This window comes from Enoplosus armatus, chromosome 21 (genome assembly GCF_043641665.1).
Source record: "Enoplosus armatus isolate fEnoArm2 chromosome 21, fEnoArm2.hap1, whole genome shotgun sequence".
In the NCBI taxonomy this organism is placed as follows: Eukaryota; Metazoa; Chordata; class Actinopteri; order Centrarchiformes; family Enoplosidae; genus Enoplosus; species Enoplosus armatus.
The window spans coordinates 7,744,202-7,816,290 of record NC_092200.1 but is presented as its reverse complement, the minus strand read 5'-3'; the positions used below and the strand labels follow the sequence as shown (position 1 = coordinate 7,816,290).

General features: G+C 40.5%; 2 protein-coding genes across 5 annotated transcripts; one reads left to right on the top strand and one right to left on the bottom strand.

Annotated features, from left to right (window-relative positions):
- Positions 1-27,096: 27,096 nt before the first annotated feature.
- Positions 27,097-50,351, top strand: rbm33a (RNA binding motif protein 33a). 4 transcript variants are annotated; one of them, XM_070927978.1, is made up of 19 exons: positions 27,097-27,225; positions 30,056-30,134; positions 30,924-30,972; positions 31,400-31,473; positions 31,625-31,934; positions 33,817-33,972; positions 34,614-34,779; positions 34,969-35,183; positions 36,590-36,905; positions 38,521-38,582; positions 41,111-41,240; positions 41,618-41,985; positions 42,616-42,873; positions 43,084-43,368; positions 43,777-44,562; positions 46,267-46,443; positions 47,280-47,465; positions 47,825-47,913; positions 48,114-50,351. In XM_070927978.1, exons 1-19 carry the CDS (start codon positions 27,207-27,209, stop codon positions 48,172-48,174), a joined length of 3,786 nt encoding a protein of 1,261 aa, XP_070784079.1. In that variant the 5' UTR covers positions 27,097-27,206; the 3' UTR covers positions 48,175-50,351. The 4 variants fall into 4 exon arrangements, with proteins under 4 accessions (XP_070784079.1, XP_070784080.1, XP_070784078.1 ...); XM_070927979.1 differs by having other exon boundaries at positions 36,587-36,905; positions 41,618-41,973; XM_070927977.1 differs by having other exon boundaries at positions 36,587-36,905.
- Positions 50,352-57,191: 6,840 nt separating this feature from the next.
- Positions 57,192-64,576, bottom strand: shha (sonic hedgehog signaling molecule a). The gene is made up of 3 exons (XM_070928030.1): positions 64,277-64,576; positions 60,093-60,354; positions 57,192-57,988 (listed from the first exon to the last, which is right to left on the bottom strand). Exons 1-3 carry the CDS (start codon positions 64,574-64,576, stop codon positions 57,309-57,311), a joined length of 1,242 nt encoding a protein of 413 aa, XP_070784131.1. The 3' UTR covers positions 57,192-57,308.
- Positions 64,577-72,089: the final 7,513 nt, after the last annotated feature.

The window sequence follows — 72,089 nt, the reverse complement described above, 5'->3', positions numbered from 1 at the left end:
GTGTGTCGAGTATACCAGCATAAATTGTTTAAAAAAAAATAGAGAGAGATATTTCTGCAATATCACGTCTATAAAAGATGTTGTATAAAGGTATGTTTTCATTGTTTGTCGTCCCCCGCCCCCCCACAGGAGGTACAAATGCTTACACCCTTCATTTTTCTATAGGCCTACTGCTACCCATGATTGTCATCATATTACATTTAAACTAACTGGCACTTGACCGTTTCGATCTGTCAGTGAAGTGAACAAAACTGAAGTCCAAAGAATATTTTTCTGCTGCATCCAGGCTACTGTGAATTTAAATAAATGCTAACACGATTTTATTTCCATGCTTGTTGGTTTCCTTGGTTGTGTTTGATGTAAAAATGGACAGAGGAAGGTGATTTTTTTCCGAGTGTCAGTTGCAGACCTAATTGGGCAGACTCTGAATTTTGATACGTTTTTTAAAAAAGAAAATAAAGAAATTCACAGGAACAGTTTATTATCATAAGTGACCGAGAGAGGTAGCGAATCTTTTCTAACACGCCACTTGACTAAAATGCTAAGTTAGGCCTTGCTTATATGTATGTGGTCGTCTCATAGCCTTTAAACAAATATTATGTGCGTATTCCCTTCGTTATACCAATGCATCAGTGCAGCTATTATAGTTTTTAAATAGCAATATGAATCATGTTTTTGTAGCTAAATAAAGTGAAGGCTATAATGCTGCCTATAAAGTCACAGAAACAACTCTGTAGCATAAAGACAATGATGACAACCATTTTGCGCACTCTTGAGTATAGACTATACATGCAGGTTATTGGATGTTCTTGTTAAATCTTTCTCTATATACAGTTTTATTACATATCCATATATCATAAAAAGAAGGCAAATCCGTCAGTGACTGTATTACAAATGTTGGAAATCTCTTATCGTTGTTGAAAGGACTTCATATGTGTATTTATATAGATTATATTGAGAAAAAAATCTATCCAATGACCAGTGTTGCTTTAGAGTAGATATCTGAGGTGTTTACACTGCTTGTTTATCTTGCAATAACTTCTTTTTGTTTCCTTTTTTTTTTGTGAATGAAAAATAGTTTATGGGGCCTTTGCATGAAAGCTGCAATTTGTTGTACTTGGGCAAATAACTGTGTTTATAAACTTTGGTCTTTATCGACGGAAGTATGATCGAGCTAAGTTTTAGACTGTATCCATACCAAATTGTGGACTTTTTGCCTTTCAAAGTGTTTTTGTTGTGTATCTGCAAAAAGTGTGTGTGAATTAAAATCCACCAAACAGAAACACACTTTGCCTTAAAGTTCAAGTGTGAACTTTTTATGAAACAGAACTGTGCCGAATCAGAGAAGCAGTATTACTTCAAATGCAGACTACTCAAGTTTAATGCCTTTATGAAAACTGCTGGTACGACATTATGAATTTACTCATCAGCGTATATCTATCTATATATGAACATGTTTAAATAAAATTACAACACAGAGTTGTAGAATACAATGCTATTTTTTATTTTATGTTGGAAGTATTCTTTGGTATAAATGTACATAATTTGTATCATGTATTAATTGTGTAATTAACTGCCTCCTGAAAACTGCAAAAGAAGAGTAAATAAACCTTGAAGATTATACACAAACAAGTTTCTAGCATCTTTACGTGATATATTTCCATAAAAAACAAAGAAATTACTGAGGCTGAAGCAGTAAATGTGACCTGAAAATCAATGCTGAGCTTCTGCAGGCATCCAAATGTAGAACACATGCATTACTAGTTAAAATTGCCTAGAAAAGAGAAATATATACAATAACAGTTTTAAATAAATGTTGCCAGATGTCAAAATATTCACAAATGTAATCACAAACATTATTAATTTGCACAGCATGACAATCCTTTCCATGCTAACACCCACTCATTCTATGGGCGGTTCAGGATCACATTCATGGAGGATCAAATTCATGGGGTTTGAGATTAAAACATTTGCAAAAGCATCCAAACATTATGCAAGGGAAAGCCTTGAACAATTCCCAGGCATGTTTCCTCAACAATGCCTTATCTGCATTTCCATACTTGTACCGCTAGTCTTTGAACGCCATGTCTAACGGCCAGTGACTAGCATTAGAGCGGATAGGGCTGCTCCCAGCACTGTCTCCACGACGGTCAGTCTTCCTCGCCGCTTCTGAAAAGACCCTGTGCTTCTATCACAAGGCAGAAATGGGAGTCGAAAAGAGAGAGAGAGAGAGAGAGAGAGAGAGAGAGAGAGAGAGAGAGAGAAAGAGAGGGAAGGAGGGAGGGAAGGGATGAGAGAGAGAGAGCGAGAGAGAGAGAGCAATGAAGGTCAAAGCCTGTCATGGCTGCAGGTGGCTGGTTTCCCCCCTCCCGCCCCTCAGTAACCCATTCTCCACACACAGCTTTCTCACTCACTAACTCATACTCTCTCTCTCTCTCTCTCTCTCACACACACACACACACACACACACACACACACACACACACACACACACACACACACACACACACACACACACCTTACTATCACTTGGTTTTATTTTATTCTTGCCTGGCACGCACACATCCCCACACACTTCATTCATTTCTGTTCACTCCGCACATGCACACATACCCCTGTTGTTTTGGTCCTTCATTCAGCACATCAATAGGAACCTTCATCAAAATATTCACAGGCAGGGAAGCTCCCTGAAGTTCAGATAGGGACACCAATGCATGAACAATAGCTGAAGCTGTAAGGCTGCATGGGCACATTCTCCTGGAACTTTTATCTGAGAATAATTTGTCTCATCTCCAGAAGTGAGATTCAGGTGGTGAAGTGACCAGAAGTGGTCCTTGTTTGAGCCTCTAACTGTTGCACGTAACAGAAAAGTCTTGCATTGCTGTGGAACCATAATATGACAGTATAAATCATCAGTAATCTGGGTGGATAACGCTGAGAAATAAATAGAAATTGTAAAAAATGCCAAGAATAAAAGTTATTTTCCGCACAATTTCAGAAAGTTCTCATGCTGTAAAAAATGGAAGTGAGCACAGGATACATCAGGAAAGTATCAATGTCTACCTCTAAACACAAAAGGGCCCCATCCTGCTATGACCTCTCCAACCATCCTCCCCCTCCCCTACTGTGTCATTTACCCACAGTTTCTAAATGCTTCCTACGGCCAGAGTGGAATCTGCTCAGAGGTGCCTGGGCTTTGTGGCGGAAACATAATTAAAGTGGTGAAAGATGTAAAAGGTGAAGAATGGGGATGACATCAGGCCAATTTCACACTTGGCACTCGAATGGCTAGGTCCAAGCCAGGACTCTTGCCTCGCAACACAGATCAAAGCCCACTGTCACCGCACCAGTGCAGGAAAAAAAAGAGGCAAAAGGACACCTAACTATGCTAATCCCCAGGACGAATATATTTTAATCTTGTTAGAATACAAGTTAATGCCGTGGCTCAGTGACTGAACTTTTTGGCAAGAATGAGAGGTGGACAGAATTACTTTTACCTTTTCTACATGAGGTGCCTCTCTGTCTGGCACCGGATAAACAGCCAGAGTCTGAACAAACTTTCTTTTGGGCAAACTCAGCATATTATCAAGCCACATACTGTACAGGCAGCAGATAGCAGTCGTAAGCCACTGAAAAGGCAAGCAACAGTTTTCATTAAGAACAACGAGGGGGGAAGAAAAAAAAAAAAACTCAACCCCAGCGGTTGTGTCAGTGACCCCGTCTGAATCCCCACTAGGGCACCTAACATGCAAAGGAAATGAGTATTTTGTGGACTGGTTTGTCCCCTCTCACATTGAGCCCTCCTTTCTCAAAAGCACCTTGGTAACCCTTGATCTCTCATGTATGGAAGTCAGGGCGCTGGGGCCTGCAGAAGTTGACTAGGCAGACAATAGCAAGCGGATGCTTTCTGGAAAAGTCACACCCAGGCAACTCTCATTTCACACACCGTGTTTGAGTGACCCCTGAAAAAGGAAGCAAGACTTTTCAATAAAGATTCTTTTTTTGTTCACTTAACGAAATTCAGAAAAAAACAAATCTCCTTGTACTTTTTTCCCCGTGTAGCTACCATATCTGGTTTCATGAGTGGACGTTTCCTGCTTATGTGAATGAATTAAAACATGAAATCCTGTATTACATTTCACAAGTTGTTTATAACGTGACTGGATCACTGCAAAAAGATCACTATTTTGTTGGACAAAATGTGGAAACGGGAATGAGAGAACACTATAGGAAGTATTTGTTCATACAGAGTTAACATTAAAGAGTATTTGTTCATTAAAAAAAAATCAGCTTACATTACATTTCAGATGATAAAGCAGGAGGTTGCATCAAATGTTTCAGTTACATTTCAATCAGGATTTTTTTTCAGACTGCATTTGATATCACGTTGACTTCGGCTTTGGTATAATTGCTTGCAGTGACACTGAATTCAGAGACAACAAGCTCCTCCGAAACTCTAAAATCATTAACTTTCAACATGATATCCTGATATTTTGTCTTTTTAGCAAACGAAAGCAGATACTCCTCACTGAACAAAACACAAAACAATTAAGAATTTTAACCCCAGATTGTCCATTTTTAACTTTATGCTTACGCTTAACATAACAAGGGCTAGAACTATTCATTACCTATTAGTTTGTTGTTTACATTTTTCAATAGTAGATTAATCAAAATTACTAAAAAAAAAAGGCCCATCACAATTTTCCAGAGTATGACTTCTTCAAATTGCTCGTTTTGTCCAACCAAAAGTCAAAAACAGACACAAAGATCTTCATTTATGATGACAGAAAACAGAGAAAAGCAGCAAATCCTCACATTTTAGAAACTGGAGCCTGTAAAAGTTTGGCATTTTTACTTGATAAACGACTTAAACTTATCAATTATCAGAATAGTTGCAGGTTAATTTTCTGTTGATCTACTAATTAATTAATAAACTAATTGTTGCAGCACTAAATATAATGATAATACCAGTAATACGACTATAGTTTGTGCAAAATGCATCACACTTCAACGTTGTTCTTCCCCATATAGTATGAGTAATATGGAAAATCATAAACAAGATGAGAAATGCACAATTTCTTAATCATTTGGATGGGAGAACATTTTGTAATGCTCCGATTAGCCATTTATTTTAACAAGCAATGCCGAGGTGTGGATTACATTTGTAACGCTTTATATTATCTGTAAAGTTAGATTTTTTTTATCTTTAACCTCCTAGGACCTGGCATCCACATGCGTGGACATCACATTTTGGGTTATACCATAATACTTAATTCTGCTTATATGGAAATTCAAAATTGTCCCCGTATGTGGAACTACATCATGTCAACAGATGATGCTTAGTTTTTATACTTATCAGGTCCCAATAAGCCAAGATAGCAAAGAGAAATTAAGATAGAACTTGGGTCTCAGGAGGTTAAGTATTGTAATACCTAGAACTGTCACTGATTTGCTGTTTGGCCATGTATCATGTACAGTAAATATCCTGATGAAGGTTTTCCATCTTCTAGTTTCCAAGTAATAAAGTTAATGCTGAACATTTTACAGATGTCTACTTTCCTGCTCTCGAAACTCCATGAAAGAGTTCTAACTTAAAACATAAGCGAAATTTGAGCTGAAATAGGTACGCAACAAAGCAAAACCTTCATAACAAATAAGCTCAAAAAACTAGTTTCGACTCCACAGAAATAATACCTTTCTCTGGCATGTTTTTTCAAAGTCTTAACCTGGCTTTGGGTGATTAATAATGTATCTGCATTACACTGAAGTAAACAATGTTGAATATCTGCCAAAATCAGTACAAAGTTCATGTTTGAGACAGTTTCTTAACAATATCAGAACCGAGAGTAACACCGTCAGTAATCTGGTGGAAATACAAATACACGCAAAGGTACCAAAGGTATCAGTTGTAATGTGATATGCTGCATTATAATTTCATAATTCATAAGTTTAGGGAGTTTATGAAATGAAAACTAGATCTCTTGAACAGAAACAGTCAAGATGGCTGTGTTTCTTGGTGTCTCTTACATTCTTCTTCTACATACTAAATTAAGATGTACAATGTACAGTCATGCCATTTCTGGCCTTTGTTTCTGAGTTTGTGTTGCTTGCTGACACAGCTAGACAGGGTCAAGGATACATCTGACTCACCTCAGGCCCCCTGCTCTCCCAGGGGATTGGCCTGTCACTCACTTTGTGGTTACGCATCATAGCTGACAGAGGCACAAAGTGAGAGCTCGATGCTGCATCAACAGCAGCAACATCATCACCAAAACCCATCCTTAGCATGACATCTTCCTCCTAGTCCAGCACAAGCTCTCTACACTGTGGAGGGAAGAAAAAAAAAAACATTCACACCATGAGCCAATGATAAAATGTCATTCAGTGTGAGTAGGAAGACCTAAAAATAGAAGATTTGGACATTTACCTTAAAATTCTCTACACTGTAGTTTGGATGTGGAATGCCTTGCAATAGAGTTGTTATGTGGCAGCCAGACCTGCAAAGGTTTGAAATGATTTGGGTGTAATACTGAATTTCAGATGGTTTATTGGTACTGGATACACACATCTACGCTCTGTGATCCATTTTAAATGGGTCTCTAGCTCATTGAAACAGTGTTGGGTTGGTGTAGCGTATAGTCTTTAATTGGTATTAGTTAGATGACATAATAAGCACATGCATGGAGCTGTTTGACTAAGAGCAAAGGGTTCCAACGATCACTGATCATAGCACTTTGTTCTTTCTGCATTAAAAATGAATATAGTCACTGAAATACTGTACTGCACCACTTCAGAATACAAATGATGCGGTGGCCAAAGCTGACAACCCAAACTAAGATGTATTACAACACATTTACAGTAAATGAATCATATAGCTTGTTTTTACATCTTAGATGCTGCAGAACAGAACATTCTGTAATAACCGGCGAGTGCCCGCCATTGTGCCAGGCTGCAACCATAATTTGGAGAATAAAATGGCAGCACGCCAAAGACCTGGGTGAAGAGTTCAAAAAATGTTTCATTATATACTAGTAAGGGTCACACTGAATCCAAAAAAGTATGTTTAGCAGAAATGTTCTCTATGTGGCTGCATTTGTACTGTGGCCATGGTTTCGCTAATACATTTGAATGAATTTCATTTTTTAAAATTCAGTCATTTAAAAAGAAGAATATACGGCGGCATTTAGTTCTATATCCAGACGAATTGTGGCTGGAAATAGAGCACTATTGTGAACTAGTGATTTTGGATAAAGCGGTGACAAAAGAGGTTAACCCTTCGCTGATTTCAGCCCCATCTACCTGTCTAGACTTCTTTAGATTCTACATTGTATTCAGACGGCCAAATACACCAAAAATAATCATCTCAGTTTGAGTTGGCATACAAGGCGAGCTACGGCTCACTCGACCGTGCCTTAGCTCACAGTAGTGGGCGTCTCTCTCCTTCTCCCTCTCACTCATTTTGCCGCATGCTGCCATTTTAACTGTTCCTGAGTGGCAGGCGGGAGGGCGGGGTTGGTAGTGGCGGCCATGATGGTGGAATCGCTACACCCACTCCTGAGGAACAGCCTCGACATCAAAGCCAATTCGCACTTTAGGCCATGTTGTGGTTCAGGCCAAAACCAGGGACTCTAAGTATGGGACGAAGAATGACGTGATATACAAGTTTAATACCAACATCTCGCTGCATGCACAGCAAAACATTTGTATTAGAAAATAAACACACAAATAACGTTATTCTGACAATTTCAGAAGAAAAATTCACGTCTATAAAAATTCTACTCATCTGACTTGACAACTACATGTGTTTACAGTGAAAATACTCAGTAAATATTAATACTGTATGTCAGTGTTAGATTTTGACTCAGATTTGCATCGTTTATTTCACTGCACTTTTCTTGAGCTTTTATTCATTATTTTCTTTTTCATTAAACCATGTATATACACAGTAGTACAAATTAAGACAAAAGTTTTCATCTACTAAAATATAAAATCACATTTTTATGAAGATAAAACAATATAAAAGGATTTCAAAATGACTGCATGTCTGTCGTAGGTAGAAATCAACTCAACAAGACAACATAAAAACTACTCAGGTAGACAAGTATACTTAAAAAAAATACTGAGTCAATGTATTTTTCTTTGTTTTACCTACAAACTGCCTGTTGAATATAATATTTAACAAGACGAAACATAAAAAGATCAAAGATTACTTACTGCGCATGAGAGGTAGAACGTCCAAAAAACCATAAAATTCTCAGGAAAGTAACGTGTTGTTTCAGAGTTGAGAGGCATTTGTTAGTAATATTGTTCTCCATCTTGCTCAACTGTCCTGACGTCCTGTAACCTGAACTGAAAATGTCACACAATTATTAAAATTAAAAAAAGGAGGTTTTGCCAACAAATTCATGCTTGTGGTCCCTCTAAGCAGATTGTGTATTATGTGGGTCACATCCATACCCCCGCCTCATTTCCCCACCCCCAACCCTGAAAATTAAAAAGAAAAAAAAAGGTTCCTTGGATGACCAGAGTGGCTCCTAACCAACTACATTTGAGGTCAAAGTTCATTATGTCCCCTTGGCAACACCAGGGCAACAAGCAACGGTGTCTAGACAGGTCATGGCACCCCCCCCCCCCCAATGCCCAAACCAACCCACCACCCCCTGGCTCTTTCCGGAAGGAGGTGTCAGCAGCAGCCAAGTGCAGGGTAAACAGGGCAGGGAGGGGGTGGCCTTTGGCCCTAGTGAGGTCGGATCAGCACCTCCACCCTCCACTGATCAAAGATGAGGATCCTCCATGCCAGGGCCTTGGTCATAGGGGGCAGGGTCGGGAGATGAACTCTGCGTTTCTGTAATCTAGACGTGTCCAGACCCGATTGTCTTCTTTCACAGCCCAAAATGGACCCTTCCGGTGCCGCTGATTACATTAGGGAGGACAGCCTCTTTTCACTGGGGCGCCGGACAAAAGAGGCGCTTCCGTGCCCCTCGCCATCTGGTCCCAAAATAACAGAAAAGGTCCCAGGGAAAAAAAAAATAATAATAAGCCCAGCCAGCACACAGCCTTAAAATGAAAGGAACGCTGTTTGAATAGATGGGATGGCTGGACAGATAAGCAAACATACAGTAAAGCCTCACACATTTACGCAGAGATTGTGGAACCCAATCTAAATCAGCAAATAAAGCAGTGTACATGGGCTTTGATGAGCAGGTCTGCAAATCATTGACGGATTTAAGCAGAAATGGAATTCTTCTGTGCACCAAATAGAGGACTGTGACACACATACATCATTATCATGGCAAACTATCAACGCCCAGAGGCTCTTCATCAGTTTAAACTAATCTATGTTGTACCACCGTGGACCACGTGGATAGATTTGTGATGGAAACGAGAAGAAAAACACTAACATATGTGATAGATCTTAGTTTTTAAACACAATACAGTCCACAGACAGAGGTAAACAAGTTAAGACATATCACATTACATAGTATGTACTTAAAAAGCCAATGCATAGGGTTGCCAAAAGGATTTTTAACTTTCATTTACTAAATCAGCACTGTTGCTACACAGGTGCGTCACATTAGGTTGATTGCCAAGTAGCAGTATTTGAAGCCTCATATGGTCTTTGGTCTGCATGCTGCATGGTCTGCATGCTGCATGTCTGTCATATCCTATTGTTTACTTTCACCTTGTGCCCAGTCCACTTGGTCAAAGCTGTGTGTCAGGGTTTTGCACATGGCGTCATGACTTTTGACCATTCCTTTCACATATCAAATCATTTTTCTTATTTATTTTTTTGCACTCTGCTGCTGTTGGGGAACAGATTATTTGGCCTAATTGCAGCTCATGTTGCCTTGAAAACTCCAAGAAATCCAAGAGCTGATGACTAGACCTCTATTATAGGTGGAAAATGCTGCCAAGTGGGATTCCACATAATATTACTAGCATTAGCTATTTAAACATTGTTTGAAACTGTGATGAAGTTCCTTCAAAGTTGAGATTCTGAGTTGAGCGTTTATCACTGTTTTGTCCATCTCCTGTATGTGCTGTGTAACTAGCAGAGTGGCACTATAGAATAACAGAAGAGCATAAGGTAAATCAAAAGTTATCAGTCACCTGGACATCTTTGTTGTCAAATTTGTGGTATTTCAATATAATCATCGGGGTTTGGGAAATCCTGGCATGAGATGAATATTAAGAAGCAAATGTGTATCTAGCAAATTTTCAGTGCTCCAGAAGTTATTTCCTTCTTTTGAAGATTATGTCCAATTCAAAATCCAGCACAACTCTGTCCTTGTTATAATAACGTGGTCTGTTCACTTCAGCAGCCTCTTTGAAAGGTTAACATGTTTAACATGCAGGTACTTCAGGTAAGCAAAATGGTGTCATAAATGTGTCACAAAATGTATAACTTGGGGCTTTTGGAGCTCTGTTTTGCTAATGCTGATTATATGCTCTGCTATGCATGGCTTGTTTTTCTCTCACAGTCCACAAGGAAATTTGGTAAATAAACAACCTCATTAGTGGCAAAGGTGATGCTGCCCTTGATCTTTAATGGTTTTGTCATCAGGAGAAAGGTGAATGTGCAGCATTGAAAATTGAAGTTGGATTGAGTAGCCTGCCCATATGGGACTACCAGCTTTGTTATGAAAACTGATCTTAAAACAAAGCTAAAAATCTAAATTCAGCTCTTGACTGGCACAACGCAAGCAACAACGCTGTGGAAAGAAGTACTGTGTTCAAGCATAAAACTACCCCTAAAACATATATTTTTGCACAAATTATATAACTAACAGCTATAACGTGCTTTAAGCTTAAATTTGATATGAACGGATTCTCAAAAACAATGTGTCCTTCTATCCACCAACCAGGCAGCCTGAACTATGAACCAATTCACTGTCATTTCTGTCTATACATGCAGACAGCAGGATTACAGTAAATATATCCAGCAACAGCACATAATTCAGTTTTAAATGAATATACGTATTCAAGGTTTCAGATAGACCTGACATCCTAACTTTGAATGTAGATATGGGGGATTTATGAAATCCAAATTAATCGTATTGCCAGAACAAATTGATGTTTCAATGAATCATGAGATATATGGATATTATTGGTAGAGCAAGGGCATACAGAATATTCAAGGTAAAACTCCAAAAGACAATTTTTGATAGTTTATCTAATTAGCTTTAAACTCCATAGAAATTATGTAAAGCTGATTTTAAGTACTGAAATTTCATGTAATCTTAATTTCTTCTTAGATTTTGCTTTAGTATTAAATATGCAGTATTCCAGGTCTGACATAGCCCGTTTTTTATGTAAGGTATACAGAATTCGGTGAATCGTTTACCTTCCAACCTTTCATTTTCTACAGATCCATTTTCCACCTTTTCTCAACCTGCTTTCAACTTTCAGTTAACCCTAACCCTTTTAATCCACATTTAAATAAGTTAAAATAAACGTGAAATGCATGAAAAGAAGCAAATCACTAAACAAATCAGCAAAATGTGTGGTTACACATTCAAAGATGCACATCTAAGTAGCCAAAAATGGTCAAATGGCACAGATGAATAAGCCGATTCCTGCAAATGACAGTCTACTGGTTTGATTTTTGACAGCTATATCCTGAGAAGAGCAGAAACTACTGTAGACTTCAATGTCTTAAAAGACCTACTTCAAACATGACAACAAGCTCTTCTCATCCCTGCTGTGATGCAGCAACATCCTGCAAGTATTTTACATCTCAGATTTTCATCTGTGTCATTTCTAGGAGAAGCAGTTAATATAAAAAAAAAAACAATATGGAGAGAATAAAGTGAAACAGGTGAGGTGCTGTGATCGGTCTGCTGTTCTTGTGATGAAGCTCAAGAGGAAAATTTGTTGTTTTTTTCCAATACCAAATAAAAGTACAAGTTCTAAACTTGTCTTATTTCAGAGATGAGACATATAACTTCTGTATTACGCTGAAGACTTGATGTATTGACTTGCATTCAAACAAGGATCTGAAGTGCATAAACAAAGCTTAGACAGTCAGTTGTCAACCATATTGGTTGTCCTTTGCAATGATGCAGCACACTTGCACCTGCTTTGGTTCCCTTCAGTACTGGAAGTCAAAACTCTAACACACACACACACACACACACACACACACACACACACACACACACACACACACACACACTGATGTGGCTGATGTTGCCTTTCTTTGTTCTTTGTTTTCTCAAGAAGTACTTTTTGGCCTTGCAATTATTGATAATAAAAAAAAACAGTCAGAAAAAAGGCCTGTATACCAAAAGAGAATATAAAATTCCAGAGCAGCTAAAGCCAAACAGTTTGTGGAGTTTTGTTGAGGTGAGAATGCTGCAAGATAACAATCTACTGGTAAACTGGGCAAAAGTTAAATATTACTATTATGTGTGGGCGTCAGATGCACATTTGCAGGTATCAGCCAATTATTAAAACTGAATGTTATGACAATTTCATAAAATCACTTAATGTATTTGAACTTGCTATACCGATGCAACGCTGGCATGAATGTTTTCTATGAGCTCAGACGATCTTCTTGCAAACAGAAAACTGTTTTATATTCATGAACTACTTTGCCAGTTTTGTGAGCAGGTATGGTGTGGAGAAAAAAAAATAATGCAGAGGAATGAGATTCACATTCACAGCCAGAACTGAAGCAAACTCCTCATTCAGTATCCGCATGTTCCTGCACTGCTAAATGTCTATTCCCAAAACATTTTAGAAAAATATTTTAGACAAAATGCATGAAAACCAAAGCTCCTCCATCAGCAGGTCAAGCCACAGCATCTGACAAATACTGTCCAGTGAACCATATGTGCTGCTATGCGCCTACAAACAAATACAGTATTTGCCGAACTTCCTCTCCAATGCTCCGACTTCCTCAACTTTCCTCCTGTCTCAGTGAAGACAGCAACACCGAAGGGAGTTCTCTTCCTTCTGCTATCACTGAACCCTTCTTCATCAAACTCCCATCCTCATCTACTTCAAATGTTTTGTTTATGGGTAAATAAAATCTAAATAACAGCAGCCTTATCAAGTCCAACCCACTACTGATTCATTGCGCATGTGTCTGCTGGGGGTTGCACATAACTGGCAGACACCAGCTCGGTTTCACAACTGCGGGATAAGTGAAGTGAGTGTGACATATAGAGGGCAGGTGGTGCCAGTCAAGTGAAGTACACAAGCGTAGTCCCAATCTGTAGTTTCTTTGCTTCATAATTAGTTATTTTTCCATAGCAATCTCCAAATTATGTCATCAGGCCTTACAGAGTACTCATTATTCAGTGCAACAAACAAGCTGGAAATAACACTCAATCCTATGGAGACCTGAGAACTGCGTTCCAGGGAGGGACTCGAGTCGCTGTGTGAAACCAACAAGAACCAACACGACACCTGGCATTTTCCAGCTAAAGTGGGCTGTTGCACACTGCTGAGCACAATGGCAAGACATGCTTCTTAATTGTGCAGGTTTGAGAGTATTGAGAAAGAAAGAAAAAAATCCTACATATGGTCGTCTATATTAAAGGTTTAAAAAACTGCTGTTTTTCTAAATAAACATGCATTTATGAGGAAATGGACATGATCGATGTTTAGACATCTTAAAAGGGAGTAAAAAACATCAGTTCAGGGGTATATCTGATATGTGAATCCTGCCCATTTACAGCAGTTAGCTAGTCAGTGTTTGCCTATAGTAATTACTCAATTTAAAAAGGCCACGCCCCACAGCATTCAGTAGTATAAAAATATTTCAAAACATCGAAGAAAATCTACTCACAAATAAGGAAAAAAGGAAAAAGACTTGAACCTAAATATCAGTTGCAAAGAGGTCAAAAGTCAAATGTGTTTCAAAACGGCGAACCAGAATATCCACAGAATAAACAAGTTATTGTAAAAGGCGCTTTGGGTCAATGAATGTGCTCAGTCCACACTGAAAAAAGTTCATAAAATATTGCAAAACTTCTCTCTCATAATCTGCTTTATAAACACTAATCGCCATTACTCTGTTCTTTGAGGTAACACTTTTTAATACTGTATTTTCGCTATGAACTAATTATACAACTTGCTGTAATCTTGGAAGTATTTGAAGGGTAAAACCACAACAATCCATTGATCAGCAATTGTTTGCAGGGTGTCAAACATTCACTGTTATCTTCTGTGTGAATGAATGAAAAAAACTTGTTGAAGGTACATTGTGTAGTGATCATTTCAACACTAAACATTATCGAGTTAGTGTTAACTAAAATGATGCCCTGTTGGAAAGTAAAAGTGGTCCTCATGCACGAAACATATAAAACTGTTAAAAACAAACTGATCATAAGATCAAGCTCCAACAAAACTGCCTTGTGTTCAGCCCAATATCTGAATGAGAACTTTCTTACTTTCAAACAGTCATATCTTTACAAATCAAACTATTTCTATGCAACTGGTTTGTAAAATAAATAAACTAAAAAGGAGTTAATGAAAAGCATTTCTAAATATATATCACTTTAGTGTAGATGATGCAACATGGAAGAGGTCTAATATAGTTTAGTAACGAGGACTACCACTTCTAACTGCTAGAATAACTAATAAAGGGTCAGCTATAAGAAGCAATGAAAAGGTTTCATTAGCGTCAGGTGACTACCAGTAAACACTGGTAATTAATATAAATTGCAATTGAGGGTTACAGGGTTTGCAGCGTGCAGATCAAAGAATGTAAACAAATATTTTTAAAATAAGTTCCTAAGATAAGTTCTTGAGAACTGGAACAACACCTGCACTTTGGAAATCATGCGGTGTCTGCACTTTCATGAAAGAGACATGGGCCCTGACTTAAAGGCAAGACAAACATTTTAAAGAGGGTAATTAGTTAACAGTTAAAGGCAGTAATCACCTAGCGATGAAGATAAAAGGGCTCAAAGGAAAACAAACTGGAAATGGGCTGGTACCATTCACATCACAGTTGGATTCTAGAGGTCATGTGCTAAGTCCTGTTAAGAGCCTCAAAGGGCAAACACTGAACATTGAGCACTTTTGTGTGAGTGTTTAGAAACAGAAGCAGATTTTAAGCACACAAACATGAAAAATATCAATTTCACATTTGGTTTAACACTTTCACACTTTGTGTCACTGAGACCCAGAGAGAAGGGCTGTGGAAGACAAAACACAGCTCCTGGATAAGGATCATGTTAATGCCTATCAATTAGGATCAAAAAGGGATTAACTGGCATGGTTGCAGCGGTAGGATGTGGGCCCATGCAAAGTCACTGAATACTAGGGGTCACACCCCCGACTTCATTAGGCCTGACCTTTCCACGCCATTGTGTGACAGGAAAGAGACCCTGCAGTCTGTGTTTCCCTTTTACCCATCTTAGATGGCTTATGGAGAGTCAAATATGAGACATGCAGAAAAGCTGTTAGAGATCAGTGAAATATGAAATATTCACTTTCAAAGTCCAGGGAGACTTATTAGGTTACTGCAACTTGGTGCAGGTGGGTATTTACTCATCAACCCCCAGCCTCCCTGCAAAGGAAATCATTTTTTTTACCTTGGAGAGGAGTGAGATTTACTAATTAGTCATGGTGCAGCCTCCTCTCGCTATGATGTACCGCAGGGTTGACGAGCTCTAACTCTGCCTTGCCGTCTTAATTCACAAAAGGTCAAATGGCAAAATGAAAGCAGGTATTCCAGGTGTGTTTAAAATAAGCCCCAATTAGGGAAAAATTCAAGCACACCCTCAAGTCTCACATTTCTAACTTAGAAGGAAACTTTCAGTAAAGCTCCTGAACTGAGGAAATTGGGAGTATTTTTTTACATATTCGTTACATAAAGAGAGAGAGAAATTAGTACGATAGAGAGAAATAACTTACACACAAACTCCTTGTACAGATATGATAAATCAACAACAGTTGATTGTACCTCCTACTGCTAAACAGGGTTGTTGCATCATTAAAAGTAACCTGTGCAATATTATTTTTACACCTGAGATTCAACTAGATGCGAGAGCTTAGACAAATCATGTATAATTTTATAGTTTCACTTTAGTCAATATATAGTTAATTCAACATGTTACAGTTTTGCGCACGCATCTTTAGGGTTTAAAAGAGCAGAAACTGTATTACTATTCATTCAGCCTGGTTCTCAGAGTACCATATTACAGCCTGACCAGATGTTTATACTGGTAAGAACAATTACTTTATTGTTCAACTGTACCATACCTTTGATAACCGAATTCCATTGATGCTTGATTAAAATGTGTACAAAGAAAACAAATCTCTGCTGATTTATCATTATCACAATGTTTTTTGTTCCAGCTCTGAAATCCAGTGTTGGTCAAGCTCTATTCTAGTGACTGTAGGGTTACAAGAACACGATGTACTTCACATTCAACCTTTCATACCAAAGCTGAACTGGGTCTGGCCTGCATAAAACCCCGACTGACAGCAAGGTAGAATTGGGTTAGATAACAGAAGATTTCACCAGCAACCACTTTAATTTCTTCACCACGTTTTTGTGGGTAAAAAAAAAAAAACATTTGTTGACAATTAAGTCCAAACATACACGAATTAGATTATTTTATTAGACACTGACCCTGCTATTCTAATGAACAATACAATCTTCATGAGGCACTGTTCAGTATGAAAAATAACTGTGTGTAACTGTTCAGCTGTTTTATTGGAAAAACGTTAACTTAGCTAACTAAAACCAGACTTCTCTTCATTTGCAAGGCCTCATTCCAGCAGTATTGAGAGCTCAGTGAAAGTTAAGAGTTAAGTAAAATAGCAGAAGTTTATCTCAGGCCAAATGTGTCCTCCCTGAAAGTAAGTACTTGTTCAGGCTGCTGTTCAGTTTAAGCTGGCATGCAGCCTTGCACTGCAGTCAAACAGTGGTCACCCAGGCCTACAGCCTTCTTTGTACCGTTCATGAGGGTGTTATAGATGAGCACACTCCATTTAAAAGTCAGTGGTGGATTCGCAGTCAAATTAAAACAGGAAGTATTGCTGAAGCTGTCAATGTTACGCAGCTGAGTGGGAACGGACATGCTGCATGTGCACATCTGAAGACTGGCTGGGTCACAAACAGTGGAAAACAAATGCAGGCAAACATACAATATTCACACAGCACTGCAGCCAAATAAAACAAGTTATTTACTTACCGTTCACAAAGCCCAGAAATAAGAATTTAACAACCGACAATTACAGTATAGTCACTGTGCAATTTCAGGAAGGTAGCCTTCTTCTAATGAGGATCTAATATTCATGTGACGTTGATACTGATGTTGTGGCTGCACCTGAAATTCAAAGCCTGTGCTCAGTCAGTGAGTTGAGTGTTGTGTTTGTGTTAACAATAAACAAAGCTCTGCTATCTCTCCAGGCAAAGATCTTACTGTTAACCCAAGATCAATTTCATACCTCAGAAATTGTGTTTGAGCAGAGAACAAGATAGTTTGCAAAATCCACCCGATAAACAAGTCACTCATGTTGTTATTCCAATATTAGGGTATCATGAATACAGTAATAAAGGAAACACTCTCAACTGCAACTGATCGGCAGAAATATTAGTCCAAACAACAAAAAACATAACATATTATCTAAAGTGTTTGTGAACTGAAGTGTCCTTATGAATGATGTAATAAGCATCAATCAATTTTAAGTCAACAACAGCTGACATAGTTAAGTTTGAGCAAGATTACAACTGGAAAATGACCATAATGCCTGCTTGCATTAGTACAACTTGCAATAAGGTGTAAAGTAAACTTGTTTTGTACCATCTACTAAAGTCAACAGGTTTGAGTGCCCAAAAAAATTTAATTAAATAAAGAAATCCAAATAGGTTTGGTAATTCCGCCTTGCCTCCATTCCCTCATGAAACCACAACACATGCATAAACCCAAAGTGCCTTTTCTCTCTCTCTCCACTTTCATGGCCACAGAGCAGAGGCCCAGCTTAATATGTTACTGACAGCCACTGTTGTGTTACGTGGCATCAGAACACAGTCTGGCTTTCACACAAGGTCTTAACAGTGGAGGAAAACAAGTATTCAAGAGGGTAAAGGTCACCTAAACCTTTCACTGAGTCAAGTTAGCAGTTCTACATCACAATATACAGTACTTTTAAATAAATGTTGCAGTGGGGGGATTTTAAATCTAAGTGCAGTTACATCCTATGCAACTTTATTATAAAGATCACCTTTAACACTTACGAATTAATGCAGTATTATATATTGCTTTAATTCTCAGTAAGAGTAATATACATAACGAGTAAAATATTTATTAAATTGATTAGATTTTAATGTACATTTGTATAAAGTTAGCTTTATACAACAACAATGGCATTGTGTATAATTCAATAATATTTGCAAAAGGAAAAATATGCATAACATGATCGTAAAAAGCAGACACAAAATAGCGACCTTTAGCGACATTTTAATGTTGTTAATTACTCTGAAGCTGAAATATCAAAAAAATATTTGTGTTAAATAATGTTTATAATGCCCGACTCACTTTTTATTTAATGTGTATATATTCTTTCGACGTCAGTTTTTTAAAAAAATAAATACTGTAAAAAACGATTTAACTACGTTGAGAAATAATAATACGTCTAATATTCAGCTGGTGAAAATTTTAAATCACAAAACATATCAAAAAATTACCTTTTCATTGCTTTTAAAATATTTTTTCATTCAAGTACATTGCATGACTTACTCATCAGTCACCTTGTGTTTTTGATGAACTTGTAGCTTGGATCATTTTTTCAATGAAAAATACTAAATAAACAGCACCAACTGAATCGCACACGACATTTCACAGCAAATAATTTAACTTCATACTGTTAATATTATGTTACTGTAGTATATTATTATACGCGTGGAATTTAATTACTGCTTCAACATTTTATTAAGTCTTTATCGATACGCATTTTCAGTAAATCATATTAAATATTCCATCACAAGCATTTGCAAGATAGTTTAAAAAGTATGAAAATGAAATAGGAAGATTTCATGATAAAATCAAAATGCTCATCCAAATAAAAATGAATCGCGCTGCACTTAAACCTATAAATCATAAACTGCAATTCTAGAGAAGTATTTTTGTCATGTACCCGTTAGTTCAGTATTATTTCCAAATCTCTTTCACTGAAAAGTTTGTTTACTCCACAAAAGTCGTGCCGTTTCCTAACAGGATTTACACTGTGAATTCAGATTTCATTTTCTACAAGCTACGTTATAGTTCATCTCTTTCGCCACTGCCTGAACCTAAAATGGATGCTGCTGGCTTTAGTTATCGATGACTAGGACCAGCTAAGGGTCACAGCTGTGCAGTTGTGCTCTTAGGAGGGAACAGGCAAATGGATCCATGTTTTGGCAGGCTGCCAGGAGACTCCTTAAAATACAGTGAAGGCCTTGATTTAAAATATGCCACACCAATGTCAAAGGAAACTGCGTCATTACGCAGGAGAGGCTGGTGAGATAAACAACCCACCGTTTACAACAGACAATGGCAGGTGCTGCTGTTGTACAGAATAATGCTTTGAAACATGCTCAGATTTTACTCTGTATGTGCACAGAAATAACCCAAGAAATCTTTTCATTAATGCTCAGGCAGCATTAGAGCCTAGATGAAAGCCTGTTTTCTCCAGACATCATCATGATGTTAGACCTCGTGACTACACTGTGGGTGGAGACAATCAGCCAATAGAAAAACAGGATGAAGATTCAGAGCCCTTCTTGCATCAGCATTTTCCGGCTAAGCCTCAAGTGAAAGTTACGAGATCCATATCCATGATTATCTTATGAAGAGATCACAAATCTGTGTTCATAAAAAATGATTGCTTCTGACGAGTGAATGACAGCACTGAATTTGATTAGACATTTCTCACCATCATATCATGTAGAATTGGCATTGCAAGCCAGAGCTCAGCCTCTGTAAATACTGGTCTGCGCAGCGGACTGATATTTCCCTCAGGCAATCACATTCACTCACTGCAGCACCTTAAAACATTCCTAGAATTGCTTTTCTCAACTTTTAACGTGCCCAAATGTGTTTAAATGAACAGGTCAACACAGATCTTACCATTTGGGCGGACACACTCCAGCATCGAGACATGAAGGCATGACAGGCTGCAAGAAAGCATGGACCTCCTGTGAAAACAGAAAAGAACAAACATCATCAAACAACTGTGCGGCCGGGTAATAGTTAACATACCCGTTATGTTGTCACAGACAGGGAAGATAAAACAGAAAGAAAACTAAAGGACGACCTTTAAATTAAAAGGCGTTTTCATTTTTGTTTTGTTTATATCGTTGGAGATTTGAGATTTCGGTCAAAAAGTTACATTATATAAATAAATACGTTGCACAGGTCGCAAGTATCGTTGAAACAATTTGAAAGCAAATAATTAATAACAGTAGTTTACCGTTCTAAAAAAAGGAATGAGCTGTACTTGTTTGTTATGATATTTACTTTAAAATAGATGATATCCAATTCAAGCCGTATAAATTAGGAATAGGAATTGTTTTAAAGGTAGTATTACATGATGCATAACTTAATTTATCATTTGAATTCAGGAAGCACACAAAAAATCCACTCTCAAATAAAAAAATGATCACCAACATCAAATAAACTGCTATACTGTATGCATAACAGACATCTGAGATTTTGTCATACATACTCGTCATTTATGTATTGAAAACAATAACAATATTGCCATCCATACTGTCAAAAAGGTGCAATATGATCATATATATTTAGCAGAGCATCCAAAAAAATGCCCATTTAGAACTGCAATAGAAATTGCAACAAGTTACCCCAAGAACAATATATAATCCTTAAACTATGCTTTCCATTTTTTCTTACCTTTCTAATTGCAATTCCAATCATTTTTTTTGTCAGACCCTGGATCAGGTTTGGGACAGGCCTGCAAAGATACTGCATGTTTGAAGTGTGGCTGTATGCTCCAGTGAAAACATAATCAACAAGCACTCAAAAACCATTACGCAATATGACAAGACGAGACTAAAGGAGCTGTCTGACAGCAGACGAGTATGCACTAAGTAGGTGATAATGAAGAGATCTGTCCAGGCCGGTCACTGATATGGCAAACAGATAAACATCACAGACTCACTGAGTGAGAGTAACTTGTAATGTCAGAGTGAGGCTAGGAGCACTTTTAGAAGACAAAGTTAATATTGCCTGTACCCTCCCTCATCGAAAAAGTGGACTGTGAAAATAATATTGCAGCTGCTTTAACCTTTTAAAACACATGTAATTGTTTGGTGAAATATATGACTTTTTTTGTAAACATAAAATCTAACTCAAAGGCAGGTTGCAGTTTACAAAACTTCTCTGAAAATAAAAGGCTTATCTTCTATCACCTTGCATACCACTTTTTACGATCGAAATTATGATATTAAGATGAGTTTCACTGGCTGTTATTATCAAATGAATCCAAAGCAACAAAACTATAACAGGTGATAATAAAATGTAACACGTTACAATTATCTTTCCTTCAAACGGATGAGTAATGGATTTTGCAGATTCAGTGATCATTTATGCAGAAATATAAACTAATTTACTGTTGCTAATTTCCTTATCAACAGCACTCATACATTATTCCACATTGCATAAAAGGATGCCTGTGTTGCCTTCACAATGTGCCTATATTTTTATTTCTTTAAAACTGCCTGTAAGATATTATAATTATCTCAACAATTATAGAAATACAAATACTTCAAAATCAGAAGCCACTGCTGGCATTTATGTAATATGCAGAGACATCATGTTGCTCAAAACAGATTTTGGGATACCTTGCCTTTGGCACAAATTGGCAGTGATGAATCAGACAAAATGGCTACCGAGCGTCCCAATAACAGACAGATATGCTTTGGTAGAGAAAAAAGTAAGAAATAAACTTCCATCAAGTCAAGAACTACATAATAACTTTGTAATTGACGAGTTACTGGGTTGCGTTGACCCAAGAGTGGTGACTAGAGATTAAATAATCATCCAATTGACTAAAGACAAGAAATTTAGGATAGAAAAAACTGTTAAAGAGTTAACATTCACTGTCCCGTCTGTGTGCAATATATGCTCGAGCAGCTGTGGTCTGTTTCATTCAATGCATCACCAGCCTTGCTGTTTTTTCTGCTCACATGAATTCATATACGTCATGGGTAACAACAATGCCATAGCAGCCATCTTGCCCAAAAAAGAGCAGATACTGGGAGGAGGGAGGAAGGCTCCCCCAAGTCATATGACTGCACTACTGCAGACAACTGCAGTGACAGAGCAAAAGCGTCTAGACGAGTCTGTGAGGCAGCAGCAAATCAGGTACACATGCACTCAACTTGACATCCACATTGTTTTTAGTTAAAGCCATATTTAGCCTCTTTTCATTTCTGCACAATGAGATGCAACAGCTCTTCAATTCGGGTAGGAAATAGTATGACAATTAACAAGTGTGGACAAGCATTGTTCGAACTGAATTTGAGTGAAGATAAAAACATATCAAATATCCCAGGCTCAACCACTGAGAATGTGTGAAAATAACGCACAAAACATCATTTCCATTTAAAGTGATGCAGCCAGATTTAAAATGTTATTTAAATATTTGTGTTATAGTCATAGATTTGAAAGTGATGTCGGACAGTGTGGAAGAATATCTTATTGTACTTTAAGGCAAATTTGTGGGAAGTTTAAGGTAAATACTGAGAACATTTAGAGTTCAAGTGGCTAAAATGTTTTTAGAATTGTTGTTCGGAGATGCAATCATGACAAACACAAACATAAAACCTACTAAATGTATGCAGTGTCACCCGACATGGCTCTAACCCTTATAAGTGAACACACTACCTCCTGTCTCACATAATATGTGTAAAGCAACCAACCTTTCTGAGCTGGTGCAGGCTGCCTTCTGGATGGTGCACTCCTCTTGAACTCCTGTGCTGACTGCTGCTCCCCTGCAGAGCATAAACAAAGAGGGGAAAAGAAAAGAAACATTTCATACAGGATATTCATATTACCTCACCTGAGGAACACGTAGATTAGTTTAGATTAGTTAACTGCAGCTGTGCCTGAAAAGGGTCTTAATCTGTGCTTTATACTCTTAAATTGATATGGTGGTATAGCTGAAAGGGTTAAAAAGAGAACTGATGAGTCCACAGAAGACAGGGGTTTTCCCCTCAGGTGTGTGCTGAGTAACAGGTAGCTTAAGCGCGCGTGGGGTTAATCAACAACCTCACGTCAGCAAAGGTGCGTCACCTGCGCGTCCTCCTGAAGTAGTGTGAATGAGGTCAAGCCCCCAAAACAAAATAGCTACTGTGAGGAATTCGTACGAAATAAGAAAACACACATTGTACACCTTATTTTAACGGCAAAAATTAATCGGACTACTTACAGTTTGTTACGGTAGAACAGGATAATTGAAATTTTAAGCTAGCAAACCATTTTTACTACAAAATCGCACAGCTAACGTTCACAAACAAACATCCTTTTTGGCTAATGTGTGTAGGCTAATGCTGCAGTACCCACTACATGTTAGACAACTTGCACACTGGCGCCTGCCTTACCTACCTGTGCATAAAGAGCTGTCTGCTGAAACACTGCAGAAGAAAAAACTTTCACAGCGTTTATCTAAAAAATATGTAAGCTGAGCGCGGCGACTCGTGGGCGAAGGCGTTTGAAGAGGAGAGCAGAAATTCCCATCTCCATCAGGCGAATTCCTTGTAAACGTACAAACAGATGTAAAACTCCATCTCCCAATTTTATCAATTTCAGACAGACTCCAGACAGTCTCCAAGCGGTTACGTGCCTGCTTGTCTTGCGCGTGCACGCCATAAGGCGCGGGAAGCGGTGATAACAGATCCAGAATGACAGCGCGAGCAGCCAATGGCGAAGAGGAGCCGAATCTAGCATCGAATCAGAGTGGCTGATGAGTTTAAACCCCCGCCCCTCCTTCTCCTCACCCGTCTGTTGACAGTGCACTGAATAAAACAACAGTCTGAGGCAGTTCATTGCTCTGAGATGTGGGTCACCGACTGCAGCCTATTCACTCTGGGAAAATTGCAGAAGCATGATATTATTCATTACAGTGAACATGACATGTACATACATTACACAATTAATTGTACATCACATGATCTAGATGCAAAGAACTGCCTTTTTTATATGCTTTTTAAATATATACCATCTTACATACTATATAAAAGCACATGAACAGGTTATAAAGTAACCACACAGATTTTCCTTTGGCCCTGTGACTGGTGCCATTTGTTTTAAATCTGTGACACCAATTACAGCTGCCAGTGATATATGCAGCAGTCATTGTGTAAATACATGCAATACTTTGTTGCACACGACTACAAACAGTTGACTGAAATTCCTGCAATAGTCCAAGCATTTATGTAGGCATTATGAATAATGAGGTCTCTCCACGCATGTCTGCTGCCCAGGTCTCCATCTATTTATCTGCATGAATAGTAAAAAAAAAATTACTTATTTTAAATGTATTTTATACTGTATTAGATAGATAGATAGATAGATAGATAGATAGATAGATGTATTGAAAATGCACTGTACAATGATAGTGCCCTGTAATATATTACATTACATTATATACATTAGTAGTGCAAGTTGAATAGATAATGGGATACAGTGTACATATGATGTACAGCAAGGTGTAGGATTGTCCTTGGATATTAAAATACAATAAATGGATTTTCTGCATAAAAGATGCTGAGAATGTTAGCTCAAATCCCTCACCAGTGTCCAGTGAAAGGTATGGGATTCAAACCCCAGTCTCACATGTAAGATTGAAACAGACATCCACAAATCTGCCACAAGCAAATCTTCCCATCGGACTATATTAAGCTAATAGTTCTCTGGTATGGCCATGTGGTAATACATTCTTTTGCCCTCCATTAATTCTTACCAAATAAATCCCAGAAGGTCCCTCTGAGTTAGTTTGCAGCTAAATGCAATACATAATTATTTAAAAGATGAACTGATCACATTTCTTTCATGTACAAAATAATATATTGCAGCTCTATACACTCCCACTCCACAGCTCCAGCATCACATCAAGACAGTTGATGATCCTTATGAATCGACAGCAAAAACTTATTGTCTCACACAAAACAACTTCCAAGTTGGATTTAAATTCTCTCAAAGAATACACAAGGCGTACAGACAAGTTTGTTGTAAAGAACCTCTGTCCTTTGGATGGAAAATAACAAGTCTTGTCTCCTCCGGCTTTGCACCCTTTATTTTGCATTGTTATGGAAAACCGCTGGATTTGGATAGGGCACAGAATCATTGAGGTCACCATAATAGAGTGTGACAGCTCCTCTTTTCACATCCATTTGGAAGTAAAATCAAAATTCCTGGGAAAGTGAATCCAGGGAGCATAGAAATATCTCATGCAGCTGTTTAGAGTGAATATTTAATAAGATGTGGAATACATATTGATATGAATTGCACCTGCATTCATTTCAAGGAGGGAAACTGGATCCAAGAGCAGCAGCACTGGGCCCATTCTTAATATTTGTTTTAACTTACACTATTATAAATATTGGCCTCATTACCTTGAATGCAGAAGTAACTGCGCATGACATGTAAGGAAGTGTCTGGGAGCTTGCAATACTGTGGATAAATTTAATTTTACTTTTAAAAAGAAAAGGAAAACATTTGCCAACTCAACATCTTGTCTGTACAATCCCCACAGTCCATTAGAATTCGCAGACTGTCTTTCACTAGGAAAGCCCCTTTACGCTTTCTCAAATTAGAAATCTCACGGCTGATCCCCTCCATCGCCCTGGCTTTCAGATATTGACCTTGTGGTGCTACAAAATAGCTTCTTCCTCACTGCGGGACCCCATAATGAGCCAATACAATGAGGCTTCAGTTCACTGCTCACCTCTCTTTGGTGTCTCTTGGGGTCTTTGTTGACGTTTGTCAGCCCAGGAGGAATTTGGGGGTTAGAATTCTGCTGTAGTCTAGCTGTAGACTCACGCAACAACTTTGACTCCCAGACTTAAGCACGAAAGAGGAAAAAACTTGGTCAGAGATAAAAAGGCTTTGACCTTAAAGGGAAGAAAAATCAAAGGAGTGACTTGAATAAAGACTAAGCACCATTTTGAATTTCAGCCAAATTGACCAAGATTTGAAAAGGGCAAGACTTCATACATATGGCATCTTTGCTGTAACACTAAAATTGGAAACCAAATATTTTGACCAATTTTAGGCTCTGATGCATGATGATCCCAACCTAACACAGTACAGTGTTGAATGAAGCCATATCAGTTATAATGTGTCCATGTAAGATGAAAATGCTGAGAAATGCTGAGAAAATGTTACTGCTAAAAGGTGTGTGAAGCATGCACCAATAACTCTGGCTATAATATTGTTGCAATAATATCATCTATCATATGAGAATAAGGGTCTTATCTGCATGATCTTTTATCCATATGACCTACCTTCTCAGTTTGACTGCAGAATCAGAAGAAAAACATAATAGATTAATGACAATGCACTTTATATTCTGTTTTATAGAATGTCCATCTTAATCTATCATGAAGCAAATATAAATACCTTTTCTTACACAGTACTCACTAGCCAGCCAGATTACCCAGGTTGGTATAATTATTTGTGAATACTTACCAGTTTTATATATATATATATATATATATTTGTTCTTTGTTGTTATTATTTTGTATATAGACACTGACTTTACTCACATTTACAAGGGCCATGCCAAACTTGAGAGCAAGGCATTAACTGTATGTGTAGGAAAATATTGCGTTTCCAATTCAGATGTGCGCGTTTTTATGGAAGCAATATTGAATAAAAAATGGTATAACCAATTGTACAACAAACGTATTTTCCAGAACAAACACTTGTCCTGCATGCAGCCGTGGAGGCCATATATATGTCAGAATCATAAGTCAGCCAGTGTGTTTACCTGACCTGACAGGCAGCTCGCTTTTGTACAGCAAACCGATCTGGGGAGCTAGTGTTTCCCACCCACAATGCATCATCGCTGCAAACACAGGTCTGCCATGTTTGTATTCTGGTCGTGGATGAAAATCATTGCCGCATAGAAGCGGTTCCCTTGCCAGTTTTACGTTTTATACCGTCATAATGGTGAAATACTAAAGAGTAAATGCACTCTCCAGTTTTGTAGTCATCTCTAAGCGGGACGCGCCTTGCATCATGTCAGCCAACGCTCAGGGTGAGTAATGTCAGCGGTTTTTGTCGACAATGCTAAGTTAGCCATGTAGCTAAGCTAGCTAACATGGCCAGTTGCTGTTAACAGTGGTTTAAATACGGCTGTATTAACGGTAGGCCACAAACTGGATCTCAGTTACGTTTAGCTAAATTAACGTTAGCTTTACTTTGAACGGCGACCACCCGTGGTTGACACTCTTGGTAGTAAACAGACATAAGTTTAAGCGAACGGTAACGTTAGCGATAGCTTGGCAGCTAACGTTGAGTTATTAACATGATATAACTTAGCGTAATTGGCGGCATTTATGATAGTTTGTATTCGCTGAATGATATTCCCCACAAGCTAAGCGAATGAATTTAGGGCTAAGTTGTGGGCTAACGTCTGCATTAAGTTTTTCAATTCCAATTTCCTGTTTGAGGTTGTTAGCAGCTGCGCTTGCTAATGTCATAAGCCATTTTGCGAGCTTGCTAGCTTGCTAGTCAGATTGTAACGTTACTAACAGATGGATAAATGTTTCATACTTGAAAAACTTATCGCGAGTAAGGTTGGTACCCTATGTGCCATTCTAAAGTTGCTATAGAAATGTTTAAGTTCCTAACATGCTGTTTTTAAAGTGATTAATAGCCCCCATAGGTGTTTGGGCTTCAAATGTAAGCTAACGTTAGCAGCCGCAACATTGCTAATAGGAGCTATCCTTGATTTGATTCCGTAAAAGGCACTCGTTTAGGTAGAACACGCAGTTCTTGGCCGCTTTAACTTAACGTTATGATACCGTCAAACTGTGATGATTTTTATTATCTGACCTTGTCGTCATGGTTGGGACTGAACTCACGACGGTACAGTGTGTAAGGGTACAAGTATATGACGCAGTTTACGCGGTGTTTTTACTTCACATTTGCTTTATCGTTTTTGATTAGCATTGGACTGTAGTGGCCTTCAGTAGATACTTAGCATGTCTGTTATAGTCAGAGTCTATACAGGTGAGGTGTTGGACTACATGCACCAGACTTGTGAACACATTAGCTCACCGACTGGCAGTTAAAAGTACACTGAAGAGGGATCATCCAAGGGATGTGGCTTATGATGGTGGTTTCCTCAAGGGACCTGAAAGCCAGGTTGGACCCCAAAAGAGACAGTCCCACAGAGACAAAATCTAATGGTTTATTGGGTAGTCCTCAAACCGTTCAGTTAAAGCTTTCACAGTATTTTCACAATATTTCACAGCAGCACAGAAGGTTGTCCTAAACTGACATGTGAAAATGAGTGTGAATACCAATAATATATGGAAACACATTACACCTCAATATACAGTATGATATTTGAACTTCAAACATGACAACTAGCAAATAGGTTATGGTAGTATGTCCCTATAATTAATATTTTTCTGTTTCATTGTATGATTAACAACATTCAGGCTGCAAGCAAGAAAAATATATTCCAATATTTAGATCATGCAGTGGCTTTTCTCTTGGCCAAGTCCATATACTAAATTAACCAGTTACTGATTATCGCCTGAATGCAAACTGACTGGTGCAAAATGAATTGTGGGATACTGAGGCTGCTTCTGTGTTCTTCCTGTCTTTTATAACATTGGTTATCTGATTATCAGGGTGTTTTTGAAGGAGGCAGATGGGGCAGTAATTGTGTGGAGGGTCCCACAGACCAACGAGCCAATCATTAACAGGGAGCGCAATGACCGCATATGCTGGTCGCAGTTACGTAATTGTAGAGGTTTGTGGGTGCCTGTTTATGTTTGCAGAGTCCGATGTGAGAAGCATGCAACGGTCCTTACTGGTACACTTGAATAGAACAAAGCCATTAATGGGAGTGGTTTTCCTACTATGACAAGTCAAAATGTCTGCTATTAAAAGGCCTATACCCAGATCCAAGGAGCCCCAGGAACTAAACTCAGGAATTAAAGCACCAGTTCATCTTATTGAAGTAAATTGATCCGAAATTGGTCCGAGCTTATTGTCAGACTCATCCTGTAAATCCTGGAAATGTTGTCAGTTTGTCATTGTTTCCAACATTGTGCCGTATTATATGAAATACTTTTGAGGGAATGTCTGTGGAGTCACTGTTCTGGTTATTCCTCCCATTTTTCCTGGATGTTGTGTGACTTTGAAGGAATCAAGGGTTGTTTGCCTTTGCCTGATCTGCAATTTTCTGCAATTTTCTCACTATTTCTATTTCCTCTCCCTTTGGTAGAACCTGTGTGCCAAATGTTACGTAGAGGCATGGCTGGGAAAACCTATTAAAACTGAGTGCATGGGGCACATGAGGCTGAAGGGTTGTTGTTGATCTGTATCAGTTGATGATCAAACAGCAGCAGGAGGTGTGGCAGGTGCTGTGATAACAAATTCTTGTTGAGGATTAGGTTAATAACTAGAAATGCATAAATATCTGTTAGGGAAAACATTTAAACACTTTTTATTTATCTATTTATTATATATTTATTTATACAACTATACTGTAACACAAGCTAAACTTTAGTTTTATGTTTGGACAGCTTTTAAACAATGGGCAAAATATTACAATACCTTTTCTGTTTGGATTCAGCCATGACAAGCCATGAGAAGAATTTGTTTACCATTCTCTACTGGGTACCATGCTGTTGGTACACATGGCATTTGTGTACATGCTGCACAAGTTGTTGATTCAGATTGGCATGAGGGACATGTGCAGTCAGTGTGCTAATAGTCTCTGTACATTTCAAATCGTGCAGGGCTGTAGGACAGATGGATAATAACCTATAAGGATGGTGCATGTTATTAGCATAGTACATTGCTCTGATGGGAGCAAATCTGTAAGCAAATCTGCCTCTCTGTTGCAGATTATGACTTTGATGAATATGACAAGCCCGGTGCTGAACGGTCACGCAGAAGAAGAGGTGAAGATGACGATCTAGAGAGGTAAAATCAAGACACGCCAAATGCAGCATAATACTCCTGTCTTCCTATAAACATCAACTTTTCATGAGCTATGAGAAACAGCTCTGTTTTCAGAGCAATGCAAAGCAATGTGGAAATGCATTTTTCAGATAATTGTATGGGTTGAATGGTGTTATTTAGCTTAAGAAGCCGAATCATTTTATCATCCGATGAAGGAACATGTCATTCTCCAGTTTATCTGTAGCCATAACAACTACAAATACACAATTTACTTTGTAAGGTCGCAATAATATGGATTTAACACAATTTTCCTAGTTAAGCGAGTTACCTTCAGGCTTAATTGGTGTGATAGTCAGTTTTGAGGTTATTGACAGGCAAGATGTATTGTGCAGAGAACACTGCAACTGTTTTACCCTTTGTTTTACTGTTTTTACTACCGCAGTCTAGTTAATTTTGGTTACTATTAAAGGTTGAGACTGGTCACACATGCAGAAAACACTTGTCCTCACTGGCACATACGGTGAAAACAAGCCCTTTATTTTTGTATTTACGTAATAATATGATTAATGATTATTATAATAATCAATTATGAATATTACAAAATAATTGCCCAAAAATGTTTTGTTATTGTAATGTATTGCAGCTGCTTAATATACCCTGAATATCAGACTTTGGGAAGAGACATTATAGCCCACCAGTCTACCAAAAAGATTAGATAAAGCAGCATCAGTCATTTGTAAATAGACATAATACGCTGCAGTATTATCTGACTCTGCTAACCTGTTATTGGTTGTCTTTTCTCCTTAAAAGTGATTTGGAGGAGAATTTGTTGGAGGAGGATTGGCTGTCAGGTAAAAAGGTAAGATGAAACAAAATCTCACTAAGTCTCACTGCTTTTGTTTACTTTGATTTTATGCTTAGTACCAAAACACACTTGGCTTGTCAGTATGGGTTCTCTGTTTACAAACAGGAAACGGAACATAATATCCAAAACATTAGGTGTTAGTGTTGGTAGAAGATTTAGCAAATGGAAGTGAACAGTTGATTTGTAGCAGGTGGCTCCTCCACAGGGGGAGGTGTTGATGTGAACCAGGAGGAAGTACAGTGGACAAAAATGAACAGTGTTGACCTGCCCAGATTGCCTTCACCACATGGGAATAGAGCATCCTTTGGGGTTGGAGGTGGTCCCCTGCCCCCACGCCTTACACACTGACAAACAACTGAGGAAGAGTAGAATACAATTTTAAAAGAGCATACCATAATGTTCCTTTTTATTTTTGTTTCAGAATCCCTCAGAAGTGTCAGATGAAGAGCTAAATGATGACCTTCTACAAAGTGATGATGAAGATGTAAATATGAGGTACACAACGCTATTACACAAGTGCCTTGTGTTCATGTTTTTTACATTTTTAGTTGTAAATCTCAGAAAGTTAAACTCCAAATTTTGCATACTTTATCATGATACTTCATTTCACTTATCTGTAAAGTCCCAATGTTTTGTTTATTTTCAGTGGTCAGGATGTGAGCCTCAATGCAACATACAACTTGGGCACATCCTATGACCAGCAGGACAACTCGCAGGAAGCAGACTACACAGATGACGTTGTGAACCTGGGTGCAGAGGGCTGCGAAGAAGGGGATGTAGAGGAGGAGGGGTACCAGCAAGAGGGGGAAGAGGAGTACGCAGAGGAATACAGCCAGGACGGCAACATGCCTGAAGACCAAATGGATTACTCTGGCGAGCACGCTGAGGGTGATGATGGGTACCAGGATGAAGTGCTAGACATACAAATCAATGAGCCCATAGATGGTGAATTTCAAGTGAGTTCTCACATTTGCTTACTCACACGTAAAAGCCTGCAGATGCACACACACACACACGCACACACACTTCCTCCCACTCCCTTTTCTGTTTAACTCTATTGTATCCAAGAGATAATGTCAGTTTTCTTGTCTCGGTAAGGGGACAGTCAGGATTGAAAATCCATTCAAGAGAAGGAGATGTTGGTTGGCGTTTTTGGGCAGGGGAGGATTAGATTCATTATCACTTCCTGCCAGTTAATTTCTCCATCTTGCTGACAAAGTTTGTGTTGACAGCTTGTTTGGCATGAGGTAATGCGCTGCTGTCGCCTCCAAATCCCCGTGCCATTGTGACCTTGGGCGCTGTATCTTCAGGGGAATAAGAAGCTGCTTTGTGTTGGGGAGATGTGCTGCCAATCGGCGGAGGTTAATGTGGGGGGCTTTTATCTCGGGCTTTAGACTGGATCTGATAAAGTCTCATGCAGGTGAAAAGATTATTGACCTTCCTGAGGACACCCCATACAGTTTTCTAATGATTGATGCGAGTTTCCCTTTTATTCGTTTCCCTTCCCTCTTAGCCAGGGCTAAGAGGATCAAAGATAAGACCAGATCCATGTGCAAATGTCCGTTATGGTCCATTTACCAAGGTGTGATGGTGTTTGGCACCTGACAGAGATATATTAGCCTACCTCCTTTCTCCAAACAAAGATAAGATGTTGACCTTCTTATTGAGGGTGTTCGGCACAAGTGGATGCCTATTTTGGATTTTGGGAAATGTGTGCAGGTGTGGATGTGTATTTGTATTATGTGTAATAACTGTTTACAAGGTCACCACTGCCTGGCCTTGACATTTTGCTCGCCATGGTATTCATTGAGTACTATGTGGAACAGTTTAAAGGATTAAGCTGTTGTGTTCCCTTGGGGCAGCCTGTCCATCCGTCTGGTTTGCTGAGTGTTTTTTTTTCTTTTCTGCATTAATATGTGCTGCTGTTTGGCAGGTTAATGGAGCGCAACACCAAACACCATGGTGTGACCTACAGTCTGACCTTTAGCAATGGGTTTTTGTTAGAGGGTGTTATACAGATAGGATGTTTGAATTACTAGCGACTCCTATACCAGTAGTAGGAGCTTGTTGGCTTGTTGGTTTGCTGGAATGACTGAGATGTGTATTTTTGATTTATATGAAATGATTACATCATGAGTTGAACAGAAATTTTCTTATGGAGCAGTAAAAACAGATCTGTCATCTCAATGAATCTTTGTGCCTGTGTGATGTTTTTTGCATGGAGTCATGAACTTGCAATGCGGCCAATAACAGGAGTGATTTGCGAGGAGTCAGTCAATGATATTTTCACCATCATTGAACTGGGAAGGATCTGTGGATTTTATCTGTGCCTGCATTTCTGTATATCATGTCAAACATTTACATCTCATTGAATTTCAAATGCTGTCAGGAATAGTAATGAAGCCTGGCTCCCACTGTTATGATAATTTTCTTTTTTGGGGGGGGGGGGGGGGGTTACATGGTGTCTCCCCTCCATAACATTTTAATGTTTTCCTTTTATACTCTGTGTAATTTTTGTATTTTTTTCATATGAATATTTGCAATTTAGACAAATATAAGTTTTTTAAGTATATCGTCATTAAGCCCCCTTGAATGTTTATTTTAGTTTGAATAACTAAAATAAATACATGTTTATGTACATCCATATTTCATAAAATTTGCTCTTGGATGTCAGTTGAACCCATTGCTAAGCATAAATAGATGTTTTTATTTTCAACAGAGATACTAAGAGACTGTTTTCCAGCAATGGCTGAAATACAATCGGCCATTGCTGATTCTTATCGAAGCGTTGTTACTACTTGAACTAATCAGTACGTATTATCCATGTGATCTTTAAAGGATGATGAATATCAAACCTATAATGATCAGTCCATGGATGAACATGGAATCCAACAGGAGGAGGCCCCCGAGGAGGAGGAGGAGGTAGGGCGAGAAGAGCAGCAGGAAGAGGAGGAAGACACAGCCGAGGGCTCTCAGGTCTTTGACACAGAGGAGGTACGCTGAGACCCTCCATACAACATCTTTTGTTTTTCTTTTGTACTAACTAAAACTAATTCTAATTCTAGTTCTAGTTTTTTTGAAAACCATGCAGAAGGTTTGAAGATTGATTTTCAGAGTTAAAAGTTGACTACCATAACGATTATGTTCACTACCGATTAAACTGCTGTTTCTTGATTAATCAGTTAATTATTTGGTCTATAAAACTCCAAAAAAGTCTGTCACAATTTCCTAAAACTCAGGATGTCCTCTTCACATGTCTTGTTTTGTTCGTCTCACAGTCCAAAACCAAAAGATTTTTGGTTTGATATCATGGGAGACTAAGAAAGCAGGCAAATATTCAAATTTTAGAAGCTGGATCCAGATAGTGTTTTGGCATTTTTCCTTGAAAAATGACTTACTTAAACTATATATTGAACATCAAAATTGTGGCATATTAAAATTCTTTTAATCAGCTAATTGTTTGAGCTGTAGGCAACAGTACAGGAGAGAAGATTTTGTAATGCACTGCAAACCATGAGGAAGTTAAACACAAGCAACACACTGACTCAAAGTTGTGCAGAGTTGTGCCCATTGTAAAAAAAGAATATGTGTTAAAACGGTAGACTTCTGTTTCTAACCTCTGAAAATGTCCTCAGGCTGAAAACGAAGCTGTGCCTGAAGAAGAAGCCAAGGAGGAATCAGATGAGGAGGATGAGGAAGATGAAGAGTCTGGTCGGATACGCTTCAAATCTGAGAGAAAGGATGGCGCTGTTGTGCGGTTGGGTGATGCCAGTAAAAGGAGGAATATCCCTGAGACACTAGGTACAAATTATTCCTACTGGGCATAATTTATCATTCAACAGGAGTGAATCCCTAAAATATTTTCTATTCTTCTCTAGACTGTTATAGCTTTACATTACTATAGACTTAAACCTGTAGTTTAACCCAAGTTCATGTTTTCCGGACGGTTCATGTACAAATACTCTGTTTTCCTGTCCCACCTATCATTAGAACTGTCAGAGAAGGCCAAGCAAGATCTGATGGAGTTTGAGGAACAAGAACGGCAAAAGAAACAAAACCGTTTTGGAGGCCGAGGCAGAGGAGGGGGGCGAGGAGGCAGAGGAAGAGGAGGCTTCCCCCCTTTTGGAATGGTAGATTTTAGAGGAGGAAACAGAGGAAGAATGAATGACCAGAGGCTCCCCCTGATGGGAAACATGGGCATGCAGGTAAGCCATTGTACCGTCATCCACCTGAACAACTGTTTGGCTACACTGAGTAACACATCATTCAATACTGAACCACTCCTCTTGGAGAGTAGCAAAAGGGAGAATAAGGGCTTCACTGGATGAGATGATTTGAAATGGCTTGACTTTTTACCTTCTTATATTCCTCACAGTTACAACAAGGCTGGGTGTCTTTGTACTTGACATGTGTTTTGTTGGCTGCTGCTTTCTTTACTATCCAAGACCTCCAAGCTATGGTTGTTTACGCATGAAAAAAGTCAAAACAAGCACCCGTATCAATGTTGACATATGGATTACAGCAGATCATTTGGCAGCAGTCCATTTGGATGGAATTACAAAATTGAATTTGTACTTTTCCCAGGATTTAGTTTCTTGCAGGCTTTTATTATTAGATATCAATCCAAGCATTTAATCCTTTGATTTACATGGTTCATCAGTTCATACAAGACCTTTGAAGGTCTTGGTGGAAAGTCATTTTTCACACCTAAAAGAAAAAAAGAAAAAGAAAACTAGTGGTGATGATCTCTTCAGTAACTCAGTGGAAGGTTGTCTGATTTAAGAACTGGGCCATGACTAGTCGTTACCATAATCACTTCCTGTTAATCATGACGTTAAAGATACTACATTTCCATTTTTTATGACATTTTTGATTTGATCACTAAATAAAACTATGCATTTTACCAAGGCTACATTGTGCAAAAGTGCACAAAAACAAAAATGCTGTAAATAAATGTTAAAATACCAATATACCATTGGGATAAAGAGATTGTTGTGGCATTTCACTCCAGCTCTCCCATTATTTTGGATTTTTTATTTAATGATGATAAACTGTAAAATTCAAAGCAAAACATCAACACTGGAAATTAAAATTTAAAGACAAATGGATGAGATGCCAGCACCACAAACATTCTGCTGACTGCTTTTAATGAGCTCATACTTTTTACAACATACTGTGTGTTTAACCACTTGAGTAATTTGGTCACTGGCATGTTTGTTTATTTGTTTGTTTTGTGTGTTTGGTAGCTTTAACAGCTCATTTATCAGTTGGTGCATCCCTGTATGATATATTCCAATGCTAACATAGCTGACTGTAGGTGTTGGTCTTCTTCTTAATGGTTGTAGCTCACTTTAAAATATATCTGTTGTGATCCCACCAAAGTTACCTTCAGTTTTATGTCACTTATACATGTACTTTTAATCTTCAGGGGAGCCTTGCATTCAATTTCTTTAGGATGCCATCTTCAATCTTGCTGGTGAATTGACTTGTCTGTGTGTCATCGCATGGCTGCGAGCAGTGATATCAGAATCTTTCCCAGAAAGAAGTGTGTTTTGACAGGTTGTTTTGGTTTCCCCTCCTCTCCTCTTCCCCATCTCTTTCCAATTAGCAGCCATCCCGAATGCATCATCCTCATCAGCTTCATCAGCAGCAACTGCAGTCCCAGCAGCACCACCCTTCGCGTCCAAGAGGACCTCCTCCCTTCCAAGAGCATGGGCGCCCGCTGGCCCAGCAGCCCCTTCAGCCACTCATCCCCCCGCACATGGCTCACCGCTCCCCACCGTTGCGGCCCCAGATGGAGCTGCCACCACGAATGATGAGCTCCCCACCACCCAACTTCCCCCAGCATCACCAGCAGCAGCCTCCCCAGCCTAAAAACATCCACATTAACCCCCATTTCAGAGGGCCCACGTCATCCTCTGTGCAAGGTAGGTTAATACACTATCACGCAGTGCTTTTTATTCAAGGTTTTTATTTAAATTCTGTGGCTTTAAAAGAATGTACCCTTTTTTCCAGTTTTTTTTTTTTGATTCATCACAGTGCTGCAGGATTAAATTTCTGATTTTACAGTCTGATTCATAAATGACAACAGTTCTGTCACCTATGCATTAGCAAGGAGATATGTATACACAAGATTCCTCTATAAATGGCAAGACAGAGTTTAAACCACGTGATGAACTGTGCAAAGGCAAGATGTGAGAGAGAGACATAAGACTATAAAATTGTGCTTGTACCAAGAAAAGGTCATGTCTCTTGTGTGGATTTTTTTTATTCAAGGGTGATGTCCAAGCACACAATTTAAATGCAAAAACTTTCCATAGTTGCTGATTTTAACAATTACAGTATGTGTTTAGATATAGTAGATTCACTAAATTACCTCTGTGGGCCTCTGTATTCGAATAGTTGAATGGATTCCACTTAAAATCCAGAGATTTTCTGTGCTGTCTCTTAAATTTATTATTTCGCTCTTATGCATTTAAGTCAAGCAGTTGGCTGTAAGCTGTCTGTTTAAGATAACATCAGTGTGCCCTTTGTCTTGTCCAGAGTTGATGTGATAGTCCAATACCAGTCGCAAATGTTCTGTCTGCATGAAGACAAATACAAATGCAATGAATATTTTTATTATAAAAATGATTTCTCTAATATTCATAATCTAAATTCTGAGTATGTTATCCAAAAATGTGCAGCCCTACTTAATCAGCAAGCTGCTCAGTTGAGGTGCATGATACCGTTTTGGCTGGCAGTTATCCTTACACTGTCCTGAAAGGTGTCTGGATTAGAATGTCATTTTGTTGTTTGGTTGAATGACAAGTGAATAGCTCTCTCAGCCAGTAATGGGTTTATCCTCCATTTTTCTTTTGGCGGCATCACCATTTCATTCCCTGAGATGGGTTTATCTGGCCTGTCTGTCCAGGCCAAGATTGAAATTTTGTTAGCAAAGCATGTTAGCATGTGTGTGTGTGTGTATGTGTCATTGTGTGCAAGTGTGCATGGGGTTTGGGTTTTGCTCCTGAGAGGAAGACGTGTTATGGAAAATCAGGGATTGCCTGTGGTTATGATTAAGTATGTGTGTGCATCTGTTTGTATATCTGTCTGTGTATATTTTTTGTTTATATATTTATTTAAATGATAGATTCCAGTTGTGGATGTTGACGTGCAGTTACATTATACCTTATTTTGAAGCAGTGTGACAGTAATACGAAAATCCATTTTAATGAATTGTATTGTGACAAATATGGCCAAATAGCAAATGTCTTATTCATTTTTATTTGTTGAATTTGGCAAGTTATTCCCACGTATTTAATATTTCTATGAGCTCCCTGGTCTGTGCCCGACTCTGTGAAGATGTGAGGAGCAACTCTGATATAGAATTTAACATGTATGTCTGTATAACAGCCTTTAGCATGGAGATGTCTAATGGGCTCCTCCCTTCTACTATCACCACCCTCTCTCTGCCTACTGCCCCTCATTTTCATTTTTCTCCCCCTCCTCCCTCCACCCCCTTTCTCTTGCCCTCCCCCCTCCCTCTCTATCTCATTGCAGTGCCCTTGATGCCTCCTGCTCAGAGCCAGCCCAGACCTGCTGTGGGTCCTCAGAGGTTCCCTGTGAGTAGCAGCTGCTCCTCTCCCTCCCTTTCGCCTCACTTGCTCTCCCTCTCCACACGGTTAGCGTCCCTTTTTGTGAGGGCAATATCATTACAGCAATTAGACCGCCTGCCCTGGCCAAATACTGTTAAAGCAAATCTGTAAACACTGATACGAGTCTGGCTGCACAACTGGAAATGCGTGATAGGGGCTTTAGGCAGTAGACTTTTGGAGGTCGGGGCTGCAGTGGCGGGACTTAGTTAGAAACTCTTCATGGATGGGCTGGGGCTCAGACTAGCCAGCTTGGCACATAATGGAATTGTGAATCCAGGATATACTGCCAGTTAAAATTCACTTTCCACAAGTTTGTATCCCAAAGGCACAGAGACCTTTTTTGAACAGTATTTGAATTAATGAAACATGGTGGTGGTTTGATGGGGCTCGGTGAGCCTCTTGCACCATATATTCTGAAGGCTGGATTTCATGTCAGAGAAAAGGGGTCTTAAGTCAGTGATTTCCTGTAAGAAAAGGTCCTTTATTTCACTCACAAAGAACCCATCCAAGAGATGACAGAAATGCCTTTAAAGTAATTACTGTATTGAGGGAAATGGCTCGCCAGCAAGTCAGCTAAAGTGCCTTAAGTTACTCTGTCCTTCTAGTTAATGATGCCGAGGCATCAGGTGGTGCTGGTACTGACTGACATCTTCCTGGAAAGTGCATTTTATATGGATTTATGCAAATTAGCCATTGGAAAATAGCTGCATCCAATTGCATTCACGTGGATTTACAACCCTGTTGCCAAATGAGCCAGGCTTTTACACAGGAGTCAATCTTTGTCGGGGGAAAAAAAAGTATTTTTATTTACCTTCAATGTCCGTATCGTGCAATTCCTGTTCCCTGAGGTCTGTGATTGTGCCAAGATATTGATAGCACAGTAGCAGGGAGCTGTTTTGTTTCTTATCAGACAGTAGAAGGTGGAGTTAGAAGGGTATGCAGACAACTGGGCTGATGAACAGCATAGTGTCGGATTCCCCAGCTGTCAATCGCATTTAGGCTGCTGTTGCCAAGGACACAATTTGAAATGCAGGTGACATACCAGCCGGCAACATTCCATTTACCAGTGGGCACCTGATTACTCATGATTATCATACATTATCATCCCATCAAATTTAATTGTTAAAAGACTATGCGAGTGGGGGGTCATAGCCTCAAGTATTACTGCATAAAATTTCTGCTGGTGGAGACTGGTTTTGAAATATTAATCTCGGTGCCAATTAAAGTTATTAGAATCCCACGACAAGAATGTTCAGATAATGACATTCAGTTTAACCACAAAATAAAGATGCCACCATCCACACTTTTTGGAAATGTTGTCAGTAAGGGCTGTCATTTCTAGTAGTCAATACCTTTTGGAAATCCTTTATTTCTTGTTTCGCTTTTTGATAATTAAATTCTTCCTTAATGGCAATTGGTAGCAGTCAGAGCTCCTTAACTCTCTTGTGAAAAGAATGTGATTCAATGCCAACAGTCTTTATTGGTATTAGCTGTAAGAAGTTAACATGAAACCCAGAAACAAAACATCTCTTTAAACTCACATTTCCATTCTTTATTAAATTCTCTGACATTTGGCCCCTCTCCATTATATATGTCTTGGTTATCCCCTCACTGCTGAGAACTATCTTAGCATCAGTTACATATTGAGGAGCCCGCAGCCTGTTTATCAAGGATTAAAAGCGGGAGGATGAGCTGTTTTTTGAGAGGTATTATATGGACACCAGAGTCCTCATTGTGCAAACCTGCCTGTCTGACCTTTCAGAACATTATGATTGCGCCCCCATTGTGATCCCCTGTTTTTGTAAGCCCCTTTGATTAACTTTCTGTTAAGCAAGTTTTTGGGACTCTGGCCTTCTAGCTTTCTAACACCTCTCCTCTCTAAATACCGCCACACAGCAGTGGAATAAAGATGGATTAAGCCTTGATAGCATCTTAAGTAATTTACAATAGGCTTGGAGGAGGCAAGCAGCCCATTTGTGGAAGTGCCACGTGTTGAATAGCAGGTTAATTTTTCAACAGAGATGGATGTTTAAAAGAATATGGGAGACAGTTAGGAGGGGGATTCGAATTCCAAGGAGGGATTAAAGGGTTGTTATCTAGTTTTCCTTGGAAGATAGATGGGGAGGAAAGTGCATGCAATGAGTGGAAAGCTGTGGAACATAAGAAGTGGTTGAAACAAAGGTGAGGGCACTTATCCCATCCTGAAATACCCTTTCCTTGTTCAAGACGGGCTTTTAGAAGCTTTATCAACAAAGCCTCAAGTAGAATTAATGCAGGTTTGCTCACGAATGCAGGCTGAAGGGTTTCTTTAATATTTGCTTGCATATTGATGTTTACAACTCAAGACTCTGCGTCTTTTTAATGACCCTAGCCCTTCAATTACAAGCGTTCCCTGTCCGATGCAATAAACAACAAATTCCCATTTTTCATTAGTTTAATTTGTTTGTGATTATTCCTAGTATGGCCTATAATTCATGAGTTTTGTGTTTTCCCAGGGACCGGGAGACTTTCAGCAGCACATGTCTGGTAATTTTGGTCAGCCCCAACGGCCCCCTCATCACATGGAGCCCTTTAGGAACCAGCCACCTCAAGGCTCTCAAGACAGAGAGCCCCTCTTTATGGGAGGTGAGTTCCATACCCAGCCTTGACGAGGGTTACAAAGCTCTCTTAGCATATTTAATCCTATTCGACATCACCTCTGGCGGTATACCTACAGGGTATGCTGCTAGCTTTCTGGTGCCGCTCTATTAGCAGCATTCATGTTAAATGCATGTGTATACATATACATCTGAATGAGCCTTGGAAACTGCATTAAATAGCTATATGTCTAATGTTTCATTCACAGTGTTAATGCAGAATTAAACACAACCCACTTTTACCTTGATAGAGTTGTCTGTTTTTGTTTGCCTTGCCATAATACTATACATCTGGAGAGGGAGTTACTGATGTATTGAAATTGGCTGACAACTATTGTTGTTTTGGTCTTCCTTTTGTGGGCACAGAGCGCACAGAATCATCACGGTTTCCAGGGCAGCACATGTTTGATCACCAGGGACCCAGCCCTCTGATGAACAACAGCCACAACCTCCACCATCAGCAGCAGCTGCCCGGCCAGGGCCACATGGGTTTCGGCCCACCAGGACCAGCCTTCAACCAGCCGGGCCAGGGTCCGCTAGGACTTTTTCCGAGAGAACCCCCAAGACCCAACCTCCCTCCCCACCAAGGTCACCAGGGGATGGTTGGCTTGAATCAACAAGGTGCCCCCCCCAACCAGCCCAGACCCTTCATGGGCCCTCGTCAGCCGTTTGGTCAGCAGGGGAACCTTTTCCCCCCTCCACAAGTCCAGTTTGGGATGCAGGTACGACTAAGAGTAAGTGATTTAATAACCAATAGATGCCTGTGTATTTGTGTGCTGTTTCTGTACAGTTCTTCCCCAATTTTTCCTTGAATTTGTGCTTTCCAAATATGGTAATTTTATACGAGTATTATGATGTTGTTTTTTAAACATCCTCTCTCACCTGTAATTCTTGTACAGAGCCTGGCAAACAATTCACATGCTTTCTCTGCCATGAATGTATACATTTTTGCTGGCTTTGCTCTAGATTATTAAAATTGCTGCGGCAAGAGCAATGACTAGACTAGAGTACTGTACACATGAATAAACTAGACGGGTTATCATATTCACAGCCGCTGAAGCATTAAGGAAAAAGACTCATGTCTCTTTGGCACCTCGGCATTTTGTCAAGAGACATAGACAAGAGCTCCCTCTAGTGATTGAATCACTATTGTTGTACTACCATGTAGGACACCAGTTGGAGGTTAATTATATGCAGGACTTTCTTGATTCAATGTTGAGATTAGCATTCATAAAAAGTGATACTATTGCTGTTGTAAAAGTTAGATTAAAATGGCATGAAAATTTTGCATTATATGTAACAATAAGTTCTGATTTTGCTGGTTTATTGATTTTGTATTTTGTCTTCTTTCTCTGATATTTCAGGGTTTAATGCACGGCCCTCCTGTCTCCCAGCTTCCGCACCACGACCCCTTGCCATCCCATCAGCCCATGCACCAGCAACATCATAGGCAGGAGTTACCCCATCATCAGCAGCAGCAGCTAAATGTCAATGTGCCTCGCCCCATGATGCACCATGGCCAGAATCCCTTCCATCAACAGCAGGCGCATGGTAGCCCCAGGCAGATGACTCCCCGTCCTCAGAACCCCCAACAGCGAAACATGTCCAACAGGCAGAGGATGGTGAGAGATTAACATATTAGCTCATCTATTTTCTACTCAGAAAGGCAGTAAAATGGGGTCCGTATTATATTACTGCTAATTACTGTACGTTATTCTGTCAGCATCTTCCCTCCAATAAACCAAATGTTGCGGATAAATGGATAAAGCTAAATATATATATTAAGGTCATATTGATTGTAAATACAACATGAAATATTGCCCTTTCTTCAGAACACACCTGTCTCCAAGCAAATGCAACAGCGCAACAGCAACCTACGGGAGCTCCCTGTAGCACCTGGCAACACAAACATGAACAGTGTCCGCCCTGCCGCCAACGTTAGGCCTGTTGCCAAGGCAACACAGGGGTTGCGTCCTGGACAGAACACTCAGCCGGTGCCTGGCGGTGGCAGAGGAAGAGGCCAAGTTGCTGCCAAGAACGAATCACAGCCTGGGGGAGAGGGCAGGACAGTGGTTCGTAAGGAAATCCCAACCACACTGTCCAGCGCAGCACCACAGGTCAGCTGTTTAACATACCAAAAAAACAGGAATGGAAAAACATTCAGTTTGCACAATGGACAAATTATTTTGTATTTTAAAAATATTCTTCTGAAATGGTACTGTAACTGAGTATTTTTTTCCCTGCTAAATTCAGTGACCCAGAAATTGTAAGCTCAGCCGAGCTTATTAGTGTGCTGAGAAGGACTTTATTAAAAGCCCAATCATAAGGTTGATAATGACGGCAGTCTCATTCCATTGGAAAGAACAGATCAATACTGTTGCATTTGTCTCTTGGGTTTTGCCTTTGATTACATCTGATTGTCAGGCCAAGTAATATGGTTCAAATAGGACACAGTGGCTCATGGCTGCCCTTCCAGTAAGTGGAGACAGGCAGTCATATTGTCAGTTTGTGTTTTTGTGCCACAGGACCCTGATGAGGATGAGGAGACACGGCAGTACCGTATAAAGATTGAGGAACAGAAGCGTCTGAGAGAGGAGATCCTGAAGAGAAAGGAGCTGCGACGGCAGATGCAGGCTGGTGTCAGAAAGAAGGAACTGCTGGACAGGCTCAATACTCCGAACCAAGGCCCAGTTCCTTCACAGATTCAACCGTCACAACAAAATCAGCAAGCACCACACCCTGTACAACAACAGCAACCACAGCCACCACCACCACCACCGCCACAACCACAGCATCAGCACGAACAAAAACCACAACAGCAACTACAGCCACAACAGCAGAGACCATTTCCTCTGAGAACACCGCAATCATTAAATCAATCATTAAATCAATCATTGAAGAATCCTAATCAAGGCACCCCCATCCCTCCCAACGGCAGCGCTCAGACCCCTACACCACGTCCCAATGTCAAGACACGCCTGCAGATGGCAAAAGGTAGCACCCAGCAGCAACAGACCCCCGGGCCTGGTCCAGACCAGCAATGGAACAAACCACAAAATCAGCAACAGCTGCAACAGCGAAGGAACAGTGCTGTGCAGAATGTAAACAGACCTGGTGCTCAGATCCAGTCCAGTCAGGTTCCCCAAAAGAACATACCTGTAACTCCTTCTGTGGGTCCTGGCCAGCCTCAGGCTCAGACTCAAGGACCCAAACCTGGAGCCAAAAGAACTGTGATGCAGCGGGCCAAGAATTCTGGTTTCGAAGGCCAGCAGGTGCCTCAAAAAGTCAGAGTCGTCAAACTTTCAGGAGCGGTGAGCATTTAATTTTTTCTGACACCTTCTTTTATGCTTTGGTCCGACATTTATTTGAAACTCGTTAACAGATTTTACCCACGAGGGAAACGACAGTTTTGAAAAGAAATGCCACTGATTGCCCTCACACTGTCTATTTTGTAATCTAAAAGATGTCTAACCTATGGGAATGACAAGGTGATGTCTGTGTCATTTTGGCAAAATTGATCTGTTAAGAGTATCCTCTGTTAAGCTTTGGGAACTGGTATTTAAGCTACAATGCCTTCACGCACATTTTACCTTTAGAACACAGAAAGGCTGTAGGCATTAAAGAGAGCAGTATGACATTTATCTGTAGAGTTGGACACCTCATCACTGCTCTTAAAGGTTGATATCCTCTTTTAAGGGCAGGAGAGTATTCTTTTAAAGATAGAGGCCTTGGAGAGGGTAAAACAAGAATGACAGTAACGCCAACAAAGTCCAGAATTACCACTGCCGGCTGTTTTATACTCACTTGATAAGTTACTGTTGTGGCCTTAATTACACATTAATCTTTATTGAAAAACCACAAAGGCATGCATGTTAAACATTCATACTTGTCACTGATGAGACATGTTGGTGGGATGTGATAGTATTTGAAATAAGCCGCTTTCCGACTCCATCCCAGAGGATCAAGCCGCAGAGCCAAAATCGCAGGCTTGCTGCAGATGAAGATAACTGGGTGTCATTGCATTAATGGAAACCTGCGCAGAGCTATCTGATGTACCGCATCTTGGAGAAAAAAGGGGAGTGGGATGTGAGGTGAAGAAAGAGAGATGGAAACAGAAAGAAAGGGCTAAGGCCTATAGCTGTGGTGAAAAGAAGATTGTCGAGATGCTCCCTCTTCCACATTGTTCTGCTGTCAGCAACGGGCGCTTGACAATGTTATCTCCTCTCTTCTCTTTTTTCGTGCTCTCTCTCTTCCTCTCTGTCATCCCTCGGTTGCTTTTTTCCATCATCCCATCTCTCAGGTGCGAGGCAACAAAAGAATGCCAATCCAAGACCCTTGTAATTAATCTTTCTTGGTTGAAGAGGGGGTGGGGTGGCAACATAATACCTGTGTAAGAAAGTTGCCACTTTTGAGGATTTGGATTTGTATGGCTTAGGCACACAGATAAGAGGCAAATTATATTTTCATCAGGGATAATACAAAGCAGTGCAAGACACAAAAGCTGGGGAGGAGGGGGGTATAAGGGGGATGGGGTACACATCGAGCTGCTGTCGTTCCAGTGTAATGCAGCTTAGCATTTGATGGGTGCAATCAGGAGCTGTGATTTCTATAGGAGGGATTAATCCATTTACTCTCAACTGGGGACAGGTCAGAGATATCGCCTCTTTTCTTCCCCTGTATTGATCTGTCACATCTTTCGGCAGAGTAGGGGAAGAGACGACCTTCAATTCCTCCCCGCATGTCAACAGAGTTGAGCTGTGACTTTATTTGATAATGAGACCATCACCTTGTTGGGTTGATCTTTATTCCCCACAGCATGTCTGATACGGATCCAGCTCCAATGCTGGCACGTTTTCCGTTTGCTTTGTAGATATGGCCTCGCATTTCTCCCTGTTGTCCATAAACACTGTACCTAAATGCTTAATGTGAAGTTTGTGATGCCTGCAAATGGAGATAAAGCCTGGAATTTTTTATGAGGTGCTAAATTAGTGTTGTCCTCCATCATCCCCATGCAGAGCGGAAAGGGGCCTGTGGCCACCAGCAGTCCAGTGCAGCAACAAGGCACCTGGTCGGCAACCCCACTCAACCAGGGCATCCAAAGGAAGGTCACCATGACAGGACAGCAGCCACAGGGACCAGGCGGAGCACCGCAGGCTAGCCGAGGGGGCATGGTCAACCCACAGCAAAACAGGGTATGTCACAAATGAGCACTCACCTTCTTCTGTGCTTTGGACACCAGCAACCATTTCACCTAAAAGATATATATTAATAGGGCAGACTGTGGGGTAAAGGCAGTTGTGAAATAAAAGAAGCTGAAATGTCTCCTGTAAAGTTGTCCTGTGCCGCTGGCGCTACCCTGGCATTCAGTAGACATACCAATCGAGCAGTAGTGGTAATAAGACAGGACAGTATGCCAGGTGCAGGAGTATTGACAAGCTGAAAGCAATGTAACACGGGGGGCTACACAAGGTCCCCTGGCCTCTCTGCACGCCTGTCACCACCAGGCTGCTGTCACAGTTACCATACTCACCGATGCTGACAGGGTAAGGCAGTCACCATAACGCTTGCATGGCTCCTCTCCCTTTATGCTCCCCCGCCCCCAACACACACACACACACACACACTCCCTCTACCTCCTCTCTTTTCGGGGTCTCTCCCTCCTCCACCTCCTCTTCCTCTGCAGCTGAAGAAATATACCTCTCACTCTCGAGCTCAAATGAAGATATGCCTTGCCACATGCATCATGTTCTGACGTTGATGTTCTATGTAGAAATATGATAAGTCAATCATATGAAAGCTTGGTGTGTCTGAGTGGTGCGAGAGGAAAACACACGCATAGCGTTTTTAAAATTTCCTTTGTGCTGAGAAACACAATCTCCACACGGTTGAATGCAGGATTAAAACATCAACATGCTTGTTTAAGCAGTGAAAGCTTCAGTCTGTTTTTTCGCCATCTTTCTGTTAACCCTTCCCCGTAATTTTTTTAAACCTCGTTTGGGTAATTTTATCTCACCTGGCGTTAATGCAGGTTGTCGTGTCGGGCCGGGGCCGAGGTAGAGGGGGTGGTCAGATGGGTCGAGGTCGTCCGATGTCCACCAGACAGAGCCAAAGAGGTGCAGAGAGCGAACGCTGTACTGTGTCCATAGAGGGCCTCTCCTCATCCACAACTGACGTTCAACTGAAGAACCTTCTCAGGTCCATCGGCCCCATAGAGGTAGGTAATGGAAACATTGCAGCTTGACACTTGTATACATTTTTATTCTGTTCTAGTACCTGTCTGAAGAAAGGTACGAGTCACTCAGAAGTAAAGCTATAACTATTTCCATATGTACTTATATGTCAATTTTAAGCTACGTACCTCATGATGAAAACTTAAAACAGATATTTACTTGCATCCACCAGAGTGGCAGTAATTACATTTTCTTAGTGTGATCCCATAGCGCCCTCTGTTGTAGTGACTAGGTAGGTTGAGAAAGTGAATGAATGAATCAATTTCCCTCCACCACCCTCACTCCCTCTGGTGGATAAGGGAAAAATCTAGTAGTACTCAATTACTATTTCTTTTTATTGCAGACGTTCAAAATGATGCCCCAGCAGAGGAAAGCAGTCGCCACATTTTCCAGCCCCCAGCATGCATCAAGTTTTCAAATGAGCTTCCATAGGTAATCAATACTTTAACCATTTATTCATATTTATAGAGTGAAATGATTACATTCTGTGGTTGGTATCCTTAACATGTTGCCAATGTGATGGTCTTGAATATTTAGCTGCTGCACAGATTGTACGCAGACAACACAAGTGTTTATAAGTATCTTTGCCTTTGAGACAATGGTCCAACATTATTATCACCATTGCTACACAGGCACATGATTGATTTGTCCCACATTGATGTGTCGCTGATTGACGGATGCGGAGCACAGTAGAGCCAAGGAGTCCTGTTACAAGAAATCACTTTCTCCCAACGTGGGAGCCTCTTGCTCACCTCTCCAACCTGGCTTAGGAATATTTCCTCAGCCCTTTTGGGGTCCCACGCAGTCGACGGCTCTGCACAGAAGCATCATTCATCTCCTCTCAACTTGGAACAGTGAACATAAAGATCTTGGCTGTGAGCATGCCATCATTTGACTTTGTCTACCAATTGTCCATTGTTGTAAAATGGCACTGGAGAGACACTGGACAGTTAATCCTACTTTGATCTAGTTTGTGAAGAATGTTTTGAGTCTTACACGGACACTAAGTAGAACTTATCATGGGATAATGGTTGCTCCCCTCCTCAGTTAGATTCATTATTAAAACAAAAAGAACACACTTGACTCGTTCTGATGTGTATATTTTTTATTATTATTTGTGGCTCGCTGTTAGGTTCGGACGCAGGAAATGGTTGTGGCAGACTGTTGCCAGCCTATTCACATAGTAGTGTTTCTCCCCCTCTGTAGATGGCAGTATTTCATCACGAATGGTGCTTCATTTTCCAGCTCAAGACTGCTTTCAGGTACAGATGAGTCTCCAAGCTGTTTTTGGGTGAATGGCACTACCTAGTGGAGAACTTGTATACAGGCACAGAGGTGGATGATTTTAACATTTGACACACAGCAGTGACTGGGACCAAATTGGCATCGGATGTAACAGGGACACCTTTTGGTAAATCCCCAGTGGTTTTGGGAATTGTAGATGTTGTGAGTCTTGTGTAGATTTTGTGGTGCTTTTCAGTTTCAGTGCTTCTTCTGGGACAGATTGTTCAGATCATCTCTCGTTTAGGTTTAGGTCATTTGGCGTTGCTCCTTGTTCTAAATGTTATTAGGTCTTTTAACTGTTTTCTGGAATCCATTTTGAAATATTCCTTCATGCCTTTTGGATGTATATTTTAGTTGTATGTGTGATTATGGAGACGTTAGATTTAGGTTTGTAATCTGAAGGCTACTGAGTGTGCTTTGAGGGAATGTGTGTGTACGTTTATTTTGAGATTTTTTATAATTACCATTTAAATGTATATTGTTAGGGATTTAAAGTTCATCATATATTTGGTAGATCAGAGAGAATTGCATACAATTCTCCACAGGATACACACACATTATGTAAAATTTTGCTTGGATGTACATTAGGCTTATTCCGCTCTGGTATAATTGATCTGAATCTGTGCAACTATCAGTTGATAATTTGGTGCCTTATCTCTGAGCTGCATAGTGTACCTGGAATAGCACTTTGAACAGTTTGCCTTCACACTGAGCTGATAATATAGATGTTTGGCAGTAGAGCTGAAAAGTCAAATAAACCCACCGTAATACTTTGCCCCATAAATTGAATTCCCCTTATTATAATAAAGACATACACTGTAAATTCTGGGCTCCTACTCATATCGATATCGTACTCCTACACAAAGATACATTTCTTCAGATGTATGAAATTATTGTGCAATCTCTAATGCATCACTTTATTTTAATTTTCTCTGAGCATGTGCCCTTGTTTGGGGAGTGCTTCACATCACTGAAAACCTGAAATTTCTTAAACCTTAAAATGCTTAATTTCTGAGTCTGGCTCTCAGTTTAATTTCATGAGACATCATTATTAAAGTAAATATAGCACGTTAGGATTTATTTTTCCATAATTCCATGATTTGTTTCTTCATTACACAACATTTTTGTCTATTCTAGGTTTAAAGACAAAAGCAGTTCATTTAAATACTCGGACATTATAATCCCTCTTTACTAATAACTGAAGTTCAGAAGTGAATATTGTGTACATTATTCGCAGGAATGTGACAGGAAGCTGAGGGGGCAACCATTATCTATGTAGTAATCATGTACATAAGTAGGCCAGAACTTTGACTCAATATTTATCCTGTTCAATTTTTTTTGAGTTATTCTTTACTTATGTTGTATCAAGTTGTTATCAACATTTTTATATGTAAGGATATGCTGATGTGTCCAGACATACATCATTTTACAAGTGTTTTGTTTCTAATTTAGAGCCAAAATGAAGAATGACTGGACCACATTTCTGTTTATAAGACATTTGACAAAAAGTTTGAGGGAAAACAAGAAAATAAAAAAATGGCCAATATACCGTGAGCATGAAGGTATGTGAAGCCGGTTCAACTTTAGCCCAAAGATGTGTGGTTGTGTGTGATGTCCCTGTGTCTGGTGCCTTTTATGATGAATAATCTTTCTTATTTTATTCATTTATACTTTTAAGTATTCTGTAAGGGTATTCAACTTGCAACATATCCAATATAATTAAAAAAAACACCTTGTATGGCAAGAAATACCACCTCATATAGATTTAGGGGGATGCCACTGAATTTTGGCATTGAAATGATTTGCCTCATAACCAGTAACATGAGAGTTTTTGTCCCGCCCATTTAACTGTGATGTCATACTAATGTTCAGCTCCGTGCAGCCCCGACATGCTAGAGGTAAAGCAATAGGAAAAGTAAATGTAGCAGCATTTTAAACAACTTCACTGGTTTTTATTTTGATTGGAATAAGCCATAACACAAAGATAATTTGGAGCGTTAACACTTATACATTCGGCCTCTTTAATTACTGTTAGTGAATCAACTCCTGGCCGTGCATCTGGATGACATCACAGATTAAGTTCTTGGTTCTCTGGTTTCAAGACTTGACAAAGAGTTGTTCATATTCATTCAAGTGCTTATTGGCCGCTGTTCTTGGCTGCATGTGTGAATCAAATTAATATATTTAGTGGTATTTCCCTTAAATTAATCATTAGTTGAAATAAGTCAAACTCCTTTTAAACCTTTAAAATAAGCTGATTCTTGCCAGTAAAGGTCACTAGATTCTCAACATGCTTAAACTATCAAAAGTATTGGGACATATGAGGTGTCTGAAATTGTCTAAACTCCTAAAATTCCTTCTTACTTCCTGTATAACTTGAGGTTAAGTGGTTTCAAGCCTTTTTGTATGTTGTACAGTTGCTCTAAACTGACTTCTTTTATGTTTTATTCCTTTTGTTTTTAGTTGAACTGATGTAGAGGTTTTTGTTCCCTAACAATGTGTATTTAATGTCTTTCATGTTGTGCGTTACACTTGATTTTTAGTGCTGTGGTATAAATCCTGTGGATTTGAAAAAGTATCGGCAATGCCGGTGATAGTTGCATTGGTATAGGACAAATGGTCTTGTAATGACAGAACAGATTCATACTGAATCTATTTGTACCTTAATTTAAGAATTTCGTACATATATATGTACCTTGAAGTTTTAGATATCATGTTATATTTCTCAAAGTAATTTGAGGAAAATGGTTTACAGTAAGCTATTTAACTAGCAGGATGTTTTTCAAATTACATCACCTCATATGGTTGCAGTAAGGTATTTAGATATTTGTGACATGTCTATGGGGCTTTCTTGTGCTTGCATAAGAGACCTTCATTATGGCTGCTGCTAATAACGACTATCAGAATGTTAATACGAGCTTTGGGTCTAGTATTGGGTTCTACGCAACACTAACTTACTACTTTTTTCAACAGGTCCTGGTGATCAAGAGTGCTGAAATTCTGCTGAAATAATCATTTCATTCTTTCTTTTTCTTCAGGTCACGTCCAATTCAACAGAGCAGCGTCTCAAGCTGTCAATGTGGTTGCTAGCCCTGAAAGTTAAGGGACCATACCAAAGGTTTAGCATGTTTTAGCAAATCAACTAATTGGGTTATAAATGTGTTATAATTACCTACTGACCACTTTACAAATTATAACTATGACTTTCCCCAACTTAAAGGCAGCTGTTGGTTTTAGTTCATGCTAGCACTTTACAGTGTAATCCATCACACTGACCTATTAGTTGGCTTTACTTTGAAAAAGTTATGTTATATTTGCATGATAAGGCGGTTGATGTTGTTGGTTCCTTGTTGATGTGTTTAGGTGCTTATGCAAAGCTCCAGCATCTGAAATTTGAGTTGGGTAGTTTATTGTTTGTCCCTCTAATGTAATAATTTACAGTTAACTTTAAAAAACCCAGCAGGTCATTTGAAACCACATGCTACTGTTTTGAAGACGTTTCCCCATTTCTCAAAGGCTTTTCTATCCCGCTGGTATGAAAAATAATTCATTGCTGCATGTTGTATACAACACATCACCAAACTGAAAGTTTTCAGTCAGGTTTTGTTTTTTTTATTTAGCATTTCCTCAAGTTGTGCTAAACAAGCAAGAAGATGCAGTATGTCATCTCCAGTGTCTTTTGGTTGGTTCAATTAATAGTTGCACCTTGTTTAAGTTTACTATACACCAGATGGATAGTTTTTTGTACCAGCAAAAAGCAGCGCCAAGTGTTGTCAGATGACCTACAGTTTTTTAAATTGACCTTGTATTTATCTTTGATGAAATCGGTGGCTTAATCATCAATGCAGAAGTCTTAAAAGTAGAAGTATTGATTACATGAGAGGTACAAACGGCTTGAGCAAAAGCTTGCAAAACCATTGGCATGGTCCAACACTTACGGTGCTCCTGGTTTAAACACATTGGGCTGTTTGAGGCTGTAGCTGCACACATGTTTTGTTTTGGATGGCACTTTGGAGACAACAGGTGTCACCACATCACCAAAAAAAGAATGACCTCTAGTATTAACACATTCATTTTTCAACAGCGCACTGGTGAGAGGAGCCATTGACCAGCTTTAGCCATGATACTGCTTTGTCACTTTTCCTGCCTTAACTCATTCACTTAACGCTTCAGGTTCTTTTACAGCAGTGTCCGGCCGTGGAATGAAGATTTTACTTGAGCTTACTTTTACTTGAGTGTTGGGCCCACAACATTTCTTTCCATCACCGCTTTTCCTGCCATCGCTGTTCTTCCAACTCGCGTATATTTGACAGTTGCTCATCTTTTCCTTGATGCTGCCGTTGTTGAATGAACTTAAGACTTCTGTATCAAGCAGGGTGGCCTACCTGGATTACCATTGTTTGTTAGCCCAGTGGATGGAGGTTTCCATCTCTGTGACGACAGCCGGGTTCACAGAGCAGACACGTAACTCTAAAGCCGCTTTATGGCTTTCACTGCACCAAAGGTCATCCCGACTTCTTGACATGCATTGTTTGGTTGGATTTTGAAAAAAGACACTACAGTGGTTTCCTCATCTCGAACAGTGTGGTGCACCAAATAATGACTGAAAATCCAACCTCCGAGTTTTGACTGAAACTGTTGACGATCCATCCTGTCGTGTGTGTTCACACTTTGATGTGTAACATGAAGTAAACATGTTTTGTGTTGGAAAATTCTGAAATCACTGTGACATTTGTTCTGATACTGTAAATTATGTGATCTTTCCAAAGAGATTGGATGTTTTTAACAGTGAAATTTTCTTAAAGAGATGGAATGTGTTAAGTTTGATACAATAAAAAAATAAACTTTTTGATATACACATCAGTAGCATTGTTTTTATTGTGAAATTGGAAGTGTTTGGCACCAGTGTTCAGGCAAATGCCTAGACTGGAGTGGGCGTCATCTGAAGCAGTGGTTCTTGACTTCTTTCTGACTTTAAATGAAGCAGTGTGTGCTTGTGATCCCTCGTCACTCGTCAATATGTTTTTGTTGTTGTGAGCAGTTCTCACCTCATCAGGCCTCTGTCTTTTGTAAAGTAGAGATTTGAGAAAAGACATAAAAAAAGAGGAAATTTTGAGTAGTAGAACAACATTTTCCTTCTTTCCTGTCCCATTTAATTATCTTCCGATGCCTCAGATTAATCTGGTGACCTGTTCAAGGGGTCCCAATCCCCTGGCTGGAAACCAGTGATCTGAAGGAATGTCGTCTAAAATCCAAAGAAACTGCTGTGTCTTTCTTGTGATACTTGATATTATCAAACCAGCAACGACTGCAATAATGTGATGGTTTTTGTTGGTTTCATGTTGTCTTCACATGAAATTGAAGACCAACATCTGAGGCATAATTTAAAAAAATGCTTTTGAAGCTTTTGATTGTTGATGTTTCGATACAACTTAAATCGATGCTGCGATTGAAGAGTTTTGAGACCTTGTTCACTTGAGCACCCACCAAGTCTTCTCCATAGACATCACCAACAGGGAAGGTCATGAGAACTCTCTAAATAATACTAATTGACTGAAATTGAAGGGTTTTAATTGCCATACATTGTTATGCCATCTGGTAACCCTGATAGTTTCTCTTTGTGTATAATGTATAATCATGTATACAGCATGTTTCTGAAGATCTATCCGTCTTCTGTCCTTCTACTGTGTTATCTATCTATCCATTTGTCCATCCATCGATCATGAGTTCATTTGCATCTAATTAGTCTGTCTTAAATAGTTTAATCCTCTGTTTTAGTTTATTGACAGTAAGGGAGGAGGCAAGTGGTAAAGGTGTGTTGCCATGTTTAGGAGCAGATCCTTGTAAAATTTGTAAAAAGAGTATTTTCCCTCCAACTTACCACTCACGTCTTCAGCACTCTGCTGGTTGCCGCCACAGACAAGTAAATGTTGCCTGGGACGAACGGAGCGCTGCCATTTGCAGAAATCTCTTAGAAACGGGGAGTTTTGTTTTCCAGAATGCCAGACTGTTCATGTTTGCAGATGTCAACATTTGTAAAAGCCGTTGTTGAGCTCCAGCAGACTGAGGGCCCCCAGAGGGATTAGAGGAGGCTCTGTTTACCTGCTCTGAGGAATGCTGCCCTGCACGGACGCTTTTGTATCTGTCAGGGACCCAAGGTCACATCGCCGGCAGAGATGGGCCGCTTTGTCCCTCTCCAAAGTTTCCACCTCGCAGTATCAACAACAAAACACAATGTGGGCGACCTGGGAGAAGGAAATGGAATTCCTGCTCATGTTGCTACAGTGTTCAGAAACCCAGGTTCAATGGCCCCTTTTACCTTTGATAAGTCTGGGTGAAGGATGGGATCATTTTTGGCGGATTTTGATTGGAGAATATAATAGAGTCACATGATTAATTTGTATTTTCATATATTTCATATAATTCATTTGCACTTCTGCTTCTCACTACACTTGCATTTATTTAGTTTCACTCATCAAACTTAAATCCTTAAACAAAACAAAAACAAATTGCAAGCCTCTTCAGTTTGCTCTATCAGCCCATACATCTGCCCACAAATGAATTTATTTAGCAGTTAGCTCATAAAAAAAGCAGTTAATGCTCCTTTCTGCCTGTGAGTGGAGTCAGTTTTCATATAAAAGTATTTACAACTCCCAGCTGTAGAGTGTTTTCCAGCATTTCCAGGAAACGCCAACCAGCAGTGCCGGTGTTTCACCACATGGTGTCGCACTTGCACAACTTAATAACAAGGTTACTGGCAGAAACTGATGCTGTAATCAATTTCAGAAAGACATGTAGCCTTTTAATACCACAGCACACCTCAATACATCACTAAACCCCCACCATTAAATGCTTCATGCACACTATAAGTCCCTGTGAAAATATTAGGATTATTTCTTAAGACTGACAAATGTTCTGCTAAGCTGTGATTTAGTCGGTGGCTGCATGTCTTCTTTTGGACCGGACTGTCAAGTCACTGATGGAGCAATCTGACCTCGAACCAGCAGACACCGAGAGGCGGATTTAGGGCCAACAAACACACTTCTGTTTAATTTGTCTGCAAGTTAGAAGTTATTTGCGGAGGGCAAACCTCGTTAAATTTGACATGGGCTCTCAACATTTCGCAAGCATGCAAAAGGTAGGCTAGTTCAAAGCGCAATATTTTCTCCATTTTGTAAAAGCTAGCAAACAGGGCGGAATTGTTAGCTAGCTCTCCCAGTAGGCCAAACTCATTCATTTACCATGTAAAACAATCGTTATATATTCAGTATAACCACCCACAGTGAATGCTCTGTTCCTTATAAAACATAATTAGACCAAAGGGAAAATCTCAGTACAAGCCCATCTGATTTGTTTATCGATTAGCTGTTTTTAGGACCTTAATTTGGCCTCATAATGTCGTTCAAATGCTCCTCTTTGTGTCTCCTGTGAAGCTCATTCAGACAAAGACATGTAACAACTGCAAGTTTGAAGATTTTCTTTATCTCATTTTGTAATAAACATATAAATAATAAACTCTAGACATTTTTGACGCATCGCCCTGTTATGAAAGTTAACTGGTATGGTCTGGCTATATAGACTATCCAAACTTTGCATCTGCCGCAGGTCATTTCTATAAAACTATTTCCCTATTACAAAATATGAAAAGAAAAATACATTTTAGTACATTTACAGGAGTTACTTATTAATTTATTTTAACGAAACTGTTTCAGTACTACTTTAACTGTTACTGAATTGTCAGAATCTGCATTTAATATTTTTCTCAGAAGAAAACAGAAAAATAGAAACACAACAAAAACAAAAGCAGAGAATGCAGACATGAGGCAGAATATCTGTCCCTCTCCGACAACTTAAACGAACAGTTTCCAAAATAATAAAATTCTTAATAAACCAAGCAGTACAAGATTTTTTCCAATACTTTCCCAACTACTGTATTTAAATTAAAATATATTCTCATATCTTACACTATTTCAAATAACGAAATGTGATTCGGTAGCGATCTGTCAAAATCTAATTTACAATTCTGTGTATAAAAATATAATTTATGGAACCCCGCGAAGTTTGTTCTCCCCAAAATATAACAGTCAGTTGCACATATATGCACATATGAACATTACAACCTGTCAAAGTTAGCTCCTTTCTACATTGTCTTCTTTCTCTTTGCGATATTTTGTCTTTTTCGTTTTTTTCTTCGTTTTTTCTTTCATTTTTTTTTGTTTTTTTTTTGTTTTTGCATTTGAGATATACAAAAATAGATTATGCACAATTTGCTGCTCACACCGTTTCAGAATCCATTTGTGTGACAGCAGCGAGTTCACATGAGAATAAATTATTCAAAGAGAAACTTTTTAAGGCTCCATTCATTCTTTGAAAGGGGGACACATGGAAAAGTCACTGAAATAAATATCCCAACTCCGCTGGGGGCTTTGTCTTGTTTGTTTGTTCGTTCGTTTTTTAATTATTATTATTATTTTATTTTTTAATCTACTGAATAGTTCGTGTGTCCTACATGTAAGTCTCATTCTGCTCCTGTAGTAGAGGTTTCAACTCGGGTATACTGACATCCCAAGTGGATGGATCGAGTGGCTGTCCAAGAGCCATGTTCCTAATTGATAAAGGATCTTGGAGTACCAGTGCACTCCGTCCTTCTGTGCACTGACTTGAGGCTGGGAACTGAAAAGCAACGAGGACACCCAGTGGGCGAGCCTGACAGGTGCCAGGGCCCAGTGCGCCAGGTCGTGGTCTTCTATCACTGCGTAACAGGACGCAAGGACCTGGTCCACCACGACGGTCCCCTGCACGGTCACCGGCGCAAAGGAGCCCTCGTGCTCTTGCGTGTAAATCCGTTTTACGGTCACGGCCTCGAGTCGACTTCGCTCGGAGTCAAACACGAACACCTTTTGTCCCGACTGGACTTGGCTGGCGAAGATTGCCGACATCCGCTCCTCTTCCGTGGTGTTGTGGCCGACGAAGAGGAGGTGCGCGGCTGTGAGGGTGATTTTCTGGCCCAAGTCGGTCTCTATCACGTAGAAGAGCCTCCTGGTCGTCGAGTCTTGGTCTATGAACATGATGAAGTCGGTGTAAATCGGGTTTCCATCGGCATCCGCTGCCAGGACCCTGTCGCCGGTCTGGAGGTCTTTGACCGCCTTCTTGGTGCCATCCTGCAGGGTGACGGTGGAGGAGCCTGGGAAGCAGCCGCCGGACTTTGCTGCCACTGAGTTTTCTGTTAAAATAAAAGATTAAGTTGTTTAAATACAACGTGCGGGTTTCACACCATCAGAAAATGTTTTCCACCATGGTAGAATAACACTGCAAAATGATTTTAAAAACACATGAAAGACACATAAAATGTCCCAAAAGCAGCGCTATTTAAAGCCTTTAAAACTTTTAGGACTTAAAATAAATAAACCACAGGTGCTTTGAGCCATTACAGTCCAGCACCACCGCCCCATTCAGAAGCCCATTCAACAACCTTCCTTTTTTAGCTCGTATTTGTGTTTTTCTTGCCTACACACATCATGGTGGGCCATATGCATTTTGCATAATGATGCCTGTCTGCTCCTCCATGCCAAATGCGTATTGGCTTGGCCCACGTTGTCTGAGACGAGAAAACTGAAAGCCTTGGCTCATCTATTCTTAATTAAAAAACCCAATAAAGAGCAGGCATTGTTATTCTAAATCAGCTTGTGGATCGAGCTACTCTCGGTAAAGAACACTTACGCCTTTCCCAGCTACTCTTCCCATATTTACTCAGGTGCAGAAACCTCTATGTGACAATTCACACAAATAGGCGACTCACAACTACTATTTACCCAGCGGAGCCACTTTTCCAAGCCTCTCGAGTTGTAGATTTGAATTTAAATGAGGGCCCGGACTCTTAAATGCTTTCTGTTGTGCAACATCAATGTCCCCTCTTTCTACCACCTCTCCCTGCTTTGTTGTCAGTCTTGATGACAATAATTTTGGCCTTGGTGGAGCTCTTCACATACCAGTCTCTAGGATCACACTGTCCTGCTCACAGAAAAGGGGGTTTCCTACTCAGAATCTGGGGGCTTTTAATCTTCTTTTAAGATTCCCGAGCATGAAATAAGGTGACAACTGAAAACCAGATTTACCCCAACCAATTCAACATTGTTCGGCCAAATCCTTTTGGTAAAGTCGCATGACCCCTAATGACACGTCGGCCTGGCCCATACTGTGATCTCAAAACGTGTGTGCTGAATAATAAGTAAGGGATTTATCAATAAAGTCTGAGCTGAGAAAAAGAGCCATGGTTCATCAATCAGTGTGAAGGAATATTTTCTAAGCGCCATAGGTGTCCTGTAGCTTAGTGAAAGCCTGGAAGGTTATTTTAACCAAAATGAAGGTTGTTTAACACGAAACACTGAGATGAATAAAATCCGAAAGAAAATTGTGTAGTTTTCTCGTTTTTCCGTCACATGATCAAACCCAAAATATCAACTAATTACCTTTAAAAAAAAAAACGTCCTAACTTCTTCCAGCGTTTTATTTTGGCTTCCGCTGGTGTGCAAAAAAAAAAAAATCAAGAGAACAAAACGATTTGCTTTTTTCTAGGTCACACCGAGGAGCCTCGTTAGATTATGGTCGTGGTTCCCACCAGGAGACAGTGTGGGGCGATGTAAGATCAAGAAATAAGCTGCATGGGAAGTGCTCATAACGCCACAGGCTGGGATGTGCCCCATACATCATTCATGGAAATAGATTTCATAATACAAACATCTTGTCAAGCTGAATGGATAAAACTCTGCACTCATTACCTCATCGGATAACTATTGAGTGCACGTTCTTGTTAGTTAATCATTAACTAAATGATGATCATGCCTTTTATAGTATATAAACGAATCGACATACATTAAGACACATTTTATTGTATTTCTACTGTCATGCTTAGTTTCCTGGAGCCTATAAATGTTGATTGATCACTGAAATCAAGTTTTTTTGGACACTTCGCTTTCGTTTCTTTCTCTTTGGGGTCTTGACAACTTCATTACACCTGATCTAGTTTCCTTTTCCCTTATAAACAGCTGCAGAAACTCTGCAGAAACTTTTCTACAGAGAGATAACTTTATTGTCTGTCACCGAGTAACAGAAATGTTCCTTTTGTCAAGGCTCAACGGTGAGAAACGCAAAAGCAGGACTGCAGCTTCCCAGAGCTGCACCTGCTCTTTTAGATGATTGCAATCGCACCTGACGGGAAATGGTGACAGATCTGGTTATTTTCTCCTACAGCCCAGCCATCACAGTGCGCATGGCAGACTTTCTCTGGGGTACAATGAGGTAGATTTCCTCTCATCTTGCAGTCATACCTGCTTTCACAGAGCAGTGGATGTGGGCTTTGGATTCATAATAGACCCAGTCGAATCCGGCTTCCACCGCGAGCCTGGACAGAGTGCCGTATTTGCTCTTGTCTCTGTCCGAGGTGGTGATGTCCACGGCCCTGCCCTCGTAGTGGAGCGACTCCTCGAAGTGGTGTCCGTCTTCGTCCCAGCCCTCGGTGACCCGCAGCTTCACCCCGGGCCACTGATTCATCACCGAGATGGCCAGAGAGTTCAGCTTGTCTTTACACCTCTGCGGGAAGGAGAAGGGTGCCGGTTAGTCACCTGTTGTGTCACAGCTCGCAGATATAAACTGCCCAGGTGCGTAAAATGTGGAAAGGTCTGACTCCAGAACAGCATTTGCCACCAAAGCCTTTCATACATTGACACAATCTATGTTGCAAAGAGTTGCAGGTGCTCAAAATGTACAAAAACAATATGACATCTTTTGGTCTGACAAATAAAGCAGTAGACCGCATGCGCCACACATGCATGACCCCCCCCCCACAGAAATAGCGCTTCCCGATACATATCTGCTATGTTTGCCTGATATCTGCTGTCCATTATAGTGATAACGATTAGAAATTCGGACTCACTGAGGCCTCGCCCACACCTCTCCATCCCCACCTGACGCCCCCTGGTTCCCCCCCAGCTGAGGTGAAACACTGGGACCGAGCTGCATCTCTGATCCTGAATGCGAGCTTACATTTGTCAGTGTGAGCAGCAGCGTCAGAGGGCACATCTCGGATAAGAAAGCTGCTGATGAAATATTGATAAGGCACCGCATTCGCTTCACTGGCCTATAACATATGGGTCTTTGGTCTTGGAGAGGTGCGAGCAGCATCCCTTCCTACCAAAAAGTGTTGCTTTGAACACAACATGCATACATTATAAATTCATGAGTTTGTATTAGGCCACGGAATGAGCGAGTCCTTTTGTTGGTTGCAACTTGTCTGTTTTCTTTAAATCAATAATTGATATGCAGATGATATGAAGATGATCTTCAGGAGCAGCTGCTGCCTTAAAATATCTGGAGTTCGTCCTATAAATAAATCGTCGCACCCCAACCTTTTCTGCGCTCTCAATGAGGATGCTTGGCCTTCTCCAAGACAACTATTCTCGACACTCAACCAATATGTCAAATAAAACATCACAAAGAGTCTTTTCAGTCCAACCGCAGAGGGAAACTTTCATTATTCCTCTCCTGCAAAGTCTTGGGAGACGTGACATGCCTTCTTAAGTGGAGGTGTTTCGGCTGCTGACTGACAGACTTGTGAAATATCCAGGGCGCACAGAGAAGCGTCTATATGCGTGACCCACTGTCCCTTTTCCCTCATGGACAGCTTGTGTGTCCTAAAGCAAGAATGTTCACATAAACCCCAAAACAAAACAAGGGGGGAAAAGGGGGTTCCACATATATCAGTGGGTGTTTTATGAGGATATCACACTTGTAGAATGTGTTGAATAAGAAACCGGCCCTAAAAAAAAAAAAGCCTCCCACATTCTGAGTGGGACTGTCGGAGTCAAGAGCCGTAAAGCTTAACCTATTTATTAATTCATTAGGTCGTGTGCCGCAAATCAAGCCAAATTCTGCTCAGCCACCGTGAAGCCCAGCAGGGCGCCCTAGACCGGCGCTTTGTGCTCGGGGTAAAGTTGTTCAACAGCCTCCCTCTTAATCTTTTCACAAATGATTTGGTTAGAGGAAACACTTATCAGCTACCTGTCAGTGCAAACAAGCCGCCAGCTCATCTCTTTCCCGACGCGTTTGCACTGCGGGCAGAGACTGCAGGCTCCGAACAGAAAACAATCCACCTTTAAAAGCCCTTTAATCTGGTTGGAGCTTTTCTATCGAGTAACATTCGCCAGCGTGGATGACACGATTTCACATTTTCTTGTCACAAAATCTACCAAACACCTTATTCTGCTTTACAAGTTGCACCTGGAAGAATTCTTAAAACAAACGGAACTTCATTGGAAACGCGTTGATTTTAGGAGAGACGGAGAATATTTAACGACTAAACATGAAGCTGTGGTTTGTAGAGTGATGCTCCTGTTCATCTCAAACACTATCTGGAAACGTCTGGAAAACGCAACTTCCTGAACTGAGCTGTCTCAATAGTTAAGGGAGTAGAAGCTTGTTGAATTACAGTCTTGGCTGTTCATTCATTTATTACACACACATGCAGGCGTGTGCTTTGTTTCAAGCATAAATAACAACGTCTGTTTTCTAACGTAAAATAACAAGGAAAGTCCAATCTATTCGTGCGTACAGTAAAACTCCGTGCGTAAAAACCAACTAGGTTCGTGCGTAAAGCCGTGGAACAGCGCAAAGACCGTTGGCACGGTGTAAAGCCCCATGTGATAATGCTTATGCCACTGGCAGAGTAGTCTGCACAACAGCTGCAGTCCCTCTCTTTCGGAGGTATGCAACCCTGATTTGATGGCTTTGCAATGTCATGTACGATAAGGACCATCTCACCTGTTTTAACTTACTATGGCCTCCCGCTGACCAAAGGTCATAAGTTCAAATTGCGTTTCAGGCTCAGTGAGGGGTGCCTGAAAAGCCCTTTCATGCACATGTCACACTTAGAGCCTGTTGTTGTGCTTTCTGTAAACGCCCCGATGATGAACCAGAAGCCTCAACTTACTGACCCTTTTTTATAAATCTATAAAACACAAAGCAGCTCACAAACACGTTCATTTAAGGCCCCTAAATAGACAAACTGCAGCCACAGATGCAACATATACTCACATTTTATCTGAAGGACTCCCACCTCGTTAGTATGATTTTATACAGACCTGTGAACACAACTGTTTATAGCAGGTGGTGTTTTACTCAGAGTGAAAGCCCTGCAGACATGTGTTACTCAATATTCTCACAAATGAATAAAATAACAGTGAAATCAAACTATTCCCCTTTTTGCCGGAGACCCTGGGACCTCCTCGAGTATCCTTGGGGGGTCCCCGAGCCCCGGTTTTGGCATCACATCCCCACGCGCCTGTAATTTCATGATCTGTGTGTATGAGAAGCTATAGGTGTATCACAGAGGCGGAGGGGGGGGGGGGCTGACAGGGACGCCGAGACCGCACGCACAGTGAATATTTCATCGGAGCTCGTGCTCATGCATGGTGCGAGGCACGGGTTCAGGGACTCCGGCGCGCGCCTGGCTTCATCACCACCAGCAGCACCACCACCAGCACCACCGGCATTTTATTATTACTGAGCCAATATCACCCAAGCGCCTTTAATAATTCACCAGCATCTGAGTGCTAAAAGTCATGCTGAAGAGACGCGGCATCCTGCAGCCTGGAGAGAAATCATGGCTACATCTCTCCGATGTATTGTGAGCCTCGTCTTATCTGCACAGAACGAGCTGTGAGCTTTGATAACTAACTGCCTACATGAGGATGGAGTATTTAAAAAAAAAAAAAAAAAAGATGTCATCATCCGTGCAAGTAAGGCACCACCACCCCTGTGCGCCTTTGCTCCTATAATTGACCGAGTCCCACCCTTTTATGAAGTCCTGATAGTGTTCAGGACACTCTCAAAGAAATGTCACTGTTTTCACGCACTGATGCACACCATGCGAAAGGCTAAATTACAGCAGCCTGTGCGAGAAAATGTCTGAATGAGCCACGCCATGCCTGAATAAGCCCGGCTGGTTGAAGCGGTGCGCATCGCCAGCTCTCCTGTATTCATGGCTGGAATAAAGAAAAGGCGCTTAAAACAAGCTGCAATGTTGAGATGAAATAGGCAACAAATACTGGATGTGTTCGCGGAATGTAAGGCAACACGAATGCGCGCCCGTGAAACAACAAACAGAGCCTCACAAAGATACAAATATAGATATGAGGAGAGGGGCACATTAATATTTTAAATACACTGTCACAATCATGAAGGCCGAGTGTCCTGACTGTCCGCCTGCACATCACTTCTCCAGCTGGATTTCTACATTCGCCTCAAGCCTGCAGCCTTTGAAAACTCCCATGCTGGTGTATAAAGCGCATCTGCTTTTACAGTGAAGTTAAAAGGCTCAGAGTGAAGAGTTCAGCGGCGGGTAAAACAGACTTCACTTAAGGTGCGCAATCAGTCTGACAAGGAGGTTGTTGCAGTGCGCAGTGATGGTGCGTTAGGAGACGGCCAGAAGGGGAAAAGGGTTATTCTGTCTCCTTACCTGAGTCATTAGCCTGTCGGCACCGGTGTTCTCCTCATCCTTGAATATGATGTCTGTGTTATAATTGGGAGTCAGTTCTTTAAATCGCTCGGAGTTTCTTGTGATCTTGCCTTCGTATCTGCCGCTTGCCCCGAGGGTCTTCTCCGCCACATTGGGGATGAACTGCTTGTACGCAAGAGGTGTCAGCTTCTTCGGGTGTCTTCTCCTGCCGTAGCCCCTGCCCGGTCCGCATCCCATCCCAGAGGACACCAAGGACAAGCAGATGAGACCGACCAATACGATTCTGGTCCAGAGCAGCATTTTTGTCCTTTAAGATCTCAAACGAGTCGCCGCTGCTATCTCTACCGTCTGCCGCTCCCGGCTCTCGCAATGTCCTTGTCTCCTCCTCTACTTCGCCTTCGCCTGGTCTCTACTGTGGCAGGTGCGGAAATGAACGCCTCAGACAAATGGTAATAACGGGGCACATCGAAGGAGGGTTAAAAAAAAAAAGTAGTGAGGGAATTAAAAGCCACGGGATCTCTAGTCGAGCTGCAGCCGCTTGTGTGAGGCGACCGCTTTTACTGCTTTGTATTATAGCACCGATCTATAGCAGGGGAGGGATTTGATTGGCTCGCCTAGACAAACCCTCCTGATGTTATCCCACAAAAAAATCTTAAAAGATTTCTTCCACCTGAGGGTTAGCCTGTGTTGCGGGGAGGAGGGGCTGTTCCATGGGAAAACATCAATTATAAACCGTCTTTTTTCACCCTCCCATTTTCCAGATTTCACAGGAAAGGCAGGACAGACGGGAGCACTTGCACAGAGCTGGGCTCAGATCTGAAGCAGTGTAGTTGGGTGAAGTGATTTCAGTACGTGTGCGGTAATTGAACTGCGTCTGGGATAACTTTCCGCACAGAATGCATTTCCCAGGAGAATAAAACTGCTCGTGGAGGCGCACTGCGCACGCCTGTGCTGGATGATTTTGCTGTGACCCCGTATCCACCAAATAAATGAATAAGCATAATGAAGAGTTGACTTACTGTACAAATGATTAGACTGGTGGATTTAAATTCCAAATTGCCTCTAACCTACTTTCCCTTGTAAAACAGCCGCTTGCCAACGTGAATATACGCACGGAAATTCCTTTGGAGACGTTTCGCACCATTTAGATAATTCAAAGTCTAAAGAAATCTGAGCAAACATAACGGATTTTACCTTTTGGTTTGACATTATTCAAACTCTATCAAACTTTAGTAAAACTTGAAAATAAACCGGCACTAATATCCGTGCACTGCACGCACCGTGCGCCCTTTCGCGCCCCATTTTTACGCGTCAAAGTATGCGTTTTATTCTTTAAATTATTATTTCATCCGATTCACTTTCTATATATATAGGCCTATATTGATCTAATTAGAGTACATATTGTCACAACTCTGACTCACATCATGAAGTAGACTCCTTAACAATGAGGCTTAGACTTAGAGTACAATATGGATGAGGCTTTAGAGAGTGTGTTCCAGGCCTGTCCGCCTCATCCAGGGCCGATTCTTACTGCAACCAGCCTATTTAGCACCATGCACCACGTTCTGCCTGCATCTGTTATGGGTCAAGGATCACCCATAGGCTCTCCTACACAATATCTCCTTTCCAAAGTCCACTTCATTGATAGATTAAGCCTTAGTAACCACTGTATTTACTGGCCATAGTAGTGTGACTCTCTCCTTTAAAGGAGAAGGGGAGAGGGGGGGGTTCTTGCACTCATGGCAAGCAGTAACCCACAGCACCTCTGTAATTAATTCTCCCCTTGTATTATGATTTTCCAGTTGCTTGGGTGTCAAAATATATTTTATTTCAGTCACCAACCTTCCTGAGTTGTTTTCCAGCCCAGCACACATATTTATTCATGTTTTAACGTTGGTGTTGTTGATTAAAAACTGCATGGCACCGTCACACATAAAACACCTCTGTATCTGCATTCAAAGCACATCACTTCAGACAAAAACAGATATCTCAAATGTTTCAGGAAGGCAAATTATTTGTGTGATAACAAACCAACTGTTAGAGTAATTACAGGAAGAAGGGCTGTTTTGGGGCAACTTTAGCTCTCATCACACCGACAGTGTGGCACAGGTGCTCTGAGGTGAGGACAGATATGCCAGCCTTTGGTGTGGCTTCAGTCTCATTAAACCTCGCTCTGGCTGACCTCCAGTCTGGTTCAGTCTGTGCCAGGCTTGTGGCACCGCAACCAGGGCAGGTGAGACTACCTGCAGCTCGCTGAGACTATGAACATCAAGTCTTGGCCAAAAGATGGTTTGTGCACTCGGCACGCTGCTGTGTAACCCAGACCGAGATATTCTACTACCAGTGATGGCTTTCAATCTGCATATCACTGAATTCCCCCTGTTTTTGCTAAATATCGTAGAGATTCTCAAGATGTCTTTACTAGACATATTTCAGCAGTTGTTTCTGTTACTCTGTTTCAGAAGTACTGTTCAAACACAGAGCTGACAGCAGTTGCGGTGCCCTGAGGGACACCGGAGGCGCTGTTTGGCCCCAGGTCAGAGTCTTGGTTCAGGTGTCACAGCTCTGAGATAAAACCTGGCATGCCACACAAACGCCTCAAAACCACAGAGATGGGAGGAGGTGAGGCAGCGAGAGTCCGTAGAGGCCTCAGTCCCCACATTTGTAAAAGGATGAGAGTATATCATTATTATTATTATGGAGACTTTATTATGGATTCTTTGTGAATTAACCAAGTGACACAATGTGATGCTAAGTGAAATGAATAATGCAGAGATTGCGATGAATAATGCAGCCTGAAGAGCAGAGCAAGGTGTGCTGATGTGACACGACTGGATTTGAACTTGAGTTTCTCCCACAGAGGAAACCAACCATCTATCAGCCCGACCTGGGTCAAATAGTATTTGCAAACATTACACTTCATTGTTTGGTTTTGGCCTCCTCCAGTGCCAGATGGGTGGAGTTTGCAACCAAAGGCGATGGAAATCACAGCAGACAGTTTAGACAATTAATCAAAGTATCTAAGGTCAATTTAGTATCTGAACTTTTGTTTGAGAACTTATCTTGATACTGTCAAAAAAAAAAAAAAACCCTCAAACATCTTAAAACAAAAACATAAAGAGAAGGAAGAAATACTTGCAATACCTGCTTATTCCTGTTCAGGGTGAATGCACGCTGGGAAGTAAACACCCTGGACAGGCCACCAGACTATCATAGGGCTGACACGCAGACAAGAATATATATATTCACACACCTATGGACAATTTAAAGACTGCACTTCAGCTTCCAAATATACATTTCTGGTTTGCCAAATCAGTTTGAAAGGATTTTATAAGCCCTGCAGTTTAAATTAGAACAAACAAAAACTGCGTATTTTCACCTGACAACAACATTATCCAAGTTTTTTGTAAACCTCTCTGTTGTAAAAGCTACCTGAACATCACAAGCAAAGTATAAACAGAGGCCTTTACTAAATAAACAGCTTCCAAAATCCCACATGTGTACTGCTACGTGACATTCTGTTACCCTTTTATTTACATTGACCTTGGTTTTTTTTGCACATGAAGGTGACACAGCAAAACTGAGGCTGATTTTATGAAACAATTCTGCAGGGATTGAGGGCATTACACAATTCACATTAAGAAGCCTATTGCATGTGATGGCTAATCCAGTGTGAGGCGTGAAAACGGCCAATGAGTCATCAGTTTTTGGCTCCTTCTGTGTCACATCAAAACCTGTGCCCCCCCCCCCCCCCCCCCCAACACGCACTGACCTCACATCCCCTCACGTAACCCTCTATGCAGTCTGAGACATCTACTCTTTCTTTAAAAAGCTCCCTGACATTCAAGGGAATTAAGAGATATGCTTCGAATCAGACTAAATCCACACCCATGTTTGATTTCTTGTGCCACAGTCTCGATCAAGCGCGAGCGAGATGGAACTAGAAGTGGTTGAGCGGAGTTTTACCAGTGTAAGTCCCCCCAATTACTGCTTTAAAGCCTCCTCCTGTCTGAATGTTTTGTAACATTGTTAGACGGATTAGAACTACAGAATAATCACGCACAAACATATAAGTAGTGTCAGGCTTTCTGTGTTGTTTTCCTTTGCTGCAAATAGGGTTTCCTTTCTTCCAGCCCGACAGAAAGCCGGCCCTACCACAACTCATTGTGGTTTTTCTTTTGCAGGTGGGGTCCTCATTCAAGCCTTTATCCTGTTCTGAACTTTTGACAAACAGTTTATAGCACGGACACGTTGCCGTCTATCCTGTGAACATGTGTACTCTTTTGTCAGCATAATAAAAGTTTGAATAATCGTCCTCTAAATGGTTTATCTAAGCCGCACGCATCAAGCATTATGAAGAAGCAAAGAGTCAAAATTCAGCTGAACAGATTCGGGTGGCCTGAGGCTACTCTGTCAAGCACAATGGAAATTTCACAATACAGTATCTGGAATCACAGCCCTCAGCGTGCCCCGGAGTCTGTAAAGGCATTTTATTTGCACTCTCCAGCCGCTCCCAATACTTAAACATTAAACGCCAAGGCTAGACAGGCAAAACCACTTTGAACTGCAGTGCAGGGTGAACTCAGTGGGAGGGGAAGGAGCTGAGTGAGTGGTGAGCGGGGGGCTGGTGTGTGTGTGTGTGTGTGTGTGTGTGTGTGTGTGTGTGTGTGCGCGCGTGTGTGATACTCCGCCAGGTGAGTCAGTGCTGGCCGCCGTGCAACACCATCACAATCTTAGGCAACGGTGGCGGAGAAGGGAGGGGCTCAGGCTCATTGATATGTAGATGTGGTTGTTTATGTCGAGACATAACTGAACTGAAAGTTTGTTAGGACACACTGTAAAGAATTCACATCTAAACAAGTTGTTTTGTCTGTTGAGTACCAGAAGTTTCTTTGATTTATTAAAAATAAAGGGAGATTATTTCACCTTTTTCTAAAATAGCTCTTGATGTGGCTGATTTCAGTTAACTATCCATAACTGTACAGGAGGTTTCTGAGGATACACTGTAAAGAATCTACGTCTTAAAGGAATAGTATGACACAGGTGTTCTTGCCTATAGTTACATGAGAAAATTGATACCACTCTCATATCTGTATGCTAAATATGAACCTATAGCCTAAATGTGGTTAGCTTAGCTTAGCAGGAAACCGGGTGATACAGCCTTTCTGGCTTTGTCTAAAGTCTTGTCGTCACCATGAGGTTGCCAGGCAACCAGTGGAGACTCCAGGAAATCACTACTTCAGGCCAAGAAATAGTTCGGCTCATAACCCCCCCTAAAAACCGGAACCTGGCATTTTTACACCTCAGTTTTGGTACAGATTAGACAAACCAGATATGAAGTGTTATAATTAGTGAGCTTTCGAGGAGCTGGATTTTGTTTCCTTTGAGGAGAGCCAGGCTAGCTGTTTCCCCCGTTTCCAGTCTTTGTGCTAAGCTCAGCTAATCGTCTCCCAGCTCCAGTTTCATATTTAACGTACAGATGTAAGAGTGGTATCAAACTCTCGGCAAGAATGTAAATGAGCCCAAAAGTTTTAAACTAATTTCCTTAAAACAAGGGAGAAGAAAACTACCAATTGGGATACTCTGTTAATTTTCCTGACACCTTTAGTTCGCTTTTGTCTATAACTGTTCTGAAAGAGGAGAAATGATTAAACACGTGTTTTGTTGAAGGTGTATGTCGTTGTAGGACTCCCAAGAGAGAGATGAAAGAAAGAATGGTCAAAATTGCATCCTGCAGCAGAGGCCGAGATGTCCTGACTGTTAGTACTCGCTATGAGTCACCTCCAGAAACACTGGAACCTACACTTCCCATAGTGCAACTCTATAGCGCCCTGACATAATCAGGGTTATTTTCTCAGACTTTAGAAGCTGCTTTCAAAGCCACGGAAAGCATTATGGTTTTCGCAGGTCGAGTAGTACTCCTATGTGACAGGAACTAAATGATCTCACCCTAATGGTGGAATGAAAGACTGAATATGAACTCAGATGCCTTAATATTTAGTGTGTCTGTTAAGTACCACTCAGAAAAATATGTTTCTCAACAAGGTTACAGGAAACAGATTCAATCAAAACACCGCCGGTGAATCAAAGACATAAAGTTCTGAAACAGTCAACAACTTACTGATGTACCAACGTAATCACAGCGGTGTGAGAGAATCGGCTATGTAAATACACCGACGAGCAATCTGCTTCAACACGATCTCTTCAGCATTCATTTTCATTAAGTAAGGACACTGATTCTATCTCTCTAATGAGCCCTGAGTTTTTTGAGTGTGTGCCATTTCACCCCGGGCCGCGGAAAATGGAGGTTATAATTCCCCTCTGACTAAAATGAGGTGCAGGAACACAACAAACAGCTGGAAAACTTAATCACACCCCGTTAGCAGGCTTCTACACTACCCATCCCAACCACAGTAACCACCTGTGTCAATTATGATATGCTAACATGCTGCTCAGGCATTCCTCTCCTCAATCAGCTCTTTCTCATCTGCCTTAATCATATCTGCAAAACATTGTGTCTGTCAGCGAACTGTTTATTTGTTAGATCAGCTGGTTAAGTACACTGTAGATCATCCATCACTCACTAAGGATAATTTTATTTTGCATCACTAATCGTCATATCCTATTCTCTTGCATTACATTTTCCCCTTTAATTTAAACCAGTTTCAAGTTGATTTGCTGCAGACATCCCCATTTATCAAAAAGAGGAAGTGCTGGCGTGCTCTGCGGTGTCACAGTTTGCGTTAAATCAAAGTTGATAGCGATCATTTCCATGGCAACTTATATCCTTCCCACTCTGCTGCGTTCAGTCAAACTTAACCAATCCAGGAAATTGCTGCCACTGATCAAAGTTATTGCCTGGAAGGAACAAGGAAGCTGAACAAAAGTGACACTGCCTCAGATCCAGTTATGAGTTGTGGCTTTGGATGGACACCGATCTTTGTCAGCTGGATGTTTGATGGCGTTTCAAAGTGACAGCAGCAATTCATTTTGTGTCGAATGCTGCGGTCTGCGTAATGATCAGTGCTCTGTGTGTGGATTGATAGCGATGAGAGACCCAGTCATACAAATATTTTCCTTTGGCATACATATTGTATTTGTTGATTTATTTAAATGTGTAGATTATTCACTTCCAGCTGCTCAAATCAAATGGTTTACTATAAATGCACCTGGGTTGGCTGATTAATATCAAGAACAAAATCAACTTAGTCTGAACAAACTACTTCCCAGGGTTCAGTTAGGGGCTGCACAAAAATGACTAGGGTGGGGAGGGGGCGCTGAGCATCACGTTATTAATAATTTCTTTGGACCCTCCCCTTGGTTAAGAGACAGATTGCACACCATATCAAATATCAAACACTTTTGAAACGGTACAGTTCATTTTGCAGTTCACTTTAAACCTTAAAAGAGCACCGATTCAGCGTTGCAGTCCTATGACACTGTTGGACTCACAGTGGACAACGTCTTTTTTAATTCCGCACATTCTCCGTCCTCGTCAAAACCTGGTGCCTACATTACCCACAATACAACACAACCAGCGACAATGTAGTCTTGAGTCCTCAAGCAGAGATGAGGTGCAGCTACAGAGGTATGGTCGTATTAATTTTCACATCAGTGTCACACATTTACATTTTTAACATGTTTTTATTTTGCATGCAGAATAACGCTGATGAAAAATAGTGACAAATGATGTGCTCCCTTTAGACATAAAGTTCCCTGACTGAGACTACTCTCCCTTTAGCAAAAACAAAAAGGAGATAACCTTCCCCCTTCTTTGAACTGCCCTCCCCCCAAATAATCTTTGTACAGTTCC

What these genes read in the sequence shown, in the direction of transcription:
- rbm33a (XM_070927977.1), top strand. An exon ending in GAATATCCCTGAGACACTAG is followed by an intron (nt 34,780 to 34,968) that starts GTACAAATTATT and finishes ACCTATCATTAG; the next exon opens with AACTGTCAGAGAAGGCCAAG. An exon ending in TGGGTCCTCAGAGGTTCCCT is followed by an intron (nt 38,583 to 41,110) that starts GTGAGTAGCAGC and finishes GTGTTTTCCCAG; the next exon opens with GGACCGGGAGACTTTCAGCA.
- shha (XM_070928030.1), bottom strand. Translation starts at nt 64,576, where the DNA reads ATGCTGCTCTGGACCAGAATCGTATTGGTCGGTCTCATCTGCTTGTCC. An exon ending in CCGACAGGCTAATGACTCAG is followed by an intron (nt 60,355 to 64,276) that starts GTAAGGAGACAG and finishes TCCTTCCCGCAG; the next exon opens with AGGTGTAAAGACAAGCTGAA. An exon ending in CCACTGCTCTGTGAAAGCAG is followed by an intron (nt 57,989 to 60,092) that starts GTATGACTGCAA and finishes TTATTTTAACAG; the next exon opens with AAAACTCAGTGGCAGCAAAG.